Consider the following 72,089-nt stretch of genomic DNA (forward strand, 5'->3'; position numbering starts at 1 on the left):
CAACCTGTTTGAGGAATACATTGGTTGTTTGATGAACCAGAGAAAGTGATTGATTCAGAGGCGAGAGCAGCCGATAACAAACTCGATAATCTCAAAAAGGTCATAGACGAAGCTGCGAAAGAGATGGAAAGTGAACCTAAAGCTGCTACGTCCTCAACTGGCCCTCGTAACAAAGATTCAACGTTCAAGGGGGAGAGCTCGACAGCACGAAAGGCAAGCTAAGTCTCTGTTGAGGGGGAGAAGGATAAAGAAACTGAAAGTACAACTGACGAAGGCGAGGGTGATCTATCAGAAGTTGAAATAGAAGTAGAAGCTGAATTGAATCCAGAATATGATCCAAACTATCCTCCATTAGTGAAATAGACAAAGGACCATCCCAAAGAACAAATTATTGGTGAATCTTCAAAAAGTGTTCTTACTCGATCTCAACTGAAGGCGAAACAAACTGCATTATTCTCTAAAGTTGAATTTTGTATGTTTAATTCGTTTATTTCCAAAATTGAGCAGAAAACTGTAAATGCTGCACTTCATCATTCTGATTGGGTTCAAGCAATGCAGGATGAGCTCAACGAGTTTGAACGCAACCGAGTTTGGAGGATGATTCCTAAACCGAAAGATGCTTACGTTGCCGGCCTGAAATGGGTGTTTAGAAATAAGTTAGACAAGGAGGGGAATGTCATTCGTAACAGGGCTCGGTTGGTGGTAAAAGGATATTGTCAAGAGGAAGGGATATATTACGAGGAAACCTTCGCTCCAGTAGCAAGGTTAGAATCTATCATAATCTTTTTGGCATATGATGCTCATAAAAACTTTGAAGTTTTCCAAATGGATGTCAAATGTGCCTTCTTGACTGGAGAATTAGAAGAAACGGTTTACGTCGAGCAATCACCTGGTTTTGTGAACGAAAAATACCCTGATCATTGCTATGTACTAGATAAAGCTGTCTATGGATTAAAGCAAGCACCAAGGGCCTGGTATGAAACACTAACTCACTTCTTGAAAATGTCTAAATTTAAAGAAGGTTCGGTTGACCCAACCTTATTTCGTAAGAAGGAAGGCGAACATTTGATGATTGTTCAGATTTATGTTGATGATATCATCTTCAGCTCCACGAATCCTAGCTTAACAGTTGAATTCAGGAAGTTGATGGAGACTAAATTTGAAATGATCGTAATGGGTCCGATTAACTTTTTTCTTGGTTTGAATATAAGACAGGGACCAGAAGGTATATTTATCAACCAGGAGGCCTATACAAAGAACTTGCTGACGAAATTAGGTATGAAGGGTGATTCAAAAGTGAAGGTTCCCATGGCATTTGGCACTAAGCTAACCCCATCTCTGGAAAAACTCGCTGTGGACATAACACTATATCGTCAAATGATAGGGCCCCTTATGTATCTAAGAGCTAGTAGACCAGATATTATGTTTTCTGTGTGTTATTGTGCCAGGTTCCAAGCCAATCGAAGAGAACCTCACATGGTTGCTGTGAAGAACATTTTTGGTTATATGAAGAGAACATCATCTCTCGGTCTCTAGTATCCTGTAAAATCTGGATTCTTCATTCAAGCCTTTTCTGACGCTGATCTAGGAGGATGTGGATTGGACAGAAAGAGTACTACAGGTGGATGTCAATTTCTTGACGGGAAACTTGTTAGCTGGCAGTCCAAGAAACAAACCTGTGTTTCGTTATCCACAGCCGAAGCTGAGTATATAGCTGCAGCATCTTGCACTTCTAAAGTGGTATGGATTCAAAGTCAACTAAGAGACTATGGACTAAGTATGAAGAAGATCCCTCTTTATTGCGACTCTGAAAGTGCAATTAGGATTTGTCACAATCCAGTGCAACACTCAAAAACCAAGCACATTGCACTTAGATATCATTTCATCAAGGATCATGTAGAAGATGGGAACGTGGAAGTACACTTTGTTCGATCTGCTGATCAACTGGCTGACATCTTTACTAAAGCCTTACCTGAAGCTACCTTTAACAAAATTTTACAAGGCTTAGGCATGATGGATGGAGAGTCGGTACCGAATCCTCAAATCTCTAACTAAAAATTAGACAAGCGAAATGGAGCGAACGCTCGGTCCATTTCGGCTCCATAATTTTAGGGAACCGAAATGGACCGACCGCTCGGTCTATTTCGGCTCTGGAATTTTAAGGAACCGAAATGAACCGAACGCTCGGTCTATCTCGGCTCCGTAATTTTCTGGAACAGAAATGAACCGACGCTCGGTCTATTTCGGCTCTGGAATTTTAAGGAACCGAAATGAACCGAACGCTCGGTCTATCTCGCTTCACTCATTTAAGATAAGGTTTTGGTTGTATCTCTTGTACATTTGATTTAAACTTAATCATTTTATCTTTCTGTTTTTATTCTTTTTCAGAAATTTGCAAAAAAAAAAAAAAAAAAAAAAATTCTTTATGTTTTTATTCTTTTTCAGAAATTTGCAAAAAAAAAAAAAAAAAAAAAAAAATTCTTTATGTTTTTATTCTTTTTCAGAAACATTCAAAAATTTAAATATTTTTGCATGGTTTGTTTTGTTTGTTTGGTGTGTCTGGTGTGTTTCTTTGTTCTTCTTAGGTGATATGAGTACCAGTACAACAGAATGTGGATCTAAGGAAGGTATATTTAATATGAATAAGAACTAGTTAAGGGTCCCTAGAAGCATGCTGCTGCATGTTGACCGAAGCCTCTACGACTTTGAGCAGGCCTTAATGATTCGATCTATCCCTATCGTTTATTACCAATTAGACTGATAACAACTACTCGGTCTAGAGCTACCTTACTCTTCTCATATGAGTTAAGAGTTTTTTTGCTTTGTCATATCTATCTAGCAGAAGGTACCTTTTGTTCTTTAGCCACCTCCCTTATATTCTTCATCTACTTTCGGTTCACCATGGTAACCCTTGAGACTCTTGGTCCTTACCACTGAGGTTTATGGTTACACAACATCTGTGTTTGTGATCTTAGATACGTATACCACGTGCTGCGTGAAACCCAACATCCAACACCAATAATGGATTGACGGTGAATTAATTATTCAAGAACTTACCGGTTACCTAATGAAATCTCCTTTTAATTTTGTGTGATCTTTTATGAAATTTTCTACTACCAAGGCGTTTCTTCCCAAAGAGATCCAGTTTATATTCTTTTTGAGATTTCTGCTTTCTCTTTAGTCACTATATACAATATCCCACCTATCTGTTCAACAGACTACATCGGTCTCACAGGTACTTCTTCCAACATTCGGTTTTATGTTAAGACTCGACGTTTGGTTGAAGATAAACTACCCTAAGCCTATAAGTAAAAGAATCCTTTCAATGTTTATTTAGAAATAGTTGATCGTATTTTTCGGGAAACCACACAAGCACTTCAAGTCTCTCTTGACTTTGAAGGAAGTGATTCTTGCCCGGAATCTTCTGCTTTCTGTCTACTAATGAGACATCACTCACATCCCTATTTGCTTTATTTCTTTCTCTTTGTCACACTAATGCACGAAAATTTTCAATTTTCCCACATTCTGGTTACTGATTGGAGCCAAACAAGGGGTTATCAAGGAATTTCAAACGACGATTGAAGATAAGATTTAGGCGCGTGAATTTGAACGGTTTCTAAACCCATGCATGCTGACGTATCCCTGGGAGTAACCACACTGTCACATCGCGCTTTTTCAGGCGACGTTTTGGTGATCACGTCATTATTATTATGATTTTCTCTCTCTTGCCAACGGTATATAAAGAGTTTTCAATTTTATTTGTCTTCTACTAGCAATATTTTTTCTCTGAAAAACTTACGCAACGCAAACTGTTCATCTTCTTCCTTCTTCAATCATCAATGGCGACTTCTTCCTCAGTTCATGATCAAACGGCATCATCATCCTTGCTCACCATTAAACCTAACCAAAATATGATCATCGAACTAAACCCGTTCTTGTATGATTCGTATATGCTACACGTTGTGGAGTGCTTGAAATATTCACCTCTGGTTTTATCCCTAACCCAGGTTGAAGCAGTACCAATGTCGCTACTATGACAGGTTTATTCTATGGCTTCTTATGACAAAAACAAAGAACGCATCTACTTTGTCATCCACGATAAGAAGGCATCGATTTCGAAGGTGAAGTTTTGTTCGATTTTGAATCTTCCCATCGATTCCTCTGTAATCTCACCGGACTTTATCACGACAACTCAGTTATTCACAATGATGTACGAGATGGGGTATACTGATGTGCTCACCACCATTACCAAAGTGAAGAAATCATGTTTACCGTCACAGTGGAATGGCTTGCTTACTCTACTGATTAAGGGTTTAGCAGAACGCAGTGGGGGTTCAGACGGTACCAGCAAGGGTTTCCTTACCCTTCTTTATGGGCTTTACAATGGGATCAATCTTGATTATGGGACGATAATCTGGTCTCAGGTGGTGCAGAGCCTTAACACATCAACGACTCATTCAGAAGTCTCTTGTGGAAGATTTTGGACTTTAATTACGAGGAAAGCGATCAATTCTTTGCAGATTCCTGTTATGAAGGATGCTTTGCTTGCATCTATCGCTACCTTTCACACAAAGAAGATAATCCTCTCCGACCCAATCAAGTTCCCTCATACTGGATCTATTCCTGAAACGATGTATCGAGGGGTTGCAGCAAAAAGCAATGTAATGGCCGACTATCGGATACTTCCTCCCACTAGACCAAGAGTTCTTTCTACAGAGCAGAAGGCCGCCCTGGATGCATTGGATAAACCTAACAACAGAGGGAATAGGATTTCTAAGATGGAACCTACTGAGTACATCAAGTTTAAGTCCTCTAAGTCTACAAAACGGAAGTCAGGTGAAGGGGATTCTTCTCAGCCAAAGAAGAAGAAGATAAAAAAGATGGCTCGAAGGTCTAAAAGTCCCACTCCTCCAGGCTCAGAACATGGAGATGATGATGAGAAAGAAGCGAGACCTCATGACTCACCAAGAGGAAACACTCCTCCACGTTCACCTACTCCACAAGAATCTCCAATTCACAACCGAGTTCCCACTCCACCCCAATCACCGAAACAGACCATTCCTCTTTCTGTTCCGATTGTTACTCCACCTATTACAAATCCAGAAACACCTTTACCACCACCACCTCCTATTACTTATGTTCCTATCTCCACCATTCCTTTATCATCTCCAATCCTAACAGCATCCACAACCACTACCATTCCTAAAACCACAGTAGGAGTCAACGTATCTGATACAGGGGCTACTATTGCAACAGAAACTCCTGTCTTCCCTACACCTCTTTCACCAACAAACTCAACCGAATCTGGTGCTACTCTTGGAGGAGAGAATCAAGAATTTGACTCTCTTTTTTATACTCCTTACCGGCTTCCGACTGATGATGATACTGATGCTCTAGTCACAAGTCAAGATTTACAGGGCATTCATGACAAGTTGGATAGATTGCTTGAAGATAGCAAAGCTTATGGTGGTGTGGTTCTTAAAGCTTTTTTGGAGACTGCCATAGAGCAATATACAACGGCCATTGAAAAGGCAAATAAGGTTGTTGATGAGTCTAGCTCTTCTTGTAAAAAGGCGACAACAGAGGTTACTGAGGTTGTTCACAGAACTCAGATATTCCTTGATTCCTTGAAAGCTCATGCTGACACCAATGCTGCTAAAATACAATCCTCTGTGGACTCTTTTTCTAAGTCCCTTCAGGATGAAAGTACTAAATTTGACGTTGTACGCTCATCGCTCCAAACCGAGACCACTTCTTTTTACAATCAGTGGATTCTCATTTTGATGCTCTTCATGCTAATCTGGCAACCGAAAGTGCCTTGAAGGAGGATCTGGCCAAATATAAAGCCACTATTGAAGTCCAGAAGGTGCAGCTAGCCCAAGCTGAGAAAGAAATCTCTTTATTGAAGACCCAACGGGCTGTTTATAAAAGCTGTGCAGGTGATGTGAAGGACATGTTGACCAATTTGATTGGTGCTCATGATCCTATTCTTACTCTTACTATTCGCAATCATCTTACATCCAAACTCCTTCCTGCCCTTGCCTTGCTCCACGAAATGAAGGGTGTTTCGGAGGGATTTGTACCTCCAAAACAAGGGGGAGAAAGTAGTGCTCGTGTTGTGCAACCGAGAGTCATTGTAAAAACAGAAGGTGCTCCACCGAAAGTCACAACAGAACTGAAGGATAATGTAGCATCAGGTTCTGGTTCAAAAGTTAAGCCAAAAGCGACCATTGATAATAGTGATACGGATACAGAAGAAACCATTGCTGAAGCTCTCGAACGAAAGAAAAGAGACAGAGAGCTGGATGAAACTCTGGAGGTTGCTAAAGAAGCAGAGGAGAGGGAAAGGAGAAACAAAGAAGAAGAAGATGCCTTGAACTGCAAGAAGGCTTTGTGTCCCTTGTGGACCAGAGAAACACTTATCAATCAGGGGATTGAGTTTCCTTCTATCTATTGGTTGGAACCGGTTGCTTCGTTTGACTGTGATAATTCCAAGGACTCACAGTTCGACATGCCAATTACCAGAAAAGCTTTCACGTTTCATTGCTTTGATTTGACTGCTGAGGTTCCTTTTCCCCATCCTAATGTTGACCGAGAGTTGATAGACTTCTACTTGAAGTATGGGCAACCGCAATACCTGACTTGGAGCGCACAGAAGATAATTACAGTCAAGGTACTCAAGCCTTCGCCTGCTGGGAGATTTACTAACGTTAGTTTCAAGATCACTCGTGGTTCAGCAAACACGGTGTCAATCATCTCTCTAGCAGATCTTCCCAATATCAATCCACATGATTGGATTTTGCTATACAACATTCTGTTCTCTAATCCTAAGGAATATGAGCCTATATTAGAACATCTGAAAAGAATGTTGGCATCCTACATTCATGAAATTGCTACTATGGATCAGGAGATAGCAAAGGTGATGAACAAAAAGCCTATCGTGAAGACTACACCTAAACCAGGGGATGTGAACAAGATGAAAATGGGACAGATAGATTCGACAAATCTTACTGTCATGTTCACAAAGGGAGAAGCTCACAAGTTTCTGTTTGCTCTGATTGATAAGCATCTCTTCTCAACAGATTGCTTGGAGCATATCATCAACATCATACACCAATGCAAGCAGAACTCAGATGCTGATAAGAAGAATTTTACTGACATGCTTCGGTGGTACATTACATTTCGCCATCATCTGTTAGCCATTATACCGAAGGTGTTCAAGACAATAAAGAAGCCTTCTGTTGTTAAAAAGGAATGAAGTTTCGGCTCCAAAGACGCAAAGGGGGAGATTGTTGAGTTCATTTGTGTTGCGTCTTGGGCCATAAGTTTTGTATCCGGATTGGGCCTGTCCATCCGTGATTATCTAGATTGGTTACGTTGTTATCTAGATTAGTTATTAGGGTTTTACTATAAATATGCATGCCTGTATGCATGATACGTAGTTGTTAATCACGTCTAATATTGTAACCCTAAACACCTCTACAGTTGAAGTTCTTTATCGAGCTCATCTGAGGTGTTGAAGTAATAATCATTTGACATATTCAGTGCAATTCTGGTGTTCTTTATTACGTTATTATTCTTTAGCTTGCATAGAATCATACGATCCTAATAGAACTTTGTTCTAACACATGGGTCCATCACTAACTCGTAAGGTAGTCACCTCGCACGTAGGTCCATCACTAACCTGAAGGCAAAACCCGTTCACTACTAAGTGACGGGCCCAACCCTACCCCACTGGGTCCATCACTAACCCAAGAGGCAAAAATCCCATTCACTACTAGCGTGACCGACTCGAATCAATACACTAAGTGAGGCATGACTCTCACTTGTAACATTGCTCCCGGTTCGCCGCGTTTGCTACTCTGACGTTGCACATATAAGTATGCACGTTGTCGTTCGAGATTTGTACTTGTCATTGTTACTAATACTAGAAGTTCCCATTCAAACTTGATATTTGATCCAGTGACATCATTACGCCAATATCACTCCAGTCCATGAACACCTTAGTATCCATGAACATGTCCCGAGTGGTGGTTTAGAAAAAGAACTTGGCGTCACTAGTGGCTTAAGATCTTTCCCTTTAGGTATCTTCCTACCTCTAAGGCCCTTACAAGTATCCGGATAGGATACACACCTAATCCTAGGATGTTACCCTTTACGCCCCACTAAGTGTATTCCATGTTTTAATTAATATATTATTAATTCATCACATAAGGATTCCACTACAAACCTCCTTAAGTAATCATGCTCAATTTCTACAAATATTTAATGGCATATTATTTTCTTACATCACAATATGTAAACATGCAACAAGACATCAAGTAAAAGCATTTTACATCTTTATATAATCATGAACATCATAATTTCACCATTAAGGCATATTATATCACTAACATGCATTTTTCTAACCAACATAGACAAATATTACCAAAAAATTATTGCATGCATATATTCACACACAATCAACACAAAACCCTCTTTGTATCATGGACCTATCACACCCTCACATGAAAATAGCAACCAAAAAGTATAGCATGAAGGTAACATCATTCAAATAAAAATAACATTCATAATTGGGGTACATGCAACCTAAACAATCTATGTTCATTCCAATCCCTCTATGATGTAGAATCCTTAAAAAGTACTTTAGATAACCACAAAGATTGACTCACCTTTGTCAAACGATCACCCTTTCCACACTTCAAATCTTGTATGACCAGAGGTATTAAACCCTAACCTAGTTAAACACAAATATATGTATTACTAGAAGTTTACATGAACAAAGAATTGCATTTTACTATCCAAACATACAAATTGGTTATTATGTCAAATTCTCAGATTTTAACCTGAAACAATAGTCTATTCAACGCCACTTTAGCACCCCTTAAACCTATAAAAATTTCAACTTTATTTCATATTCAGGTATATCATACTTTTACATTTAAAAGTAATCCTCGCAAAGGTCCAACCAATTTTTCTATAATTTATTATGAATTTTGCAAGACAGCCTATCTGTGCAGCTAATTTCCGACCAGTCAGTGAAAAAAATGATTTTCACCTTGGTTAGGGACAATACCAGGTCCTAGGTAATATCATGGACAACTAGATGCATAGTTAAAACTTTGAGAGTTTACGGATCACCAATACGACTTTTGATAATGTTTATATATTTTCTTCAAAACAGGGATAGATTGGTAATTTTTTCAGAATTTCCTAGCAATGCATTGTAAGGGTTAATTGACAAGTTAACTCATTAAGCCATAACCAAAATCAACTATAAAGATGTAAATTGAGTTCTTAACAGTAGCAACATGTCAAGAAATTAAAATAACAATTTCAACCTAAATCCATGATTCAAAGTAGATTGCTTATATGGGAAAACAAAATACTTTGCTAAAAGAGAAAACACTACTAGGGCTTGAGTTTTCTCCACCATTAAGCCTCACATTAAGATCTTTTAGGGACTGTTTTGAAGACCTTTTGGATGGTTCAAAACATGGTCTTTTTATAGAAAAATACCTCATGAAGAATCACTAGGAGTGACATAGAAAGAAGCATGGAATCTCTCAACAAAAGAAAGGCATTGATTCCATGATTTTCAGCCATTCTTGAACAAGATTAACAGCACATCAAGGAGTGTTCATAACAAGATTTTTGACAGCCAATGAACCACTAAAACACACCCAATAAGGCTGAAAATTTAACAATACATAACTTCAAGAATTGAGACATGGAAACATTATGATCAAGAGTGTCAAACAGAAAGCAATTGACAATGTTTTCAACCAATTCACATTAACTAATATGAATTATCATAAGAAGAAAGACCATAGACGTAAAAGGAGGAAGAATCGATCTCCAATAGCCTCAAGTAATTGTAGTATAAACACATGAATAAGAAGGATCAATAACTTACCCATAGTATTGAACAATTACTAGACTTGATTAGAACCACAACTGATGCTTCCTTCCTTCTCCTGCCGAACACGATAACCCAAAAATCATCGACCTCTCCTGTCTTGCCCTCTCTATACGATCATTTTTTTGTTTCCTCTTCTGGTTGTCTATTGTAGCCCAAGGGAAGGGTTGTGCGGTTATATTAAGCCCCAGGGAAGAGTTCGGGTTGAATTCCTCTCCAAGTAATGTACTCGCAAGAAGAAAAGGCAGGGAAAAAAAAAGAATCGAGCCTTCAATTTCATTAAACACATGGATGATTGAATTATGGGAGTTACAATTTGATTTTTCAAAACAAATCCCTATACATTCATGATTTAACTACTAACAATCATAATCCTATTAATTTGGCAATCTAAGTTTCTTTTTATAACAATTTAGCCCTTCAACCTTAATTACACCGATAAAAAAGAATTACATTTTAACTTATTTTTCACAAAACCAATTAATTAAATTATATATCCCTTCAATATAAATTAATTCATTAGGAATTAAATATTATATTCTTTTTATTTGATTTCATCCATTTTAACTCCATAAAGCTAAAATATTTGCATATATATATATATATATATATATATATATATATATATATATATATATATTTGTTTGAATAATTGAACACTAATGTCTTTGACAGAAGGATTTTCGGGTCGTTACATTGCGGATTTTGGCTCTAGAACGCTCCTAGATGGGTTGGATGAAATCTTCTAGGAATACCCTAGAAGTTTCATCAAAGGGCCTCTTGGATGAGGTTCTTGGGCTTCTTAGACCTTAAGCTATGGAATTAGGGTTTCCTCCATAAAACCCTAGCTTTGGCCTTAAGCTATCAACAACTATATAAATGGCATTCCCCTTTGAGATTTCGGCATACTCTTACCCTAAGAAGAACTGAAATTTTGAAGCTTCCTTCTCATCCTCTCTCATACATCCTCTTGCTAAGTGTGTCTGTCAATCATTAGAGGCACGACATTTGTGGTGCTTGCTCTTGAAGCTTCAGCAACACTAGAATTAGAATTGTTATTACTGTATAACAATCAAAGGTATATTTACTAACACTAGAAGTTAATTTTGAAAATATACTAGTATTCATATGGTTTCCCAATTGATGTTCAAATACTTGTATATTTAATTAGAGAATGTAGCATCCCGACTCACAGGTATAATATTTAATTAAATAATATGCATTTTGTCTGGGCAACTCAACGAGTTGGAGGCCCCAACTCGCCGAGTAGAAATTAAGATAGCCGCATGATTTTTATAGTCTACTCGACGAGTTGGAGGATGCCAACTCGAAAAGTAGGAGTTGAGTGTGAAAACCCTATTTTTCAGGGTTTGTGCCCTATTTAAAGGACCTTAAGCTTTTCATTCCGCCTCCCTTATCACCTTAACACATTGAGAGAAACCCTAATCGAGCTATTACCATCTTTATGTGTGTGTGAGAGAGAGAGAGAGAGGATAAGATTGTATGTTTTAGTGCATTCTTGGAAGGAGATAGAGGAGCAAAAGACTTGGAACGAGAATGATCCCTTGGATCTAGTGTTCTTTCAGTTCTACCTGCTATTTGGAGGTAAAAAGCTATCATCTTGATCATTTGTTTGGTTAGATCTCCTCATTAGAGAGTTTATGGCCATTTCCATCTTCTCTTTCAGTCCTTAAGTTGTTTGAGCATGCCATGAAGTTGTGACTTCAGATCTGGACAGTATGAGGTCCCTTGGGCCTAAAGATTCAAGCTTTGTCAAGATATTGGCCAACTTTCATGCATTAAACCCTCTATAGAGCATTGTTTTGGCATTTGGATCCTTAGATGCCATGCATGGACGTAAAGCTTGTAGCTTTACATGACACTTCAGCCTTAGAAGGCTAGATATAGAGTATGGGGCCTTAGTTCTTCTTAAAAACGTATGAATGAGAGAATGGATTTAAGGGACTCGACGAGTTGATGAGCCAACTCAACGAGTTGGTTAGAGTTTTCCCCGATAGTTTGGATGCGTTACAACTCGGCGAGTTGGTGAGACAACACTACGAGTTGAGTTGGATTTTCCCGATATTTCATAGAAAACGAAGGAACTCGACGAGTTGGGTCAACATGCTCCGTCGACTCAAGTGTTGACTGCTGTTGACTTTTAGGGTTTGGTCAAGACATGGATTATGGAGACCATAGAGGGGTAAAATGGTCTTTCACCCTGTCCGAAATTTAGAAAAGGGGTTAGCCTAACATTTTTAGAGTTGCTGTTATAAAGTGTTAATTAGTGATGATTTTGATATGTAGGCGGAGTCTAGACCGATCGTTGAGTACGATACCTACTTGCTTACGTACGAGATGAGTCTTCTCACTATACTTACCTGAGTGGTAATACTCTGTGACCGGAGGGTGATATTTGAGTTATTGACCAGAGGGTCTTATGTTCTTATACTGAGTTGTGTGATATTATGCATTTTGTCTTTGTGATTTATGATATATGTTATTTTGTGCTTTACTGAGTTAGGACTGGAGGGTCCAAACCGAGTTCTGAGACCGGAGGGCCATCACTGAGATACAGAACTGGAGGGTCCAACCCGAGCTGTGAGACCGGAGGGTCTTCACTAATACACATGACAAGAGGGTCCATACCAATCCGTGAGACCAGAGAGTCCTCATCGAGACGCATGACCGGAGGGTCCATGCCGAGCTATAGCCATGAGAGGCTTATTATTTGTGTATGTGGTATTTTGGGGAACTCACTAAGGTTTGTGCTTATAGTGTTGTGTGAAATGTGTTTCAGGTACCTCTCAGGATAGAGGGAAGGCGCTGGCTTGATTGTACACACCAGCTAGAGATTATGTTTTTGAGGATTCTGGGATATCATCAAACATTTCGTTTTCTTGTATTTTGAACAACTTATACATTTTGTGTTTTGAGAAATGTGAGATTGTGTTTTATGTGGTTTTTGAAAATGAAAATTTTATTTGAAAATTTAGAGTGTTACAAGTTGGTATGTCTAGACTCAAACTGAGGATTTGAGAAATTTTTTCTAAAAATAAATAATTTTTCTAAAATGAGTAAGAGCTTTTAAGAGAAAACGAGATGAAGTAGTGTGTACAATCAGCCAGAGGCCGAAAGGTGATTTCCCAAATACCATTACTTGTTTATATTATGAGATACTTATGAGATAGTAGAGCTGCATTCTAGAGGATAGGCTAGGTATTTCAGGAAATTAGAGCTAGGGTTGCCTTATTCATGATGCCTTAGCCTAGGGGATGGTATTGATTGATATTATATGCTATTTTGTCTTTGTATGTGCTGAGTAGGAGTACATAGCAAGAATCCATTAAAGAGAGCTTTGAGTCGAGGAGTAATCAAGGAGAGATACCTAGATGTGCATTGAGAAATCTACTGAGAGTGTAGTTTCATATCTGTGTGGGATAGAGTACTTGTGAATTAGGATCCTAGGAGGAGGACTTGGGGCGACTACAGGTTGGTGTGGAAGGTAGTATTGGGCCCGTATTACTGAAAGCACCGGATCTGTATGCGACCCAAGTAAGAACCTTAGGATGCTAAGGAGCATGTAGGGGTGGTTAATCGTGTGTATGTTTGAGCTAGTCTCTGATGATTTTCGTGGTTGTATTTTAGAGACACTATGGTGGTTACTCGCAACAACCTCGGGGGCAATGGTACCAGTGATGAGGTGATCCACATGATCATTGCAGAGGAGGTGGCCGCAGCTCTTAGGGAGGCCATACTAGAGATGTTCGGGTCTATTATGACCTCGCTGATTGAAACATTTGATGAGCGATATGTTGCTATTCAAGAGGTTGTTGTTGCCGCAGCCACCGCAGCCGTAGCTACTGCGAGGCCATAGGGGGTCACTCGTTGTTGTTCCGAGAGTTCGGCAACACGAAGCCACCAGAGTTTTATGGCACATAGGACCCGATTTCTGCCATGAGATGGATCTCCGATATTGAGGGGTGTTTCTATACGTGTTCATGCCCGAAGCATTTGAGAGTTCGGTTTGCGCTGAACTAGCTTCGCTTGGGAGCGAAGGATTGGTGGAAGTTTGTGATGACTGATTTTACTCCTGAAAATCTTGTTGCAGTGACTTGGGAGAGGTTTAACCAGCTCTTCAGAGATGAGTATGTTCCCCTGTTGGAGAGGGAACGTTTGGCCTAGGACTTTCTGTCTCTGAAGCAGAAGACAGAAACCGTGACAGAGATTACGAGGATGTTTCATTAGAGGGTGTTGTTCTTCCCTGAGCACGTGTCTACTGAGCAGGCACGTGTGAGCCGGTATTTAAGCATCTCGAGGAGAGATATTTGGGAGTTTGTGGCGAACTCGTCATATTGGAAATTGGCTAAGTTGCAGACCAATGCCAGGAGGAGACAAATTGAGCTGGAGATTCAGACCAAAGAGGAGGGAGAGCAGTAGGGGAGGAATAGGAGACCAATACAGTCGCATCCGGCGACGAAGCGGGCTAAGCCTGCTGATTCGAGAGCAGGAGGCAACAAGGGCCGCACTTGTGGCAAGTGCGGCAAGAGTCATGAGGGATCTTGCCGAGCAGGGATTTGCTACAAATATGGCAAGGAGGGGCATATGGCGAGGGACTGCCCCAAGGGATTTTCGATTTGCTTTCATTGCAACTAGGCTGGCCACCGGAAGGCCGAGTGTCCTCAGCTCACCTAGGGATCAGCCCAGGCTTCTGCTCCTGATGCTTTACGTGTTACTAAAGGTCGGCCGGGGAAGGCCTAGGCTCCGATAGCTCATGGGAGAGCATTCCAGCTGACCGTGGAGGAGGTCCGCGCAACGCCTGGTGTTGTTGCTGGTACGTATCTCCTTATTTATGTTATTTTGAGATTTTTTTATGCTTATACTATGGTGCATATAGGTACTTTTCTTATGAGTTCTTGTCCCTGCCTAGGTGTTATTTGAATCGGGTGCGAGTCGGTCTTTTGTGTCTTTATCCTTTAGTCGTCACATTAGTGTTAGAAGCGAGGCATTGAGTCGACCACTGAGGGTATCTATAGCTGACGAGCATGCAATTTTTGCCTCTGATGTATTCCGGGGATGTGTATTAGAGATTTTCGGTGTTGAGTTTCTAATAGATCTGGTGCCGATAGTGATGGGTGATGGCTGTGTCATAGTGGGCATAGATTGGTTGAGTCGGTTTGGAGATGTGATTGACTGTGAGCGTCAGATGGTGACCATACGAGACCCCGGTAGGGGAGTACTTACTGTGTATGGCGAGGGAACCAAATCAGGATCAACTTTTTGCTCTGGCGCCAGGACGAGGCAGAGTCTACAACAGGGGTGCATGGGATTTTTAGCATATGTGATGGATACACGAGTTTCCGCTGAGAGGCCGAGTTCTATTTTCGATTTTCTAGTAGTGTGTGAGTTCCCGGATGTTTTTGTTGCATCCCAAAACCTGAACGGCGTAAATGTTCTGGGGCGGAGGACGTCATGTACAGTATCACAACAATGCATAATAGTAAACAAGCAACAACATCATCCATTGCATTAATAATATAATTTTAATACAAGTGTGTTCTGTGTATAGTTTATAAGACACCAAAAATGAATAATCAAAATAAAGACAATTCTTGAAAGCTCCGTCTTCTCAAAACCTGGTCATCGGTACCTGTCTACTGGTGACCTGAGAATACAAGTTATTTTGAAAGAGTAGATCTGCATTAAAACTGGTGAGTTCATAAGTATTTTAGTTTAATTGTTTGTATGAATATGTTTGATGTAAATGTTTGTAAGTGTTTATAGTAAATGTTTGTATCTCTTAGAAAATCCTATATTTTCTACTAAAAAGTAGCCTTCTACCAAGGCCCGAATGTTCTCTATGTTGTTTGTTTGTAAAAGTGTGTATCTTTCCCAAGTATGACTATCATTACCAAAATATAGTTTACATTACCGTTTATGTGAGAAGATCACAATGTGAATGCAATGGGAAAATAACGATGTATTGTAGTATTGTATATAAGTGACTACCAATCTACTAACTACCTTAAACCAGTTTGTTAATTAAGGTAAAATGTGATATGATTATAACCATACTTGATCGACTAGTAAAACACGATGCTCGAGGACGTCGAAATAGTATGACATTCGTCACCCGTAGACCTGCAGGTCCCACTATAGCTAGCAGCAAGGTGTAGGATGGTCAGTCCCATATAGATCTATACACAAATTCACGCTCTCCCTCCAGGAGACTCTGGTTACAAAATGTGACACATCAGTAGATTGCCATGCCATGAAGTAGTGGCTCACATTAATGTTATATTATTCTAGTGTTTGTATAGTATGTTCTAGTGTATTGTATGTTCTATCTGTTCTAGTGTATAGTATGTTCTCTTTGTATAGTGTAGTGTATGTTCTCTTAGTTTCTCATCATAGTATGTTCTTTCTGTCTCTCATAATAGCAAGTTTGTAATGACTCATGAGTGAACTGACTCTTATATGTTTCATTGTACTCGAAATAGTGAGTAGTAATTCCCTAAACTATACCTATTATAGTTTACTAGTAATGTTGTTTGAATGTCTGAGTATGTTTGTACACCTTTGCCACCCAAAGGTGTTGAATTGATGTAAGAACTTTTATATCTATATATATATACCTAATATATAACTAATATTCAAATGACACTCGGACGAATAACCGGATACCCTAAGTGCACAACCAAACAAGGAACAGGAAATAAAGTGAGTTATTAGTCCTAAGTCCTTTCAATCTTACTTATATAACTATATCTATATAGACATGATTTTGACAATATAAATAAGTTTAAAAGAGTTTAATAAAGATTTTTAACCATTTGAATGGTAACAGATGACTTGATTTCAGTTTATAAAATGTTTTGAAGAGTTTGCTTGATAAAACAGTTTGATGTATAAGAAAAATCACTTGTTTGATAGTTATTAATCACATGTGATTGATATAACAACTATAATGTTTCTACTTGTATTCTCCCCCATAAAAGCATTTAAAATCATTTAAAAGATAAGTGAAGGGGGTATGAACTCACTTGTAGTGAGTGATGTGAATGTAAGATTGATGGTAGGATGCTAAGTGCTAAGTGAAATCTCGGGTACAAGTGGATCCTATTAAGAATAGAATGACACATATATGGATATAATTAGTGTTTATACAACTAAGCATGCAAGGAAACACCTTAGGGACTAGGAAACACTTGAATGGAAGTGTTATAATCACATGTTATTGTACATAAATGGGGTTTACGGCCACACACGGTGTTCACGGCCATTATGTTTATGGCCAAATGTGTTTACGGCCATGGCGTTTACGGCCCTATGTGTTTACGGCCGTACACTCATAAATACATATGCCAAAGAGTGTTTTATGGTCCTATTCAGCATCAAAGAAGTGTGTCTAGACCCATTCCTATCCTTAAGAAGAGTTTATGGTCAATTTAGGAACCTTAACAAGGGTTTACGGCCACGGGAGATGCTCATGGCCGTAAACTCTGATTGTTCATGGGAAAATGGTTGTTTTCAAGGGTGTATGTGAAGAGCTTCTATAGGATAACTAGTATATGGAAGATTACTTACGTTTTGAAGCTTGAAGGGGGGTGTTTAAGGTCCAAGAACTAGTGTGTGTTCTTGGTGTCTTTGAAGATCTAACCCAAAAAGATGATTTTCATGGATGAAATCAAAGGGTGATACTAGATTAAGAAGAATAACATCTAATAACATGGAAAGAATGCTTACTCTTTTGAAGATCAAGGTGAAAATCTTGATGATAGTTGAGAGAGAATCCGAAATCTAGGCTTGGAAGTGTAAGAAATGACAATGAAGGTAAAACTCATATATTGACATGAGCTTACGGCCAAGGAGGTGTTTACGGCCGTAAACTCTAGTTTACGGCTGTAAGGTCCTTATGAATGTAGTTTCCGTCTTGTATGCTGCACACTGCACTCTAGAATACACTTCCTAACATTCCTTCTTGAAGGTACTAGGCTTATAACACTCAAACAGACCCTAAACAGTGCTAAAAGATAGTAGACACGAGTCTGACTTTGATTGAATTTTATGGTTGCACAAGATAGAAATTTCGGGTTGTCACATCATCCCCCCGTTAGAGAGAATTTTTTCCCGAAATTAGAGTTTAAGTAATTAAATAGCTACAAATAACTAAGTAAGAAGATGAGGATATTTCAGTTTCATTTGACCCTCGCGCTCCCATGTGATTTCAGGTCCCCGGTTGGCATTCCAGCGAACCTTCACTATTGGGATACAACTTTGCTTCATTTTCTTGACCTCTCGGTCCATGATCTCTACTAGTTCTTCCACGAAGTTGAGGCTCTCGTTGATCTCGATCTCGTCTAGTGGGATTACAAGAGTCTCGTCGGACATACACTTTTTTAAGTTTGAGACATGGAAAGTAGAATGTACGTTACTAAGTTCGTGAGGTAGTTTGAGTTTGTAAGTTACAGGGCCGATTCTAGCAATAATCTCGAAAGGCCCTACATATCCTGGATTTAGCTTTCCACGCTTTCCGAAGCGTATCAAGCCCATCCAGGGTGAGACCTTCAATAGAACACGGTCGCCAACCTAGAATTCCAAAGGTTTCCTTCTCTTCTCTGCGTAGCTTTTCTGTCAGTCTCTAGAGGCTTTCAATCATTCACGGATTTGAACGATCTTCTCTATCGTTTCCCGAATGATTTCCGGACCTGTGAGAGTGCAGTCAGGAACGCGTCCTTTAGCTAACTGGGTGTCACCCACCTCATCCCAGCACAGAGAGGATTTGCACTTTCCGCCATAGAGAGCTTCAAATGGAGCAGCCTTTATGCTCGTGTGATAAGTGTTATTGTAGGAGAACTCGACAAGGGGTAGATAAGTATCCCATGCCTTCCCGAAGTCTATCACGCAGGCTCTCAACATGTCTTCCAAAGTCTGGATAGTCCTCTCACTTTTTCCGTTGGTTTGCGGATGGTAGGCTGTACTCATGTCCAACCTAGTTCCTAGGGAATTTTGTAGTGACTTCCAGAACCTTGAAGTGAATATACTATCTCTACTAGAGATAATGGATATGGGAACACCATGCAGTCGTATGATCTCCCTAATGTAGGTTCTAGTTAGTTTCTACATCTTGTCAGTTTCTTTGATAGGCAGGAAGTGTGAGGACTTGGTTAACCTGTCTACGATCACCCATATGGTATCGAGACCACCCGTAGTCTTGGGCAACTTGGTTATGAAGTCCATCATGATCCGCTCCGACTTCCATTCCGGTTTCTCGAGTTGCTAAAGTAAGCCTGATGGTTTCTGATATTCGACCTTAACCTTGGCGCAAGTAAGGCATTTACTCACTAAGGCAGCAATCTCTGCTTTCATGTTAGGCCACAAATATAGTTTTTTAAGATCCAGATACATCTTATCTGAACCTGGGTGGACGGAATATGGAGTGTTGTGCGCTTCTGCCATGACCAAGTCTCTGAAACCACCGTGTTTCGGTGTCCAGATCCGATCCACTAGATATAAGGCTTAGCCACCCTTGACTGCCAAGTTCTTATCCATCCTTCTCAGGGATTCACCCGCCACATTTTCAGGTTTTAAGGCTTCGAGCTGAGCCTCCTTAATTTGTGTGGACAGATGTGAATGGATAGTCATAGTCAATGATTTAACTCTACGACCAGAGTATTCATTCCGACATAGGGCGTTAGCCACTACGTTGGCTTTACCGGGATGATAACGAATTTCACATTCGTAGTCATTGAGTAGCTCGAACCACCGTCATTGTCTCATATTGAGCTCCTTCTGGTCGAATATATGTTGAACGATTTTGTGGTCTGTAAAGATAGTGCTTTTCGTACCATACAGGTAGTGTCTCCACATCTTCAGACCAAACACAACTGCTCCTAACTCAAGATCAAGTGTGGTGTAGTTGACCTCGTGTGTCTTTAGCTGTCTTGAGGCATAGGCGACAACCTTACCTCGTTGCATGAGAACAGAACCGAATCCTTGGTTGGATGCATCGCAATAAACCGAGAAGTCTTCTATCCCTTCTGGGAGGGATAGTATCGGTGCGGTGCATAAGGCTCGTTTTAGCGTTTGGAACACCTTCTCTTGTTTCTCTTCCTAATCAAAGGCCACGCCTTTCTGGGTCAATGTAGTAAGAGGTTTCGCGATCCTAGAGAAGTTCTGAATGAACCTACGATAGTAGCCAGTGAGGCCTATAAATTGGCGAATTTCTATAGGCGTCTTTGGTGCTGACCAGTTCTCAACGGCCTTTATTTTGCAAGGGTCCACATGAATTCCCTCTTCACTAACAATGTGACCCAGGAATTCGACTCTTTGAATCCCAAACTTGCATTTAGAGAACTTCGCGTAGAGCTTCTCTGATCGTAACGTTTCCAAGATCTGACGTAGATGCTTACTATGCTCTTCCTTACTACGAGAGTAGATAAGTATGTCATCAATGAACACAATGACGAACTGATCCAAGTAAGGACGACATACCCTATTCTCTAAGTCCATGAATACTGCAGGCACATTAGTCAATCTAAATGGCATCACTACAAACTCGTAGTGTCCATAACGAGTTCGGAAGGCTGTCTTCGGAACATCCTCCTCAAGCACTCGTAACTGGTGATACCCGGATCTCAGATCTATCTTTGAAAAGTAATTCGCCCCTTGCATTTGGTCAAACAAATCGTTTATGCGAGGCAGAGGGTAACGATTCTTAACGGTAAACTTGTTTAGTTCTCTATAGTCGATGGACATACGAAACTATCCGTCTTACTTCTTCACGAACAAGACTGGTGCTCCACAGGGTGAGAAGTTTGGTCTAATAAAGCCCTTGTTGAGCAGCTCGTTAAGTTGACCGGATAGTTCCTGCATCTCAGCTGGTGCTAGACGATAGGGCGATTTGGCTACTGGGGTAGCCCTAGAACTAAGTCGATTCTGAACTCGACTTGACATTGTGGTGGTAATCATGGTAGTTCTTCTAGAAAGATGTCAGGAAAATTGCATACCACTGGGATGTTCTTTATGTCCTTCATCTCTTGGATCGCATCAACAACATGAGCAATGAATGTGCGACATTCCTTTCGCAAGTACTTCTGGGCTTGAATACTCGAGATGATACGAAGGTTCATGTCGAGTTTGTCGCCATAGACAACTAGAGTTTCGCTAGACGGTAGATTAAGGCGAATGGCCTTTTCATAACACATGATGTCAGCACGATGAAGACTCAACCAATCCATGCCGATAATGACGTCGAAATTTTTAATTGAGACCGACATGAGGTCGATTGAAAATGAATGGCTATCTAGAGTTAGAGTACATACTATGTATATACTACTAGTGCTCTCAGTCTTTCCGTTAGCCATTTCAACAGTGAATGGTTCTTTAAGTGCACGTGATTATTGCTTAAGTAAGTGAGCAAATTTTTGGTTCACGAAACTCCTCTCCGCTCCACTATCAAACAATATGCATGCATATGAGTTATCGAGGAGAAATGTACCATTGACCACTATGGGTTCGGCAACCGCTTCCTCGTGGCCTATAGCCAAAACTCTTCCCACTCCGCCAGCATTCCCTACCTTCGGGCAGTTTCTCTTGTAGTGACCCACCTCGCCACATCCATAGCAAGCCTGACCCACACCAACGCCGGGGGCTTGGGTGATTGGCTTTGCCGGAGCTTTGCAGAAACGGGCAGTGTGCCCTTTCATGTTGCAACTAGCGCACTGCATTTCTCGGCATGTTCTATTGTGGTGGAAACTACACTTGTTGCACTTGGGCAAGCTTCCAACATACTGCTTCATCGGCGCAGTAGTAGTATGTGTTATCGCAGCATGAACGGCCACGACCTGCTGCTTTTTGGCAGAGTTTTGCGCCGCGTTCTTTTTCTTGTTATCCCAGAACTTCCGCTTGTTGTCAGCGGCTTTGGACGGTTCTGGGATGGCCAGGGTTGTTGTTGTAGTTGGGGTGCGAACTCCATGATCAATGAGTCGCGGTGCCAATCGCTTGGTTCTATCGAAGGTAGTGGGGTTTGAAGCTAAGACATTCCCTTGAAATGGAGGCACCAGCCCCTAGATGTACCTCTCTATCTTCTTTTCCTCACTAGGCACCATTCCCGGACATAGTGCCACCAGATCGCTGAATCTGGCAGTATAGGCCACTATGTCGGAGCCCTTCATGGTCAGGCTCTAGAGATCTTGTTCAAGTTTCTGAACTTCGACCCTCAGGCAATATTCCTCAATCATGAGCTCCTTAAGAGCTTCCCAGCCCATGGCATTTGCCACTGTTAGAGTTAGTGACTTTACATGGCTATTCCACCACGTAAGGGCTCTGTCCGCGAAGGTGCAAGCAGCAAATTTGACTTTGCTTTCTTCCGGACACGAACAAATCTCGAAGATCGATTCTGTCTTTTCAAACCATTGCGAGAGGGAAATGATTCTGCCAGTCCCGTTGAGGGAAATGGGCTTGCAGTTGGGGAAATCCTTGCACGAGCACTCCTTAGAGCGCACTGGAGCATCACCTTGAGTGGAATGCACAGTCGTTCCACTCCCGCTAGTTCCACTAGCACTGAACTGAGCTAGGGCTGTCGTAACAGCCGCATTTACCGCAACTTGGATAGCCGCCGGATTGTATTGTGGAGGAGGTGGAGGTTGCGTAGGAGTTATGGAGGATTACGCCTTGTCACTCACCGTGGAGGCATAGTTCGACTGAAAGATTACAAAAATGAAGATGATAGTAAGAATCAATTGTAAGTATAATGAGAGTGGTCCATGGACTAACTCTCCATAGTCCAACAAAACAAATGAGAGTATGATTGATATAGAGATCTAGTAGTAGAAACTTGAAAGTACTTGGATATGGATTTCCCAAAAGATTTGATGGTTGTCAATAATATTGGCATTAATGATGTAACAAGTTCGGGAACATGACCTAGAAGTAGGTCTTACATCAAACCACAATAAGAAATTTTGAAAACATAGAGACCTAGCAACAATACTAGATAGATAGGAATATTTACAGGGAAAAGTGATACATAGAGCATAGATACGAAGGCTATTCCTTAACCCAAAAGAAAGGAAGAGTAAAGTGTCTTCTACCGGCGAAGGGTACCCCTCGGGCAAACCCTCTAGTCAGCCAGCTGACGCTCCACATCAAGGAGGTGTTGCTCATAAACCCTTTGGCGTACCCAGAGCTCTATGACTTTAGCCCGAGTTGCAGCCAGTTCTTGTTGTAGAGCATCATTGTCTCTCTCAACTCTCTCACGAGCATCTTCCAGACGACGAATATGGACTGTACTAACTGTCGTATTGGCATCAGCCTCCATGATTCAGTGGATGGTTGTCCTACCCTACTCTTCATTACGAGCAACCCTGCAGACCAGATTGGGCAGGACTTTGTCTGCTGAGCCTCCCTCGCTCAGGTTGTAGAAGCTTCGGTCTCCATTGTATGGCATAGGCTGACCCTGCTCCTGACTCCATGCACCCAAGTATTTCGTCCATAGAGGCGTCGGGCCTTGAAAAGCCGGACGAGGGTTAGGGTTCGGGATTGGAGCCACCAGAGGTAAATCGTTGACTTCTGGCTCGGAGTCAGAATCCTCTGGAAAGTTCTCTGCGAAGTCATCATCCAAAGGGATTGGATGATTCTCTTCTGGCTCGTCATTAAGCCGTCCATCATTTCCTTGGTTGGGGAGGTAGGGGTCGCCAGGGAGATTGAATCCATCCATGATATTTGTGCGAGAAAAGGGATGAAAGAGATAGTTAATAGACGTACTAATTAAGATAATTATAGGATGATCTTTATCAGTTACTTCAATGCTTGTGTAGTGGATACCAGTTACATCTAATCAAAATAGGATAGAACTTCGAATAAGTGACCGTAACTCCAAATCAACAACCAAACAAGGAACAGGAAATAAAGCAAAGATCACAGATTCTAAGTCTATGACACCTTAGTCAAATATAACCTTAGCGTATCCACCAAGCAACTATTGACCTACTAATAAAGACCTTTAGTTCTAAAATAAGTAATTATAGTAACACAAAATACTCCTATAGTATTTTAAGTATATGTTCTGTTCTATTGTTTTCGTTGTAGTAGTGTTGGTAAGTTTTTAGACTTGCTGCAACACCACAACCATTCCTAGGCATATGCTAATTACTTCTCAGAAAGATATAGTTGATCAGGCTATATCACTCCCAGATCTGATCATATGTCCCCAAGCCTACTTGTGCTGTCCAACAACCGCAATACTATTGTTCTGTCCTAGTGACACTGATTTTAGTATGAATGCAGGCATGCACACTTTGGTTAAATATTTTATTATTTAAAAGTATAAACTCTTGGTCAGAGTATTTTAATCCCGATGTGTTTATAGTTTCTTTATCTTTTATGGGTTCATATAATCAATTCACTATAAACAAAGCTCTGATACCAATCTGTCACACCCCAAAACCTGAACGGCGGAAACGTTTTGGGGTGGAGGACGTCATGTACAGTATCACAACAATGCATAATAGTAAACAAGCAACAACATTATCCATTGCATTAATAATATAATTTTAATACAAGTGTGTTCTGTATATAGTTTATAAGACACCAAAAATGAATAATCAAAATAAAGACGAGTTTTGAAAGCTCCGTCTTCTCAAAACCTGGTCATCGGTACCTGTCTACTGGTGACCTGAGAATACAAATTATTTTGAAAGAGTAGATTAGCATTAAAGCTCGTGAGTTCATAAGTATTTTAGTGTCATTGTTTGTATGAAAATGTTTGATGCAAATGTTTGTAAGTGTTTGTAGTAAATGTTTGTATCTCTTAGAAAATCCTATATTTTCTACTAAAAAGTAGCCTTCTACCAAGGCCCGAATGTTCTGTAGGTTGTTTGTTTGTAAAAGTGTGTATCTTTCCCAAGTATGACTATCATTACCATAATATAGTTTACATTACCGTTTATGTGAGAAGGTCAGAATGTGAATGCAATGGGAAAATAACGATGTATTGTATTATTGTATATAAGTGACTACCAATGTACTAACTACCTTAAACCAGTTTGTTAATTAAGGTAAAATGTGATATGATTGTAACCATACTTGATCGACTAGTAAAACACGACGCTCGAGGACGTCGAAATGGTATGACATTCAACACCCGTAGACCTGCAGGTCCCACTGTAGCTAGCAGCAAGGTGTAGGACGGTCAGTCCCGTATAGATCTATACACAAATTCACGCTCTCCCTCCAGGAGACTCTGGTTACAAAACGTGACACGGTAGTAGATTGTCATGTCATGAAGTAGTGGCTCACATTAATGTTACAGTATTCTAGTGTTTGTATAGTATGTTCTAGTGTATTGTATGTTCTCTCTGTTCTAGTGTATATTATGTTCTCTTTGTATAGTGTAGTGTATGTTCTCTTAGTTTCTCAACATAGTATGTTCTTTCTGTTTCTCATAATAGCAAGTTTGTATTGACTCATGAATGAACTGACTCTTGTATGTTTCATTGTACTAGAAATAGTGAGTAGTTATTCCCTAAACTATATCTATTATAGTTTACTAGTAATGTTGTTTGAATGTCTGAGTATGTTTGTACACCTTTGCCACCCAAAGGTGCTAAACTGATGTAAGAACTTTTATATCTATACATATATACATAATATATAACTAAGATTCAAACGACACTCAGACAAATAACCGGATACCCTAAGTCCACAACCAAACAAGGAACAGGAAATAAAGTGAGTTATTAGTCCTAAGTCCTTTCAATCTTACTTATATAACTATATCTATATAGACATGATTTTGACAATATAAATAATTATAAAAGAGTTTAATAAAGAGTTTTAACCATTTGAATGGTAACAGATGACTTGATGTCCGTTTATAAAATGTTTTGAAGAGTTTGCTTGATAAAACAATTTGATGTATAAGAAAATTCACTTATTTGATAGATATTAATCACATGTGATTGATATAACAACTATAATGTTTCTACCTGTATTCTCCCCCATAAAAGCATTTAAAATCATTTAAAAGATAAGTTAAGGGGATATGAACTCAACTGTAGTGAGTGATACGAATGTAAGATCGATGGTAGGATGCTAAGTGCTAAGTGAAATCTCGGGCACAAGTAGATCCTAATAAGCATATAATGACACATATACGGATATAATTAGTTTTTATACAACTAATCATGCAAGGAAACACCTTAGGGACTAGGAAACACTTGAATGGAAGCGCTACAATCACATGTGATTGCACATAAAGGGGGTTTACGGTCACACATGGTATTTACGACTATTATGTTTACGGCCCAATGTGTTTACGGCCATGGGGTTTACGGCCATACACTCATAAATACATATGCCAAAGAGTGTTTTATGGTCATATTCAGCATCAAGGAAGTGTGTTTTGACCCATTCCTAGCCTTAAGAAGAGTTTATGGTCAATTTAGGAACCTTAACAAGGGTTTACGGCCAAGGGAGATGCTCACGGCCGTAAACTCTCATTGTTCTTGGGAAAATGGTTGTTTTCAAGGGTGTATGTGAAGAGCTTCTATATGATAACTAGTATATGGAATATTACTTACGTTTTGAAGCTTTAAGGGGTGTTTAAGGTCGAAGAACTAGTGTGTGTTCTTGGTGTCTTTGAAGATCTAACCCAAAAAGATGAATTTGAAGATTTAGGTGAAAATCTTGATGATAGTTGAGAGAGAATCCGAAATCTAGGCTTGGAAGTGTAAGAAATGACTAGAAATGAAGGTAAAACTCGTATATGGACATGAGTTTATGGCCACGGAGGTGTTTACGGCCGTAAACTCTAGTTTACGGCTGTAAACTCCTTATGAATGGAGTTTCCGGCTTGTATGCTGCACACCGCACTTTAGAATACACTTCTTAACATTCCTTCTTGAAGGTACTAGGCTTATAACACTCAAACAGACCCTAAACAATGCTAAAAGATAGCAGAAACGAGTCTGCTTTGATTGAATTGTATGGTTGCACAAGATAGAAATTTCGGGTTGTCACAGTTTTCCCCGAGGAATTTTTGGGTGTGCCTCCCCAGAGGCAGGTGGAGTTCCGGATCGATTTGATTCCGGGTGAAGCGCCTGTTGTTAAGGCATATTATCGCCTTGCACCACCCGAGATGCAGGAGTTATCCTCGCAGCTCCAGGAGTTGATGGGGAAGGATTTTATTAGACCGAGTAGCTCACTGTGGGGAGCGACGATCCTTTTTGTCAAGAAAAAGGATGATTCACACCGTATGTGCATCAACTACCGGGAGTTAAGCAAGCTGACGATCAAGAATTGTTATCCACTACCGAGGATCGACGATTTATTGAATTAGTTGCAGGGGCCGTCTTGGTTTTCCAAGATTGATTTGAGATATAGGTATCATCAGATGAGAGTCTGCGAGGAGGATATTCAAAAGACGGCCTTTCGGACTCGTTATGGGCACTATGAGTTTGTGGTGATGCCTTTCGGACTCACCAACGCACCTGAAGCGTTCGTGGACCTCATGAACCGGGTTTGCAGGCCCATGTTGGACCGGTCGGTGATCGTGTTCATCGACGATATTTTGGTGTACTCGAGGTCTACTAAACAGCACGAGAAGCATCTTCGGGAGATTTTTGGAGTATTGAGGATGGAGAGGCTTTATGCCAAGTTCTCCAAGTGTGTTTTCTGGTTACAAGAGGTCCAGCTCTTGGGACACCTCGTTAACCAAAATGGGATTTTGGTCGACCCGCCCAAGATTGAGGCAGTTATGCGATGGGAGGTGTCGAGATCCCCATCCGAGATCAGGAGTTTCTCGGTCTGGCACGCTACTATCGGAGGTTTATCAGAGATTTCTCCAAAATTGCCGTTCCTCTCACCAGATTGACCAGCAAGGGTGTTACTTTTGTTTGGGGGACCGAGCAACAGGCTTCATTCGAGACTCTTCGCCAGAGATTGTACGAAGCTCCAATGTTATCCCTTCCTGAGGGAGTGGAGGACTTCGTAGTCTACTGTGATGCATCTATATCAAGGATGGGTTCTGTGTTGACGCAGAGGGGACACGTGATAGCATATGCATCCAGGCGGCTAAATCCTCACGAGACGAGGTATCCCACTCACGATTTGGAGTTGGGGGCGGTGGTGTTCGCCCTTAATATTTGGCGCCATTATCTTTATGGTGTCTAGTGTACCATATACACGACCCATAAGAGCCTAAAGTGAAGGGTTTTGAGCATTCTAACACTCCAATGGTGTACATGCAACCCTAGATACATTGGATCTATGTTTTCCTCTAGTATACATGGAAACTTTAATTTTCCAAAGCATCATCCTAACTAGCATACGATAGAGTATCTTTACTACAAAGTTTTAGTTAGATGACATACCTTTTGTTGTAGTTGGAACCCTTTTTGTATTTGGCCTTTAAGAACTTAGCATCAATAGTATGAATGCCTCAAATGGAATCACAACACGCCTAGGACAAAGGAATCTTTTGAGAGAGAATATCTAGTGCACAAAATCGGCTCATGGATTCCAAGATCACTAGTGCTCCATTTTTTTTGCTAAGGGCTTCTTATATAGTGTGGCAAGATTAGGGTTACACCATGTAAGCCTTAACGACCATGACCTTCCATATTCCTTAGGATCCATGGGTTTAAACCTCCATGGATCATCCATGGGTTTAAACCTCCATGGATCATCCATGGGTTGTCACATGGGTTTAGCCCAACCTAAGGAATCATGGATTGTTGGCCCACACCATAAGAATGAATGATTTACTAATCAACCCCTTATATTTAACTAGTCTCTTTTAGATCACATAATTAATTCCAAATTAATTCTTGATCAATACTAATTAAATAATATGATTTCATATTAATATATTAGAACTTATAATATATTAAAAAATCATAAATAACCTCTTCTCAAAAGTCTATCCTATCAAATTGTCCTGGTGATATGCAACCCAAATAGACCATGCTACTCTCGGGTCAAGTACATAACAATAATAGTTATGGGCTTAGACACCTAATCCAACAGTCTCTCACTTGGATAAGTCTAATAACTATCATTGCAAGCATGAATCCAACCCGAATAGTAATCGTTGCTCTTAGAAGCCGATGTCGAACTCTGATCTGGTCAATGACGTATCCATTAGATAAGGGATCATATATTCCTCCATTCTAGATATCATATGGACTGAGACATAGATTATAATCATTCTCCCTGTCCATCTATTGTTTCATGATTTCTGATTTATGACAACCGACTAATTGAACAATTCAAATCAGTCCAGGTTTGGCCAAGCACTTAGGGGTGTCATCATTAAATCAACGAGGGGCCCACATATATCGCTTTTATCTACATGGGGGTAAAAGGAACAGATAAACTTCAATTCAAATGATTGCTTGTACTTACTCATCAAATCACACACAATGATATGTTTTATAACACCAAGTTACTGGTGCGTTTACATATGTCAATGTGCAACCGACTTGCAACTACAACTCACGCGTCTTGGTTTGAAGAATATAAGATATTATCGTCTCACAATCACTCCTGATAAAATCTATGAAGCGATTCAGATGAGAATGGGTTGAATCCAATACTCGAATCTTATTCTAGTAGCACTCATGAACAATGTAGCAAACTTGTGCTATGACTAAAACACCTCTACATACCCATTCATGACAGTCTTGCCCCAACACCTACTTCCAAAGTATGATTGACTGTGGATGGTTTGAATAACCTAGTTATTCGGGAAGTCAAACATGCAAAGTGAAACACAAGAATAATAATGATCCTGTATGGCCCAAAACTTTTCAGTCCCATATTGATTTCTTATTATTCATTGTATAATGTTTCGAATAATCAACTTAATACTTGAATTAAAACAGTAGCTATGCCATGCTCCAAGCATACATACTATGTTTGTCTACGGTCCTGACTTTGTGAAATAGATCAATTGAAAAACATTTCAATGACGCTCATTTCACAATTCCAAACCCTTAATGCAAGTGTAACAATTCCCAATTCTTGTCAATGCTAGAAAGTGTTAGATTCTAAAATACCATGCAATGATTCTTTTGTAATGTCTAGGTACCAAAAGTCACAGAGACTTGACCAATGATATTAAAAAATATTCCTTTGGATATTGTTACAAGACAATTCCATGGAAATGAAGTGTCAAATTAAAAGTACATTCCTTTGAACATCCTTCTTACATAAAAGTTTCTAACTTTCTCATCGATTCTTCAACTCCCAATATGGTAACATTCCATATTTTCCATACGACAAGTCATTATTAATAGACTCGAGTCTATTCATAATAATGTCAAGATGGTCCATCCATTACAATATTTCCAACTGTCCTTAAGCGACCAATCATTGGCGAACCTTAGATTGTCCTTAACAGTTGTTTAACCACTTTAGTCATATCCGGTTCTATTCCCTTTTCCCTATAAATGACCTAGGCATTTGGCAAATTAGAACATGCGAATATTATAGCATATGCAATCGCTCCTATTCCCTAAGCATATGGGACACGATTCATAATGTCTAACATAAAGACATGATACTTGATCAGTCTTTTGCTATAATATTTCTATTTGCCATGTTCTCATAATTCGAATTATGAAGAGGGATGTCGTAATCATAATAAAATTTTGAGAACGCAATTAACATTTCCATATATAGAATTTCCTTATGTTGAATAATTCCAACATAACATTCCTATATATTTGACTAAATTTGATTAAAAACTCAATCTAAGCTTTTAGATTTTGAAATGAAGTATAATTTCCTCTCCCTTAATTATAGAAAAACAAATTTTCAAACCCTGCAACTCTACGATTTGAAACCTTTTGTTTTTCTATAATTAACATTGCTAACTTGCAACACTTACCATAATAATTATGCTCCCACTAGCTTAATAATTATTATCTTACTAGCATAACACTTATGCTCCAACTAGCTTTGACATGTATTTAGAAATCAGTTAGAAATCAATACATGTTGACTTTCTTACCAAAGTTCAGATTTCTGATACGAGATGCTTCGATAAGACTTTATCTATGGTTCTCAAACTCATACACCTTTCCTTAGATAGCTCTCATGTGTATCTTAACAATTTTAGAACTTACAATAATAAGTCTCAAGTGTTTAGACCCTTTGCCATTTCTCACAATTCAAATTATGAAAGGGATAACGTAACCATAATTGAATTGGAGAATGCAAATATCACAATTCTATCTCCTTAAAATCTAGTTAGTGAAAGCGTTTCCTCACAATCATTTTCATGAATGGGAGAGAAACCTTATAACACTTAGATTTTATGGTGTATGTGTTCCTATCCATGTGAATTTGTCAAAACCAATACCACAAGACAAGGTTAGTGACAAATCCAAACTCATATAGACTGAACTTGTTCAATCTTAATTTCTTGCCACCTGGTAGCACAATGTCCTGCCATCGCTTCCAAGTTGTTATGCAAACAACAGAGAACTCATAGAATTCACATACCTAGTCAGCTTAACTGGAATGGGCACAGAAACAAGAATATGTCAACACGACAGGTTACAAACCTCATGTCATGTGCTAGTGATAAACGATAGGTTTTATTCTTGATTAGTTCTTGAAACTTTCAAGATCTTTAAGACCCCCACTGACCACTTGACATATAAGACTCTGTTGTCAAGAATCGTTCATTAACAAACAAATATTCAAGAGTTAGTGCGGATTCTAATCAAGACTAACACTTCACACAATTGGCCTTAGTTGGTCTTTGTTTTATCAAAAACATCACAACTTACCAATTTCAAATGTACAAGAGTAGAAAAAATTTTACTCTACATTGGTGAGTGTTATAAACATTTCTTAAGATTATGTTACTCAAGGCTCAATCTTGGACTATGACTCTAAGACTTGATTTGGAACAAAGTATGATTCACCTTTTTTATTTAACCATTCCATAGATTCACGATTCCTCTTCTTAGTCATTGAAATGCACTAAGATGACCTTAGAGGATCAATTGTGAAATGGCTTACATAATCATTAAGATGATCATAAAACACAATCCAAAAGTACTCTCCCATCTTTTCATATTGGAGAAACTTTTATCTTTCTGCCGACTTTGATTCTTCTCATTCGTTCTGCCATACATTAAAACTTTTCCAATGTTTCAGAATTATACTTAAACTTGTAAGCATAACCATATTTACTAAACTTTAGTAAATCATGAAGAATGGTCTTATCATTCTTTGAGGTGGACCTGACCAGCGCACACCCAGTGTACCCGATCCCTTAGTCCTTCATTTGACTCACATGTACATGTGAACAAGGAATTAGTCTTAATTTACCAAAGATGAATGTTCTCATTCATCGCCCAATACAAGTTACATGATTCCAAGTTTCTATCCAACTGAAACTTGGGTGACGAGAATCTTTCCGTATTTGGCAAATTCTCGACACTACCACAAACGAAAGAATCAAATTCAGATTGCTAATATTGCTAGAAACATACAAACATCAATTTTTCATAAATGCCATTGTAAGGAGACATAAGATAAGATAAAATCAACAAAAATTTTATTTATTTATTAAAATACGGAAAAAACTTTTCCTTACAATGCAAGTATAAATGAAAACTATTTTATTACATATTTCCTAGCAATCTATCATAACTCTTAAGCAGCAGATCAAAAATCCGATCACCGACCCATGTGATTGAAATCCATCTTTGCGACGAGATTCAGCATACTCTTCTTCTAAGCTTCCTTCCTTTTGCATGATCCTACAAACATCAAAATGCAACCCTGTAACATCATGTATTAAGAATCAACAATTAGGAACATAATAGAGTTAGACAGTAGACTTACTTGAAGTAGAGTCAAGTTTTTTTGACTTTACCATTATTGTGCTCCTTCATGTAGACATGACAACTTCGCAACCAATGCCCCTTCTCTTGGCAATAGAAACATATGGACTCTTTGAGAATAGGGCACGAGACTATATCATACTTAGCCTTTTCCTTTCCCTTGGAAAGAGAAATCTTGTCTGGACTTCCAATGATACCATTGTCAATATCCATGGAAGTTTGAGAAGTATATCTTCCAATCAAATTTGCTTTTCCAGTGCGCCAAATCATTGCTGATTCAGCAGCAACAAGCAAATCGGTAAAAGCAATAAGGGTCATGTCGTGTTCTGTCACATAGTAGTCCTTAATGAACTCAATATATGACTGAGGAAGTGATTGAAGAACCCAGTCAACAGCTAACTTCCTCGAGACAATAACACCCAATACTCTCAGCCTGTCAATATGTGACTTCATCTCCAAGACATGAGTACACACAAGTCTTCCATCTTGATGTTTTATTGCAAGTAGGGCTTGAGTGACCTTGAACTTTTCAAGTCTTCGAGCTTGTGGGTTAGGGAGAATAATTAGAGGAGGTGGAGGAAGTGAGGCATGATTTGCATGTCCACGATCCAACTATGGAACATCATCTTCAAGAGGGAAGCTTATTCCAAAAGATTTGGGAAGACCATAGGCATCTACAACGAGAGAAATTCAAGTTAGTTGATTTATGTCCTTAATATAACACCGAAATGAAATATTAAGGCTAGGACCCAACCCAATATTTTACAATTTGGAAGAGGGATGTCGTAATCAAATTACAAAATATTTGAAGGTAGGTAAATCACGATTTACCAATTTACACCATGAAAAACGAAATTATTATTAAGATTTAATTGGTTTGAAATTCCTAGATCCATTAACCTTCATTGAACTTTTCAATGGCATGTTTAAATCTCGATTGTGCCCTTCAAGTTTGTGACTGGGATGCTAAGGATCACAAACAAGGTGTGAATAACCATGCAAATTAGCTTGGTACACTCAATGTTACAACCAACTAATCAATGTGCCCGTTAACCACACACGCTCCATTGATCTATGATTAACAGCAAGCTACCCTTTGCCATTAGCTGTCATTCCCAGATTAGTGTTTCGGTTAACCACACATGTTCCACTAACGACTTAACAAGGTGCAAAGTGCAATTTCATGGGTTAGAACCAAATTCACATTTTCCTAAGTAACTAAGATTGGGAATTTATAAGTGTTCAGTTACTTAGTATTTCATTATACTTTTAATGAGAATTTAAATGTCCTGTCAAACCCGTTCGGATAACAACCCTCTACTAGTCAAGGAAGCGGTGGGTGAGAGTAGACACCCATTAAACTTCCATTTTATAGGCATTAACCATATACCCCCCTTATAGACCGGCTTCGTGAATAAGGCATACTAACGGTAAGACTGACTTTGTTCTTATACATATATATATAAATATTAAACCTATAATATTATAATAGTATAAGGGTAGAATTTTAAACATTAAAATTCTAGGGTTTGGAATTAAATGCTTCAAAAGTTAGACTTTTACATTAATAAATTCCAAAACTTGAGGGAAAGTTTTGAACTATTCAAAAACTTTTGGAATCCCTAACTTATGAGTTTAATATAGGTTTTAATGAAAAGACTCTTGAAAATTCATAACTTGAGGGCAAGTTATGGAGTTCATAAAAAACATTTATGTAAAAAAACTCTTCACTTTCCCAAAACCTATGAGTTTTAATGACTTTTAAAAGAAAAACTTTTCATCTTTCCATAACTTGAGGACAAGTTATGGATTTCCTCAAAAAAATATTTAGATCAAAAAATTGTAACTTACACAAACAATTAATTTGTCTATGATCTAAATTAAACTCATAAGTACAAGACAATTCACATCAAACAAAATTCATGTAATTATCATAACCATATAAACTAATACAAAACATGAAACTTTGACAATTATCTTTTAAATTGGATAACATGATCATTAACACATCAAAAACAGGTTTATAAGTTCAAAAACAGTTTAGGGTAATGATCCTAGCCCAATTCTAGCCTTAGAACTCAAAAATATGCACTCTGGAGCACCAACTCGTCAAGTGCATGAACTGACTCGCTGAGTTGGTTACATTTGTGAGGTGACTCGTTGAGTCCTCTAGTGGAGTCGGCGAGTCCACTGTCCAGACAGCAAAAAATTGATTTTTAAAGCATGTAACATCAAGTATATAGGAAAACAACCCTAGTCTCTGATACCACTGAAGGGTTTTGAGCATTATAACACTCCTATGTTGTACATGCAACTCTAGATGATTTGGATCTATGTTTTCCTCTAGTATACATGCAAACTTTAATTTTCCAAAGCATCATCCTAACTAGCATACAATAAAGTATCATTACTACAAAGTTCTAGTTAGATGACATACCTTTTGTTGTAGTTGGAACCCTTGTTGTATTTGGCCTTTAAGAACTTAGCACCGATAGTATGAATGCCTCAAATGGAATCACAACACACCTAGGACAAATGAAGCTTTTGAGAAATAATATCCAGTGTACAAAATCGGCTCATGGATTCCAAGATCACTAGTGCTCCATTTTGGATGCTAAGGGCTTCTTATATAGTGTGGCAAGATTAGGGTTACACCATGTAAGCCTTAATGGCCATGACCTTCCATATTCCTTAGGATCCATGGGTTTAAACCTCCATGGATCATCCATGGATTGTCACATGGTTTTAGCCTAACCTAAGGAATCATGCATCATTGGCCCACACCATAAGAATGAATGATTTACCAATCAACCCCTTATATTTCATTAGTCTCTTTTTTATCAGAGATTTAATTCCAAATCAATACTAATTAAATAATATGATTTCATATTAATATATTAGAACTTATAATATTTTAACAAATCATAAATAACCTCTTCTCAAAAGTATATCATATCAAATTGTCCTGGTGGTATGCAACCCAAATGGACCATGCTACTCTCGGGTCAAGTACATACCAGTAATAGTTATGGGTTTAGACACGTAATCCAACATAAAGTACCTGATGTGAGATTTTGTATCACCATGGCGAGGCTAATGTGGTACTTGATGCCTTGAGTCGTATAGCAGTGAATGTTCCGATCTGAGACGTATGCATGAGGATGACGGTGATGACTCCAGTCTTAGATACCATCCGAGAGGCCCAAGTGGTGGCCGTGAGAGCAGAGAACCGTAATAGAGAGCGGTTGATCGGGCAGATTTATGAGTTTGAGACGGATAGTCGAGGGATTATGACCTTCCGTGGGCGGATTTGGGTGTCATATACGGTTGGAGTTCGAGGCATTTTGATGGAGGAAGCCCATAGGTTGATATTCTCGATCCATTTGAGGGTTACCAAGATGTATATGTACTTGAAAATGGATTATTGGTGGCCCTGTATGAAGAGAGATGTGGCATGGGTAGTCGAGAAATGCTTGACCTGTCGTCAGGTCAAGGCGGAGCACCAGCATCCTCATGGCCAGTTGCAGCCTTTGGAGATTCCCCTGTGGAAGTGGTAACAGATCTCCATGGATTTTATTACCAAATTACCGAGGACAGTGTGAGGTGTCGAAGCGATATGGGTGATTGTAGATCGGTTGACGAAGAGTGCTCATTTTCTGGCTATAAGTGAGAGCTCTTCTACGGAGAAATTAACCGAGATCTATGTTCGATAGGTGGTGGCATGGCATGGGATGCCAACATCGATAGTATCAGATAGGGATGTGTGTTTTACTTCCAGGTTCTGGAAGAAATTTCATGAGGAGTTGGGTACCCGGTTGCATTTCAGTACCACATACCACCCACAAACAGACGGGTAGAGCGAACGGACGATTCAGACGCTCGAGGACATGCTACGCACATGTGTTATGGACTTCGGTGGATGTTGGGACAATTATTTGTCCTTGGCTGAGTTTTCATACAACAACAACCATCACTCCAGTATCGGTATGCCTCCCTTTGAGCTTTTATACGGGAGGAGGTGTCGGACTCCCATCTGTTGGGGAGACGTAGGTCAGAGAGTGATGAGGGGCACTAAGATAGTGCTCAAGACGACATAGCAGATCCAACAAGTCAGACAGAGGTTACTGAAGGCCCAGAGTCGTCAGAAGAGTTACGCAGACCGGCGACGTTCAGAGGTAGAGTTTCAGGTATGGGATTATGTCCTCCTGAAGGTATCCCCATGGAAAGGGGTGATCCGATTCAGGAAGCGGGACAAGTTGGGCCCTATATACATCAGTCCTTTTAGAGTGATCACTCAAGTGGGTAAGGTAGCTTATTGGTTCGAGCTGCATGCAGAGTTGAGCCAGATTCATAACACCTTCCATGTGTCCCAACTGAGGAAGTGTGTAGCCGATGAGATGGCAGTTGTCCCTTTAGAGTACATTTAGATTGATGATCTCTTGAATTACATTGAGAAGTCGATAGCGATCTTGGATAGTAAGGTGAAGGTCGTGCGGAATAAAGAGGCGCCCTTGGTTCATGTTCCGTGGCAGCATCGGAAGGGATCCGAGTGGATCTGGGAGCTGGAGTCCGAGATACGTGAGCAGTACCTAGAGTTGTTTCCGAAGGATGACTTCGAGGGCAAAATATGATTCTAGTGGGAGAGAATTGTAACATCCCGACTCCCAGGTATAATATTTAATTAAATTTTATGCATTTTTTCAGGGAAACTTGACGAGTTGGAGGCCCCAAGTCGCCGAGTAGAAATTGAGATGGCCACATGATTTTTAGAGTCTACTCGACGAGTTGGAGGACCCCAACTCGACGAGTAGGAGTTGAGTGTGAAAACCCTAATTTTCAGGGTTTGTACCTTACTTAAAGGACCTTAAGCCTAACATCTTTAGAGTTGCTATTATAAAGTGTTAATTAGAGATGATTATGATATGTAGGCGGAGTCTAGACTGATCGTTTTGTACGAGACCAACTTGCTTATGTACGAGGTGAGTCTTCTCACTATACTTACTTGAGTCGTAATATTGTGTGTCGGAGGGTCTTATTTGAGTTATTGATCATAGGGTCTTATGTTCTTATATTGAGTTATGTGATATTATGCATTTTGTCTTTATGATTTATGCTATATGTTATTTTGTGCCTTACTAGGTTAGTTCTGGAGGGTCCAAACCGAGTTGTGAGACCGGAGGGTCATCACTGAGATCCAGGTCTGGAGGGTCCAACCCGAGCTATGTGACCTAAGGGTCTTCACTGAGACATATGACTGGAGGGTCTATACCGAGCCGTGAGACCGGAGGGTCCTCATCGAGAAGCATGACCGGAGGGTCCATGTCGAGCTATAGCCATGAGCGGCTTATTATTTGTGTATGTGGTATTTTGGGGAACTCACTAAGCTTTGTGCTTACAGTGTTGTGTGAAATGTGTTTCAGGTACCTCTCAGGATCGCGGGAAGGCGCCGGCTTGATTGTACACACCAGTTAGAGATTATGTTTTTGAGGATTCTGGGATATTATCAAACATTTTGTTGTCTTGTGTTTTTAATAAGTTATACATTTCGTGTTTTGAGAAATGTGAGATTGTGTTTTATGTGGTTTTAAAAATGAAAATTTTATTTGAAAATTTAGAGTGTTACAGAGAAAACATAGATCGGGACAATTATGGTTGCATGCACACATAGAATTGTTTGTTATTGTCATTACCCATCAGAAAATGCCTCACAAATTCAGTTTTTCAGAGAATTGACCCTTATCAAATACCTTTTTTTTGTGTCTGTTTTGGTAGTTTTATGACTGTTTGAAACTATCATATGACAGTTATTAGACAGAGACCTTAAATCAGTTTTTGGTCTCATTTTCTAGTACTCAAAAAATTCATAACAATTATATTTCCTGTTCTTGCTCTCATATTTTGAGTCTTATCCGATTAAAGATTGGGAATACCACTCAAATACTTTAATCTGAAAGTGATATCATAGTTCTTAGAATTTCTAAGCCTTTCTATACTCCAAATTTCTATCATATTAAAGGTGATTGTGCTACTTATAATCAGATTGAGCAATAAGTGATAGAAGAAGATATTATATTCGATTGGCAACCTTGTAAAAAAAATACCCAAAATACAACCTGGAGGGAGGCTAGAAACATTACAAAGAGATTATACATGGTAACAAATTGAAATAGCTCAGCAGCAAAAATTTAATTTTTTATACAATGTTATTAGTATTTGAAATTTGAACTTTAAGATAATGATAATTTTAATATGGCATTAACACTTTTGTTAACAGATTCTCTATTGTGATATTTTGTGAAAAAATGTTAGTTTGTTAGAGTTCCCTTATAAATAAGTAATGATGCCACAAAAGTTTATGACATTCTGAAGGTTATTTTGGTTAGGGTATTAATATAATTAGTTTTCATTCATAATAAGTTGTTTGCAAATGTCATTATTTGTTAAAAGTAAATTGCTTTGTTGGAGCTTTACTACAATTATGTGGAAGTATTATGTATTTTATTATTATAATTATTGAAGTAGTGAAAGTATTTTTCAGTTTACTGGGTTAACCTTTATAAAATACTCGCCTAATTTTTTTTTAGCTAAAATGGTTTAGTTGGTTATGGACATTTGAATGTAACTTTATAATAGCTATTCTTGTAAATTTTACTCATTTAATAAATTTTATATAAATAATTTGAAAATAAAATTTAAACAAAAAAAATTAAATGGCCGATATCATCTTGACTAAGATTTACAACTATTTAAAAAATTTATATTGAAACTATTCCATATTTTTAACGATTTTGCAAATAAGAATTTAAATTATAGAAACAATTTATATTTGGGATACAAAATACTAAATATGATACTTGTATTGTGAAACACTTCTAGAATTTAAACCAAACTCCATATCTAATAAACAAAACCATTAGTCCGCGTGTCCCTTCAAAACAACTAAATTCTGCCAAAGTGAAATACTAATTATACCCCTGCTTTGTTTCATCTACAAATCGATAGCAATCACGTGCTGTTTTGTTTCACTTTTTACTCAAAGAATACAGTTGTACATATTAAATCAATTCATTACATACCCGATTAATAGCATGTTATTATGGTATCCGATTTCGTAAATAATGTATGATATCAATTGCAATTAATTTTATTTATTAATTCATTTTAGTCATATTCTGCTCTATATATACTTCAAACATATGATATCAATTGTTCCTTTACAATATACGACAGTCCACAGGAAAGAATACCAACAACTTCTATGCGTGAAGATACTCCGACTTTTGCATAATCTGTTTGGTACACTCTTCATTCTTGAATGTTGTTGTTTTTAATCCCGGCTTAGTATAATTCTACATGAATAAATACCAACAATTAAACACCGTCATCGTTAAATATATATTTGTAACTGTAAGAATTAGCTCTGCAATTTGCAAATTGCAGAGCATATTTATACATCAGTGACTTAATGTTAAAATACATTTTGTTTAGAGTACAACGAATACTATGTTGTTGTTTTCATTTGTATAGTGGAATTTTTTGTATAGGGACATAATGGTAATTTCTTTCCCATTGAAAGCTGAATGAACTATCTAAAGTATATATAAATGACTATTGTACCCTTCTTCCAGAACTGATGTTGAATAACAAATAATGGTTGCTAGCTAGAGATTATAAAAGAAAGCATACAAATGATGGTTGAATAACCGATTCTATTTCTTTCTTTTTATTCCCAACGTTTAACTTTCTCCCTGATACCCTTTTTCACCAGCTCCTTCATAAGTCACTTGAATATAAACAAACTGCTTCATGAACATAAATTTGATAAATATCAATAGACTGTCGTTTTATCTGTCACATAGCATCTTACTTATAGTTTTTAAAATAAGTTTGCATGAATAGTACCTAATTAAATTATTTACATAAATAGTTCATGTATTATGTTTCCTTATTCTTGGAAAAATAGTAAATTGCACTTGAAAATGAAAGTAAAATACTGTTTCGTATATTTGTTACAATCATGGGCTAAAAGCAATGGTGTGTGAAATTGACACCCTCTTTAATTCAAAATTTTTACAACATCTTACTTATAATATTATTCGAGTATTATAGTTTGATAAAGTAATGTTGTAATATGATTGTAATCCAACATACAATAAATTACCCAATATATCCAAAATTGACTTATAACAACCTACTTTTATTTGTATTAGAGGTATACTTAGAAACTGTAAGTTGATACATATATGCAATAAATTTTCTGTAAGTTGATATATATTGGACTTGATGATTCGGTATATGGTTGAAATAGCAATGCAACTTGAAACTCTAAAAATACATTTCAGATTTAACACAATCATTTATTTGGATGGTATTATACGTAAATGCAAGTTTATTTTTAACATATAGTTGACCCCAAAATAATTAAAATCATATTTATTCCATAATTGACAAATTTGCCCTTTAATCGCAAAATAACTTAAAAGAACACAATAAGGTACATTGTTGTTAACTAACACACAAAAGAACACAATAAGACACACAACAGTGAAAGTATGCTGTTAACTAATATATACATAATATAATACACAATAATGTTTCGACAAAAAAATCATTGTTTATATAGTAAATTTTGTGCATAAATTGCCCCTGTTAATAACTGATTCAATGTTGACCAATTTCTATTTATTAAAATACAACTGTTTAACATTATATAATATTCTTAACCTATGTGAATAGTGTACTAAAATCCGAGCAAGTGTCTATCCAAGAGATTTTCAAAGGTTTGAATCGAAACTGAAAGAAGATCAAGTTGTTTACATCTGATCCCCCAATATCGCTCCTAACAGATACAGTTTTAAAATAAGTGATGTAACCTCCAAGTTAAACTTGCATGGAAGAACAATTGTGAATGAGTGTCTACACTTTCAATCCAAAAGAACATACGAGTTTTCTTGTGTTTCGTTTGAAAGAATTATCTCTGCAACAACTACATCTAATGACTCAATTGGTAATTTCTCCCCCTTCTTGATTGTATGTTATATTTAATTCTCTAATTTTACATCATTTTGACATATTGTATTATCATTTTCTAGATGTTATTGGTGAAATTGTTTCATTAGGAAAGCTTGATTCCCGTGATGTCAGCAAATCTCGACATATGCTACCTTTACAAATAAGAAACTTAGAGTAACCATAACTTTTGTTGACATCACAGGAATCAAGCTTTCCTAATGAAACAACTTCACCAATAATATCTAGAAAATGATAATACAATATGTCAAAATGATGTAAAATTAAAGAATTAAATATAATATACAATCAAGAAGGGGAGAAAATTATCAATTGAGTCATTAGATGTAGTTGTTGGAGATATAATTCTTTCAAATGAAACACAAGAAAACCCGTATGTTGTTTTGGATTGAAAGTGTAGACACTCATTCACAGTTGTTCTTCCATGCAAGTTTAACTTGGAGGTTACATCACTTATTTTAAAATTGTATCTGTTAGGAGCGATAGTGGGGGATCGGATGTAACTAGTTTGATCTTCTTTCAGTTTCGATTCAAACCTTTGAAAATCTATTGGATATATAGTTGCTCGGATTTTAGTACACTATTCACATAGGTTAAGAATATTATATAATGTTAAACAGTTGTATTTTAATAAATAGAAATTGGTCAACATTGAATCAGTTATTCAACCATCAATGATTTTGAATAATGTTATTGGAATGAACAAATAAACAAAACAATGATTTTGAATAATATTATTGGAATAGCTGATTTTACCATCTCATCCATCAATATCATCTCAATTGATTTGAAAATAGTGGGGTTAACATTTTAAATTGATCTCCATAGCCGGATGATAGACACTTTTAGTGTGTAATCATCATGCATATTGTCCAAGTCTTTAATCAAAGTGATGTTTCTATCTGTCATTGTCACTATAACAGAAAGACACATACAATAATAAGAAAAACAATGGAAGAAAATTACACAAAGAAAATATAAACACACAGAAAATTACCATTATGTCCATGGAGTACTAATAATATAGGAACAAACTCAATTAATGCAATAAAGTATATTCAAACATTCAAACAAAGAAAATAAAACAGAAACACACATACAAACACAAACTATATGTCAATGTACAAAAAATTACCATTATGTCCCTGGACTATTAAAATAAAGCATATTCAAACATTCGAACACATAAAATACAAACACCCTCTAGAATCAGTGTATGTTTGTGTTTATAAACAATTTAAGTTAAACAATTTTAATAGCATCCTACTTAGTTTTCGTTTGTATGTTATTATATTTGTGTATGTATGCAGTTGACTAAATATATTATATGTTTGGAAGTGTAATCATGTTTAATAGCATCCTATTTTGTCTAAGTGACTCAATATATTTTGTGTTTATTTTCGTTTATAATCAATTTTGTAACCGTTTCTAACTTTTATCTTAACAGGGGCAATTTATGCACAAAATTTACTATATAAACAATGATTTTTTTGTCGAAACATTATTGTGTATTATATTATGTATATATTAGTTAACAACATACTTTCACTGTTGTGTGTCTTATTGTGTTCTTTTGTGTGTTAGTTAACAACAATGTACCTTATTGTGTTCTTTTAAGTTATTTTGCGATTAAAGGGCTAATTTGTCAATTATGGAATAAATATGATTTTAATTATTTTGGGTTCAACTATATGTTAAAAACAAACTTGCATCTATGTATAATACCATCCAAATAAACGATTGTGTTAAATCTGAAAGGTATTGCTATTTCAACCATATATCGAATCATCAAGTCCAATATATATCAACTTACAGAAAATTTATTGCATAATATGTATCAACTTACAGTTTCTACGTATACCTCTAATACAAATAAAAGTAGGTTGTTATGAGTCAATTTTGGATGTATTGGGTAATTTACGGTATGTTGGATTACAATCCTATTCTAACATTACTTTATCAAACTATAATACTTGAATAATATTATAAGTAAGATGTTGTAAAAAATATGAATTAAAGAGGGTGTCAATTTCACACATCATTGCTTTTAGCCCCATGATTGTAACAAATACACGAAACATTATTTTATTTTCATTTTCAAGTGCAATTTACTATTTTTCCAAGAATAAGGAAACATAATACATGGACTATTTATGTAAATAATTTAATCAGGTACTATTCATGCAAGCTTATTTTAAAAACTATAAGTAAGATGCTATATGACACATAAAACGAAAGTCTATTGATATTTATCAAATTTATGTTGATGAAGCAGTTTGTTTATATTCAAGTGACTTATGAAAGGGCTGGTGAAAAAGGGTATCAGGGACAAACTTAAACATTGGGAATAAAAAGAAAGAAACAGAATCAGTTATTCAACGATCATTTGTATGTTTTCCTTTATAATCTCTAGCAACAATTATTTGTTATTCAAAATCAGTTCTGGAAGAAGGGTACAATAGTCATTTATATATACTTCAGATAGTTCATTCAGCGCTTAATGGGAAAGAAAATTACCATTATGTCCATGTACAGAAAATTCCACTATACAAATGAATGCAACAACATAGTATGCGTTGTACTATAAACAAAATGTATTTTAACATTAAGTGACTGATATATAAATATGCTCTACAATTTGCAAATTTTAGAGCTAATTCTTATAGTTACAAATATGTATTTAACGATGACGGGGTTTAATTGTTGGTATTTTTTCATGCAGAATTATACTAAGCCAAGATTAAAACAACAACAACATTCAAGAATGAAGAGTGTACCAAACAGATTATGCAAATGTTGGAGTATCTTCACGCGTAGAAGTTGTTGGTATTCTTTTATGCGGACCGTCGTATAGTTTAAAGGAATGACTGATATCATATGTTTGAAGTATATATATAGAGCAGAATATGTTTAAAATGACCTAATAAATAAAATTAATTGCAATTGATATCATACCTTATTTACGAAATTGGATACCATAATAACATGCTATTAATTAGGTATGTAATGAATTGATTTAATATGTATAGCTGTATTCTTTTAGTAGAAAGTGAAACAAAACATGGCGTGATTTCTATCGATTTGTAGGTGAAACAAAGCAGGGGTATAATTGGTATTTAACTTTGGCAAAATTTAATTTTTTTGAAGGCACACGTGGACTAATGGTTTTGTTTATTAGATAGGGAGATTTTGAGTTTTTTAAACGGTAAGAAACACAAACTAATTATATACTTAAGAAAACTAGATATTTATCTCAACAGTTCGTAATCTCGCATCATTAAATACATATAAAACACTAATTAATTGGAAAAAGTATGTAAATGATATTATAATAATATTTTGACTTTTTCAAACGGTAAGAAACACATTAACCTAAGATTATTTACAGCACATCGTATACACACATTTCCCAGTGGAGATTACTAATATTTTGATAAATGCATTTTTTTCTAATGGAAATTAAGTAATATAACATATATGATGAGCTTTTCAAAGAAAATATTTTTTTTTAGTTTTTGAAAAATAATCTTTTTCTCTGGTATGTTTCATTCCAGACTATTGTTCATATTCCAAAGTTGTTTTTTTAAATGAATGCTTAATTTCGGATTTGATTTTCAAATTCTAGAGTTATTTTTTGGTATTTTCTGTAAAAGAAATTTCTCAAATTATGTCCGAAACGGCAATTTCGAAGTGTTTAGTGTCACCACTTGTGTAACGCCAACGTTGGATTCTATAGCCTTAGACATGTACTTTCCTTAGAACATAACATTATTGTAAAAGAAACTAGATGTTGCGTCCGCTTTGCACAGATTCACCACTACTCTCTCTCTCTCTCTCTCTCTCTCTATATATATATATATATATATATATATATATATATATATATATATATATATATATATATATGAATATATATATATATATATATATATATATATATATATATATATATATACATAGAGAGAGAGAGAGAGAGAGGTAGGTTCATATATGGATGAGTAATTATTGTATGGATGTAGGGATGATTGTAGACCAATCAATTTTGAAATCTACAAAATGGTATAGTAGTAATTTAATTTATTTCATTAATGATGATAATTAATTATAGTAGATTGAATTCCTAATTATATCCCTTATTTTAAGGTGATTCAAATATATAATTAATTTCATTATCATTCCATTTATTTAAATATATATGTTAACGAGTTCAAATAAGATTCCAGAATATTATTTTCATCCCAATCGACATGGAGAATACCCAACATGATTCAATTCACACCATCAACCATATGGCTAGCTTCAGTTCCAACTCGTAATTATACTGATGATGAGTTACAGTGTATTATCATTTATCAAAGATGTCATGGGTGTCCTATATGTATATGATATATTATGTTTCTTGTGAGCTTGTTGTTTCAGTGGAGTCATTTTTGTAGATTTTGACATACTTGTTAATGAAAGGTACTTATTATGGTTTCTCTTTCTAATCTCTAGCCTAATTAGCTATTCGGTTTTTGAGAAAGGTTGGATATTTAATCATGGTCTCTGTGTTAGTTTTTTTATTCCAATGAATTTCAACTTTAATATATAAATATGTATATATGGTTTCTCTTTCTAATCTCTTGCCAGGTACTGATGCATAAAGCTTTTTCAGATTGTATTCAGATTGTATGTGGCTCAAAATGGACATTTGTTTACTTGTAAGGTTTTGAATATATTACCTTCTTTGCTTTCGCCTACAACATTTGCTTTAGGGTCAGTAAATTTTGCTCAGTATGATCGTGCACACGTTGGACTCCATTGGAGCAACATTTGGCATGTTAAAAAGTATTATTTTTTGAATCCCACAAAATTTTACATTAACACAATTCTTTAAAAAATTTATTTCATACCTTATTTCATTCTAACAGAATATTCAAGTTAAAACAACCAGATATGGATCATTCTGTCATAACTAAGTGCATTCTTTCAGATTTTCATTTCATTCCTTTAGAACTCAATCTTTACTCAAGAAACATTTCTTTTAGAATTCATATATATTTTTTAGAATTTTTCTTTTTACAAAACCTCATAATATCAAAACCACTTTTCAAATCTCAATCACATAATTTAATTGTTTATTCTGGAAAAATATTAGAAACCATACTATACATTTTAGACCTACTATTCATACCATAACATATTGTAAAATCACATTACTCTGTGCCCAAACAAGAAAAAGTCATACAATTTACTAACAACCATTTTCATAACAAAAATCGTACCAACAACACATTATTATACACCTATTCTTAGAGAACCAAATTCATTCTTCCAGAAATTTATTACAAAACATGATTCCACATCATACAAAAAACAAAAACAAAAAAACATAAAACTTTCGATAATAAACAAACCCCTACATTAGCTTTTCATAAATTTTCTTTTACAAAACCACATACAATTAAAACCACTTTTGAGGAGTTAATCACATAATGTAATTGTTCATTCTACCAGAATATTAAAAACCAAACTTTTTTTTTTGTAAAATCCGAAAAATCATACCTTGAAGAGGTGCAACAAAATCATCATCGACGAAATTGAAAGCAGTCTCGGCTGTGTTCTTGTATTTCAACTTGAATTCCTTCTCAAATCTGGAACTCGACCCCTCATTCCTTTAGAATACTTTAACACCCTTCTTTGTGATTACGACTTTTCTTTGAATGCGATGAGCTCCAATTCTTGCTTATAATGTAATGATACTATCAATTCTTCTTGATCGTTCCTTGATTATGAAAGATAACGTGCAAATTTCATCCCCAAGTCATCAACATCACTTTGTTAATAATGTCGTAAATAAAGGAGAAGGCAATCGGTTATTCCCTATTAATCCGATATTACCTTCTTTAATGGATATGTAAAATTACATCTTTATCCTTTAACAACCATTCATTTCTAATAGAATGCATTTTCTTGTTGTTTTTAAATCTAATAATATTAATAGCTCACTTTCCAACTATAACATATTTGATTGGCTAACATTAAACCCTACATTCACACAATATTTACCATCCACATTATAACCTAACTATATATATATATATATATATATATATATATATATATATATATATATATATATATATATATATATATATATATATATATAGGAATGTTCAAATTATATCCAAATAATACGGTACTACTCTATAACCCTTGGATCCCCACATTAATGGATTAGATTACGAGGATCTACGATAAAATTATACATGAAGCTAAATGCTTGGAAGTGAGAATAGATGTGTATTTAACAACTCCTATAGACTACAAGATTATAGTTTCTAGCCTTTTGTCATTAACAAAATGCAAAGCTTAATTCTTAAATAATAACAAGAAGCAGAATATGATTAACAAACTTTTTGCAACTAAAAAATATCATTTAGGTTATTGATAGTGCATAGCATAACAATATAACACAATTTTATAGAGGAAAAGATGATTACTATTATGCCACTAAAGATACAGGACTTTAAAAAAGCCAATAATCAGGCAGGTGTGAAATGAATTTATGTTCATATATGAACAAATGTTCATATATGAGCTAATACGTCTGGATTATTGAAAATTTTTTCCAAAGCAACCCTAAATCAAATAATAATTTTGATGAATGTGAAGGATCTTATTCTTGCTCATGTGAACAATCATCTACAAGTAGCTAGATCCTACTTTTTATTTAATACATTATCACAATTTAAGTATCGTCAAAACTGTCAAACAAAATAGTTATTAGGGATCAAGCTTTTTAATGATAGTTAGGTAGAGTCTTTTTTCTTTGTAACATCCTGACTTGCAGGTATGACACTTAATTATTTTATTCATTTTTAAAGGGCAACTCAACGAGTTGGGGAGCACCAACTCGCCGAGTAGCGAATATTATGGCCACGGGATTTTAGAGTCTACTCGACGAGTCGGAGGACCCCGACTCGACGAGTAGGAGCTGAGTGAGGAAACCCTAATTTTCCGGGTTTGTGTTATATTTAAAGGACCTTAAGCCCTCATTTCTGCCACCCTTGTCACCATAGAGCTCTGTGAGAAATCCTAGACCAGTTCCACTCGTTGTGTGTGTGTGTGTGTGAGAGAGAGAGAGAGAGAGAGAGAGACTAAATTGAGTGTTCTTGTGCATCTTTGGAAGGAGATTTGGAGAGCAACGTGGATTGGATCGAGGAGGGATTGTGGATCCAGTGTTCTTCGACGAACACTCAATATGGACTGTAGGAGGTAAAAAGCTACCATCTTGGCCATTTCCTTGCTAGATCTTATTTTAGGGAGTTTTTAGGGTTTTCTCCCACCCATCTTTTGTTATTGAGTCACTTGAGCATGTCATGAGGTTGAAGCCTCAGATATGGACTGTAGGAGGTCTTATGAGTCCAATGATCCGAACTTTATTAACCTAGAGGCAATCTTTTATGCATCTAACCCTATATGGAGCTTATGTTGGCATTTCGAGCCCTAGATGTCATGCATGGACGTAAAGCTTGCAGCTTTACATGATAAGTGAGCCTTAGAAGGCTAGATCCAGAGTATGAGACATCGTTTCCGCCTAAAATCGTCTGAATGAGGAAATGGTCTGAAGGGACTCGACGAGTCGGTGAGCTGACTCGACGAGTCAGCTAGGGTTTTCCTCGACGAGTCTGGACATGTGTAACTCGGCGAGTTGATGAGATAATTCGACGAGTTAATTTGAATTTTCGTGACATTGTTGAAACAACGAGGGAACTCGACGAGTCATATAGATGCACTCGACGAGTTGGGTCAACATGGACTGTTGACTCGAGTGTTAACTTCTGTTGACTTTAAGGTTGGGTCAAGACAGGTATTATGGAGACCATGTAGGGGTAAAATGGTCTTTTACCCATCCCAAGAGTTAGAGAGAGGGGATAGCTTGGTTTATTTAGAGTTGTGATTTTAAGTGTTAATTAGAGATGCATATAACATGTAGGAGGGGATTAGACCGTTCGAGGGGTATGCGGTTTCTTTCTTACTTACGAGGTGAGTCTTCTCACTATACTTACCATGAGTGGTAACTTTTTGTGACCGGAGGGTCTTGTATGCTTATATTAAGTATTGTGATATCCTGCATTATGTCTTTGTGATTTATGCTGTGTATTATTTTGAGCATTACTAAGTTAGGACCGGAGGGTCCACTCGAGTTGTGGGACCGGAGGGTTTCCATTGAGACACATTGACCAAAGGGTCTTATTTGAGATATAGCCATGAGAGGCTAATGAGATGTGTGTGGTATTTTGGGAAAGTCACTAAGCTTCGTGCTTACCATGTCATGTGATATGTGTTTCAGGTACTTCTCAGGATTGCGGGAATGTGCCGACTTGATTGTACACACGAAATGGAGTTATGTTTTCGAGGATCCTAGATTTTTATTCAAACAATTATGGATATGTGTTTTTGATAACTTGACACTTTGGGGTTTTTGTGAATGTGTTAATGAGAATTATACGATTTTAAAATGAAAATTTTGTTTGAAAATTTAAGGTGTTACAAGGTGGTATCAGAGCCTTGGTTTGAGGGATTCGGATGTACTCTTGGGTATGTCTGGACTCAAACTGAGGATTTGAGATAAAAATTTCAAAAGAAATGATTTTTAAAAAACGAGTAAGAGTTTAAAAAGGAAAATGAGATGGAGCAGTGTGTACAATCAGCCAGAGCCCGAACGGTGATTTCCCAAAATACCCTTACTTGTTTATGTTATGAGACATTTATGAGATATTAGGGATGCATGCTAGAGGATAGGCTAGGTATTTCATATTTTAGGGCTAGCGTTTCCTGATTGGTGATGCCTTAGCCTAGGAGATGGTATTGATCGGTGTATCTGTTATTTGCCCTGAGTATGTGCTGACTAGGAGTATCTAGCAGAAATCTCTTAGAAAGAGATTTGAGTCGAGGGCTAATCTAGGATAGATATCTAGATGAGCATATGAGGAGCCTACTAAGAGAGTAGTCTGATATTCATGAGAGATAGAGTACTTGTGGATTGGGATCCTAGGAGGAGGACCTAGGGTGACTACAAGTTGGTGTAGAAGGTAGTATTGGGCCCGTACTACTGAAAGCACCGGATATGTATGCGACCCAAGTAAGAATCCTTAGGATGCTAAGGAGCATGTAGGGACGGGTAATCGAGTGTGAGTATGCTCGAGCTAGTTTCTGATGATTTTTGTATTGTGTTTCAGAGACATTATGGTGGGTACACGCCACAACCCTGGGAGCAGTGGGACCAGTGATGAGGAGGTCCGCATGATCATTGCGGAGGAGGTGGCCGCAGCCATTCGGGAGGCTATACCGGAGATGTTTGGGTCTATTAAGACTACACTGCTTGATACATTCAATGAGCGATATGTTGCCATTACTGAGGTTGTTGCTGCCGCAGCCATCGCCGGTGCTAGGCCACAGGGAGGTGACTAATTGATGGGATACAGGATCTGATTGTTGTTATGAGATGGATCTCTGAGATTAAGAGGTGTTTTTACACGTGTTCAAGCCCCGAGCACCGGAGAGTTCAGTTTGCACTGAACCAACTTCGCTTGGGAGCGAAGGACTGGTGGAAGTTCATGACCGCTAACTTTACTCCTGCAGATCATGATGCAGTGAGATGGGAGAGATTTACGTAGTTGTTCAGAGATGAGTATGTTCCCCCGGTGGAGAGGCAAAGGTTAGCCCAGGAGTTTCTGTCTCCCAATTAGAAGACAGAAATTGTGAGTGAGATCACAAGGATGTTCCATGAGAGGGCGTTGTTTTGCCCTGTGCACGTGTCTACTGAGCAGGCACGTATGAGCCGATATCTTAGCATACTGAGGAGGGATATACAGGAGTTCGTGGTGAACTCGTTATATCGGACATTGGCTGAGCTTCAAACCAATGCCAGGAGGAGGGAGATTGAGCTAGAGTTGCAGACCTGAGAGGAGAAGGAGTCTCGGGGTAGAGCCAGGAGACCGATACAGTCACAACCGGCAAGGAAGCGGGCAAAGCCCGCTGATACGAGAGTTGGGGCCATAAGGGCCGCACTTGTGGCAAGCGCGGCAAGAGTCACGTGTCACACCCCCGAACTAAGACGTCGGAAACGTCCGAGGTGGATGAAATCAATGTATAGTACCGCAACAGTTGAATATGAATGAAACATAGCAACCAAACATCATACATTGAGATAACACATTTACATTGTTTACAGGTTGTATATGTTCATGAATTTACACAAAAATGACATAATGTATGAAATTTCAAAATGCAGCAATTATCCAAGATCCATGGCCTAAATACCTGCTCACTGAGTCCCTGAGAACACAAGTCATTTTGAAAAGCGTCAACATAGAATGTTTGTGAGTTGATAAGCATTTTTTTAAGAAAAAGTTAGTAACATCCTTGTTTGTAAAAATTTGTACGAATCCAGAAAATCTGATATTTTCTGTGAAAAATGGTTTGTGAGTCTCGTTCTAAAACTGTGAATAATTGCATGCAGGTCCTTTGTTTTCTGTTGTTTGTGTTTGTATGAATGCGTTCCCAGAAAATCCAATATTTTCTGTTGTATGAAAACATGCAGTCTTAAAACCTTAAGATTGGAGTGGTGATAATAATGTACCGGAAAATGAAGCGTAGCTTTGTATTTAATAAAACTAGTGAAGTGTATGTTGTTAATCCCTATGTGAGTTGTTACAACCATGCTTGATGTGACTGATATGCATGTCATGACGTTCTTCAGGCGTCGGTTTAGGTATGATATTTGTCACCCTAGACTAGCCCCGTCTAGCTATAGCGAACAACTCAGGTGTGGGGGTGTCAACCCAGTATAGATCTATACACAATTACCTCGCTCTCTCCCCAGGAGACTCTGGTTATAAGTATAGGACTTATGATGTAGTCTAGGTAGGTATGGTGAAGGAAAGTCTCACAATATCCTTAACAGATTTATGCGAACTTTGACTCCCGTTATTGAATAATGACAATGGCATTAGTAGTGTAAATTTATGACGACAGTTTTATGACATGCGTTTTACAGCTTTATGACATACAACTTATAGCTTGTACCTTTAAAATCTTTATGATGGACAGATTATGACACGTAAATTTTTCTATCGTATAATTCTGTTTTGTATACCGTTTTGGTTAAAGTATTTATAACACTTTTTATAAATTAATCATTAAGGGACTTGTCTACTTGTAATATATGTTGTGAAAATAGTATACCACTCTTTGTTTTAATCCTTAAAATAGCGACAATTATAGTATGACTAATTTACTAGTAAAATTATATATATTTTTTACAAAATAGACAAGTTTTGTAGTTTGTTCCACATACCAAAATTCAATTGAGAGTTTTGTAAAACAACATATTCTATTTTGTTGTGACCCTAACATGTCACGATTTTCCACAACATACACCTAAAATCTTGAATTTTATTACATCCACATATTTGTGTAAATATAAGTGTTAAAAATGCTTGTGTCCAAAAGTTATCCATTCTTGAGTGTAACACCCATATTTTCGCCATTTTGGGTATTTATACATGACCCCACAAACTTTTATAACACAAATATGTTATTAACATTTTCTTTGATTTTTAACCTACATTACGCACCCTTTTTATTTGAGAACTTGTTTCATCTTCAACTCCTAACCATGATACATGAAATTTTCCAAAGGACAAACTTAATTTAACAACATGAGCCTTGTAATTTTCGAGTTTATGGTGGGTTAACATGAAATAATCAACATTCCCATCACAATATATAAGATGCATGCTATTAGCCAATGGTTAAACACATTACACATCGGTACATGCAATTATCCAACGGTTAAAAGAAAACTTGACTTGTATCCCCCCCCCCAAAAAAAATAATCAACATTCCCATCACAATATATAAGTGCGGTATGAAGCTCACCTCGAGAGGTAGAAGAAGAAGAAGGAAATTTTCGAGCCTAGCCTTGTCTTGAAGAGATTCTCGAAAAGTTGGTGTTTCTAAGGGCTTAACACACAACAAAAGTGTGTAAATAAGAAGTTCTTGACTTAGATATGTATAGAAATCACTTAAGTTTACAAGAAACTTACCTAGAATGCCTTGGACCGATTTTGATGATGGTGGTGAAACTCGAGATTTTGAGAGGAGAGATGGGAGGAGTTTTTCTCTTGATTGCAAAATGAGTAAAAATGTTTGAATTGTGTATGTGGGAGGGGGAAGATCGGCTGATACATAAGAGAGAAGGGAAGGGAGAGTTGACTTTGTGGAAAGGTGATGTGATACTCTCATGGAAGTATGAAGGTTAATGGCTTGGTTGTATGTTGAGTAAAAATGAGGTGGCAACTGATAGGTTTTATACAAACAATCCTATGTGTGCATACAACCCTACAATTGGATCTATGTTTTCACTATAAGACATACAACTATATGAACACAAAATAAACCCTGGCATGCTTCTATTATTTTCGAAAATCATATAGAAGTGTAGTAGACATACCTTTTGTTGTTATATTGCAATAACAACTAGTTTCCTTGATCTCTTGAACTCTTGAAAGCAAGCACCACAATTGTAGTGCCTCTAATGGCTCACAAACACCTTGAAGCAAGAAGGCAGTTAAGAGAGAGAGGGGAAGGATGCTAATTTCGGCCCTAGGGTTTCCCTTGGAATCAAGTGGCCTAAAATTGAAGCATAGGGCATCTATTTGTACTGTAGGGTGCTAGGATTTCAGTCTAAACCCTAATGGATAGCTTAGCCACCAAGCAGCCCAAGGAACCTTCTGGAATGAGGCCCTTGGACGAAAATATGATGATCCCTCATCATAATTTCGTTCCCCCTTAGTCCATTAGGTTTCCCAGCCCAAAACTCAACTATCACACATTTGACAGTTTATACCCCCTTTATTTAATTAATCTCTTTTAGTCACCAAATTAATTCCTAATTAATTTATGACTAATAATAATTAAATAAATATGATTTCTCCTTTAATATATTATTCTTATAATATATTAATAAACCATAATATCTTCTCTCTCATATCAAATTACCTTGTCAAGTTGCTTTGGTGAAGGCAACCCAAAAGGACCATGCACACTCGGGTCAAGTACATACCAAATATAGTTACGGACTTAGACACTAATCCAACAGTCTCCCATTTGGATAAGTCTAGTAACTACATCTCACATATGACTTCCGTATCCGATTAGCAATCGTAGCTTTCAATTGCCGCTGTCAACTCTGACCAATAATCTGTCCTTCAGATAAGGGATCGTATAATCCTCTGTTCTAGATATCATGCTAACAATACTTATTGTTTAGCATTTTATTTCTTGATCTCTGATTTGTTCGACATAGAACTCAGTTGAACACATCAACTTCATCCTGACCGGTCCCGGCACATAAGTCAAACCAAATCATCAAGTGGCCAAGATATCGCTTTTATTCTCATAGAATAAAAGGAACAGAAAAACGTCGACTAATATGCCTTTATCATTTACTAGTTAAACCACACACAATAATGCGTTTTATAACATCAAGTTACTGATGCCTTTTCGCATTATCAATGTATAATCAACTAGCAAACAATAACCATATCTCTAGGTTTAAAGATTATATGATATTATCATCTTGCGATCACTTGTGATAACACTCATAAACTTTGCAGTAAACCTTTGCTATGTCTAAAACTTTTCAGACAATCTACAAACAAATTTATGACAATCTTCCTTCATATCTACTTCCAACATATGAACGATTGTGGACTGTTCGAATAATCTTATTATTCAGGAAGTCAAAACATGCAAAATTGAAACAATAGATAAATAATCAACACAAGATAGAAGCTTTCTTATAAATAACACACCTTTATTTAATCATCAAATGTTGAATACATGATCATCCATTACAAGTTTCCTACCTATCTAATCTAAACTAATATCGTCCTTCAGCCCTACGCTCCTAGCGTGCTGCAAATGCTCAACCCTACTCAGTCCCTTCGTGAGGGGATCTGCTGGGTTATCTTCTGACGATACCCTCTTCACAACGAGGAGTCCCTCTTCTACTCGATGTCTAATAAAATGGTATTTCCTGTCGATATGACGAGATCTGCCATGATCCCTTGGTTCCTTGGTTAAGGCAACCGCTCCTTCATTATCACAGAAAATTTTCATGGGCTCTTTTATGGATGGCACAACTCCAAGGTCTCCAATGAAGTTCTTCAACCATATAGCCTCCTTTGACGCCTCGCTCGCCGCAATGTACTCTGATTCGCATGTTGAATCAGCTACGGTTTCTTGCTTGGAACTTTTCCAAGTCACTGCTCCTCCATTCAGGGTAAAGACCCAGCCCGACTACGATCGGTAATTATCCCGATCTGTCTGGAAACTAGCGTCACTATACCCTTGCACCCTTAAGTCATCACTCCCACCCAGGACTAGAAACCATTCCTTAGTCCTTCGTAGGTACTTAAGAATATTCTTGACAGCAATCCAATGTGCCCTACCAGGATTCCCTTGATATCTGTTGACCGTGCTCAAAGCGAAAGCCACATCAGGGCGAGTACAGGTCATAGCGTACATAATTGAGCCAACTGCGGAAGCGTAAGGTACTCGGCTCATATCAGCTATTTCTGCCTCTGTACTCGGGCTCTGAGTCTTACTCAGTTTGGTATTGCATTGGATTGGTAACTCCCCTTTCTTGGAATTTTCCATACTAAAATGTTTTAGTACCCTTTCCAAGTATGTATCCTGGCTGAGTCCTATCAGTCTCTTACTTCTGTCTCTCACTATCCTTATTCCCAGAATATATGCAGCCTCTCCGAGGTCCTTCATAGCGAAACACTTCCCAAGCCAGGACTTGACCTCCTGCAATGTTGGGATGTCGTTTCCTATGAGTAGTATGTCATCGACATACAATACGAGGAAGCTCACTATACTCCCACTGGCCTTGACATATACACATGACTCATCTTCATTTCGCAGAAAGCCAAACTCTTTGACCTTCTCGTCAAAACAAAGATTCCATCTGCGAGACGCTTGCTTTAATCCATAAATGGATTTCTCAAGCTTGCACACTCTATTTGGATGCTTTGCATTGACAAAACCCTCTGGCTGATTCATGTAAACATCCTCAGCCAACTTCCTATTTAGGAAAGCGGTTTTTACGTCCATCTGCCAAATTTCATAATCATGAAACGCAGCTATCGCAAGCATTACCCTAATAGACTTTATTTTCGCAACTGGTGAGAAGGTCTCATCATAGTCAACTCCAGGAGTTTGAGTAAAGCCCTTCGCGACCAATCGCGCTTTATAAGTGTGCACTTTCCCATCCATGTCTGTCTTCTTCTTGAAGATCCACTTGCACCCGACCGTCTTACGACCTGGCACATTGTCAACCAAATTCCAAACTTGGTTGTCATACATGGACTGAATCTCGCTATCCATTGCCTCTTTCCATTTAACAGACTCTGGGTCTGCCATGGCTTCCTTGTAGCTGTTAGGTTCGTCCAGATTTACTAGTGTACTAACACTAATAAACGTATCCCCGTCAGTAGTAATATGGAAACCATAAAACTGGGGTGGAACAACAACTCTACTTGAACGTCTAAGAGGTAAGGACTAGTCAATAGGTTCAACAGGAGTTTCCTCCTCAGGTTGCATACCAGTGTCAGAGGTTCCTTCTTCTCCTGACTCTTGAAGCTCTTCAAGGTCAATCTGACTCCCACTGTCTCCTTGGCTTATGAGTTCTCTTTCTCTGAAAACCCCTCTCCTAGCAACAAAGACAACATTGTCATTTGGTCTATAGAAGAGATAACCAAAAGACTTCTGTGGATAGCCGATGAAATAACACTTCTCACTACGAGGTTCTAGCTTGTCATGAGTCTCTCGTCTTACGAAAGCTTCACAACCCCAAACCTTGATATGTGCTAACGAGGGAGCTTTCCCTGTCCACATCTCGTGAGGCGTTTTGGTAACCTTCTTGGTGGGAACTAGGTTAAGGATATGGGCGGCAGTCTCCAAGGCATACCCCCAGAATGAGATTGGTAACGAAGCACGACTCATCATAGAGCGAACCATGTCCAACAAGGTTCGATTACGTCTCTCAGCCACACCATTCAATTGTGGCGTTCTAGGAGGCGTCAATTGTGAAACTATTCCACACTCTTTCAGATAGTCGTGAAACTCAAGACTTAGGTACTCTCCCCCTCGATCAGATCGAAGCATCTTGATTTTCCTGCCCAACTGATTCTCCACTTCATTCTTGAACTCTTTGAACTTTTCAAAAGTTTCTGACTTTTGATTGATTAAGTAGATATATCCATATCTGCTATAATCGTCTGTAAAAGTCACGTAGAAGCGACAAGCGTCCCTTGTGGTGGATCTAAAGGGTCCACATACATCTGTGTGTATGAGATCCAATACACCCTCACCCCTTTCACATGTGCCAGTAAAGGGTGACTTGGTCATCTTCCCAAGTAAACAAGACTCACACACGTCATCGTCCCTAAGGTCGAAAGACTCCAAGACTCCATCCTTTTGGAGTTGGGCTATGCGTTTCTTGTTCACATGGCCAAGGCGACAATGCCACAAGCATGCTTTGTCCAAACTTGTGGACGAATCAATATTCAAAACATCATTTCCTAAATTATCAATAACTAACACAGATTCATAAATCCCATTACAAGGTAATGCATTGAAATAAAAGACACCATTCAAATAAGCATTAATAGAACCATTACTATTATCAAATGAATATATGAAACCTTGTCTAAACAAACCATGAAAAGAAATGATGTTTCTTGCCATATCTGGTGAATAGCAACAATTATTTAAATCTAGCCCTAACCCATTACTCAACACTAAGGAATAAACTCCGATCTTGGTTACTGGTGAAGACTTCTTGTTTCCCATGATCAAGCTTATCCTTCCATGCTCCACTTCCCTACTTTTTTTTAGGCCCTGCATATCAGAACAAATGTGGTAACCACACCCTGTATCAAGAACCCATGAAGTAGCAAATGATGAGTTATTAGATTTAATTAAATACATACCTGCGAAGGTGGGTTTTATCTTCCCATCCTTAATATCTTGCAGATATTTAGGGCAACTTCGTTTCCAGTGGCCCTTCTGGTGGCAATAGAAGCACTCTGCTTCCTTGGGGTCAGAAGAGGGCTTAACAGAACCTGCTTTGGTCCCACTAGAAGAAGAACCATCTTGGGTCTTACCCTTATGGTGGCTCTTGTAAGGAGCCTTCCTCTTCTTTCCCTTTCCTTGGCCAATTGCCAACACAGGAGCAGCTACAGTAGAGGATGATGCAACGGATTTGTCCTTGAGGTTGCTCTCAGTTGTCCTCAGGAGCCCTTGAAGCTTACTTAGGGTGACCTCTTCCTTATTCATGTGGTAGGTCATTTTGAACTGGCTGTAGCAGGAAGGCAAGGAGTGGAGGATGATGTCGATAGCCAAATCCTCATCAAACTTAACATTAAGTTTGAGAAGACGATCAACATATCTTTGCATTCTTTGCAAATGAGGAGTTAGGGATTCTCCACTCCCCATCTTAGCGGTGATCATGTTGGTGATGATCTCATAGCGCTCTTGCCTCGCGCTCTGGTGGTACCTGTCTAGCAAATCTTGATGCATCTCATATGGATACATGTCCTCATAGGACTTTTGGAGTTCGAGGTTCATGGTGGCCAACATGATGCAATGAACTTTCGTTGCATCACGCTCGTAGGCCTCAAAGGCGGCCATCTCTTCAGGAGTAGCTTCTTCTGAGTTGATCCTTTCAAGCTTCTCGTCTAGGACATATTCTTTGTGCTCATAACGAGTTATCATGCGAATGTATCTCATCCACTCGTTGAAGTTCGAGCCATCAAATGTCACTTTTTGACACAGGTTCATCAACGAGAATGACCCAGAAGTGTTGTTGTTTGCGTTTGCGTTTGACATCTGAAATAGAAAGGAACAAAGTTTGATTAGAATGAATCCCTAATTAAACACCCACATGAGAAATTAGGGCTAGGATCCAACAACATTACTTACAACTTAGAAAAGGGATGTCGTAATCTAAAAGTAAATAATTTGAAGGTAAGTGAATGACGATTCACTAATTTTCACCATGAAAACGAAAGAGGTTAAGTTTTAAATGTATTTGAAAATTCCTAGATTTCTTTTGAGATTCATTGAACATTTCAATGGCATGTTTAAATCTCGATATGCACTTCAAATTTGCGACTGGGATGCCGAGGATCGCAAACAAGTTTGTGAATAACCATGCGAATCATCATGGTGCACTCAATGTCTTCATCACCTAATCAATGTGCTGGTTAGCCACGCATGCTCCATTGATTTATGGTAAGACATCGAGCCACCCTTTGTCACCAATGTCAATCCCAAATTAGTGTGCTGGTTAACCACGCACGCTCCACTAACGTTTGACAGGGGTACAAAGTGTAATTCCATGGAATAGCATCATTTTCACATTTTACCCTAAAGTAACTAAGAGTGGGAATTTGTAAAACAATGTAGTTACTTTAATATTTCCATTATACTTATAATGAGGAATTAAGTGCTCTATCCTATCCGTTCGGCTAACGACCCTCCACCAGTCAAGCAAGCGGTAGATGTGAGTGTACATCCATTAAGCGCCATTTTATAGGCAGCAACCTTATACCCACCTTATAGACTGGCTTCGTGAATGAGGCCTACTAGCGATAAGAATAGCTTATTCTTATACATATATATAATAATTAATCTTATAATATCATAATTGTATAAGGGTGTATTTTAAAACATTTTAAAATACTAGTGTCTTTGTTGCATTTAAAATTTTCGAAAATTAAACAATTTAATTTAAAATTTTAAACACCAAAAATCTTTGATTTAATAATTATCAAAATTAAAAAATTAATTTAAATTATCAAATCATGAAGGATTATCATAAAATTAAACAATTATTTTATCCTAATCCTTTTTATCCCCTAGATTTCGAAATTTATGGAAAGGATAATTCAAGATCTTCAATTATCTAGTTTAAACAATTAAGTTGATAATCACAAAGATGGCATTATCCAAATCCCTAAAATTTTGGGATCTTGTCTTGGGGGGCAAGGGATTTTCGAAATCCCTAGGGTTTCATAACCCTAATTTCGAAATTTGGAGGCTAGGCAAAAAAAAGGTTTAAGAACCCTACAAAAAATCGCCAACTAGGGTTTCTTAACCCTATTTTCGAAAAACACCAAGCCTTAGGGTTTACTTGCCATAAACCCTAATTTGTCAAATTCATAATATGTATCAAATCAAATTGAAAACAAAAACCAAAGGCTCTGATACCACTGATAGGTTTTATACAAACAATCCTATGTGTGCATACAACCCTACAATTGGATCTATGTTTTCACTATAAGACATACAACTATATGAACACAAAATAAACCCTGGCATGCTTCTATTATTTTCGAAAATCATATAGAAGTGTAGTAGACATACCTTTTGTTGTTATATTGCAATAACAACTAGTTTCCTTGATCTCTTGAACTCTTGAAAGCAAGCACCACAATTGTAGTGCCTCTAATGGCTCACAAACACCTTGAAGCAAGAAGGCAATTAAGAGAGAGAGGAGAAGGATGCTAATTTCGGCCCTAGGGTTTCCCTTGGAATCAAGTGGCCTAAAATTGAAGCATAGGGCATCTATTTATACTGTAGGGTGCTAGGGTTTCAGTCTAAACCCTAATGGATAGCTTAGCCACCAAGCAGCCCAAGGAACCTTCTGGAATGAAGCCCTTGGACGAAAATATGATGATCCCTCATCATAATTTCGTTCCCCCTTAGTCCATTAGGTTTCCCAGCCCAAAACTCAACTATCACACATTTGACAGTTTATACCCCCTTTATTTAATTAATCTCTTTTAGTCACCAAATTAATTCCTAATTAATTTATGACTAATACTAATTAAATAAATATGATTTCTCCTTTAATATATTATTCTTATAATATATTAATAAACCATAATATCTTCTCTCTCATATCAAATTACCTTGTCAAGTTGCTTTGGTGAAGGCAACCCAAAAGGACCATGCACACTCGGGTCAAGTACATACCAAATATAGTTACGGACTTAGACACTAATCCAACAGCAACCCTATTTTCCCATTTTTTTTTGTTTAGTATATGCTCTAGCAAAACTCTTTATGTAACACCATAAAAATCAGGCCAAATTTAAACTTTTAAAAACATTTAGAAACCAACAGTTATTACCAATTTGTTTTCAAAACAGTTCTATATCAGAGTATCCCAGAAACATAGTCATAAAATGTGAGGAGTTGTACGATCACGTATTTGCCTTCCTGCGATCATCTGAGGTACCTGAAACCAAAACTGAAACTGTAAGCCCGAAGCTTAGTGAGTTCCCCCAAAATACCGATACACTGTAAATAACACCTATACAAATAATAGCATGTACTGGGTCCACAGCTTTACAAACTGGCCTACCCATGGGCCAACAGTGTGAGTCTGGATTGCCTTCTGGGCCCACAGCTCACATCTGGATTGCCACCGAGCCCATAGTACGAGTCTCCCTCATCTCGTATCTGGAATGCTCCTGAGCCCACAGTACGAGTCTGGCATGCCCAACCTGGCCCTCAGCTCGTATCTGGAATGCTTCCGGGTTTGTTGGTTACCGCACGGAGCAGTGTCACCTCAACCCATCCCACATAATATGTCGACATATAACATAACTAATGCACATACATATGATAACATAATACTATAGGTAGTCCTACAGGTCTACCTAACTGGCATAGCAACTAGCATGCAACATTAAATCATACTCGACATACTACCAACTGCTAGGATATCATATCCAATGGGCTGGCCTTGGTGCCTTAGACCCTTAGTATAGTGAGGTAACTCACCTGGCACTACTAAAGTCCCGCGGATAAAACTCTAGTTGCTGGCTGACAGATTCCCGAACTACCAACATCAAACAATACCCAATTAATAATTGGGTTCCAAGCCCAAGGTCCAACTCACACTCTAAAAGGCCCAATAGTCAAGAAATGGGCCAAAGCCCAACGTATGACCCAATTTTCCAAATTGGGCCGGGGCCTCTACATGGTCTTTCCTAAAGGCCCATCTATTTGTTCTAATCCAAACTCTTGTTATTCCCATGGCCCAATATCACATAATCATCAAGGTCCAGTTTTGGCCCACCTATGGCCTAATTTTCCAAATTGGGCCCAAGTCATTCACAAGGGCCTTACCCTAAAACTCATCCAATTATTTTGGTCTATTTACTTGTTCTTGGATAGCCCATCAATAGTCCAATTACCAAGGCCCAATAGGAAGGCCCAAATCAAGGCCCAAGTGAAATCAGGGTTTTTTACATGAAATGACGATTAGGGTTAAGTGTTCCTACTTAACCCATTAAGGACTTTTCCATTAAGGACTAAATCCATTAAGTCCAATATTGCCTTAGGTTAATTTGCACGTAATTATTAATTACTATTTTTAGTTTAATAAATAATTCTCATGCTGTCCCGATAAATCCCAAAATTAGGGTTTCAAGGCAATAGGGTTTTTCAAATCCTAATTAGGGTTTCTAACCCAAATACTAGCCCATTAATCAAATGTTTGGGCTTTTAGGTCAATTAAGGATTCATTGGGCCCATTAGGGTTTCATTGGGCCTACTAGGGTTTCATTGGGCCCTGTTTGTCCAAGCATCCCCAAACGAGTCAAAAAGCAAACGAGGCACACCGCCACCCAACACGGCGGCTGGTGGCGGGAAGAGGCGGCAGCCACCACCCTACGGTGGTGGTTTGAGTTTTTCTTTTCATTATTCCATTTTTTTACAATTTACAATGCTAAACCCCAAGGAACACACACACACACACACACTAATACAAAACACACACACACATCCACCCTAGTGGTGGTCGGCGGTGGTACATGGTGGCAGCCACCACCTCATGGTGGTGGTGGTGACTGATGGGTTTTGAGCACTACATCATTCCTATGGTGTACATGCAAACCCTAAAGCTTTGGATCTAGTTTGTCTAATGAACATGCAATTGAATTATCCAAAGCAATAAACCCTAGATCTATCAATCTATGAACTGAATTAAGGGTTTAGAAATTACCTTTGATTGTTATGTAGTAATAACAATCAATTCCTTCTCATAATTGACTTTAGAAAGCTTAGTGTCACAAATGTCACACCTCTAATGGCTCACAAACACCAAGAGCAAGAGGATGAAGAAGGAGAAGAGAGGAGGCACCCAAAACCGTCTAGAAACCCTAGGGAATTACTTGTCCACGTTTTTGGTGCCCTAGGGGTCTTTAACTAGTGAAGCTATTAGGGTTATCTAACAAGGAAACCCTAATTCGACTGCTTAGGCCCTAAGCAGCCCATGAACTCCCTCCTTAGAAGCCTTGGACGATTTATAATGGGTTTCCCCATAGAATTCGTCTACTCCTCTAATATGGAGTCCATTAGCCCAATATTCAACTATCACACAATTAACAGTTCCAGTCCCCTTTATTTAAATAATATCTTTTAGCCACAAAATTAATTCTTAATTAATTATTTACTAATATTAGTTAAACAGTATGATTTCTCCTTTAATATATTATTCTCATAATATATTAATAAATCATTATAAATCCTTTCTCTCCATAATTCATCCTGTCAAGTTGCTTTGGTGAAGGCAACCCAAAAGGACCATGCACCATCGGGTCAAGTACATACCAAAATAGTTATGGACTTAGACACTAATCCAACAGTCTCCCACTTTGATAAGCCTAATAACTATTCTGCGTACGACTTCAGATCCTGATCCGCAATCATAGCTTTCAAAAGCGGCTGTCAACTTGATCTTATAAGATAGCGTGTCCTTTAGATAAGAGATCATATATTCCTGCATTCTTGATATCGTATAGACTGAGACATGGATTTAAATGTGACAACCCGAAATTTCTATCTTGCACGTTTTTCGTTATTATCCAAGTTAACCCTCGTTTTTACTATCTTCTAACGCGTTTTCGGGTTTATATGAGTGCTCTAGGCTTAGTATAACCTAGATATGAGTCTAAGGATGGATTACAAAGTGTGTAGCATCAAGAAATCGGGCCAAACACACCAGAGGAGGTGTGTGCGGCCGCACACCCTCCAGCCTCACACCGACCCTATATATTGGAGGAGACCCCCTTCATTCACTCATTTCCTCTTTTGGCTGCACCCTACTTTCTCTCTCTACTTTCTCTCTCTAGAAACATCATCCAAGAACACTCTCAGGGCCTCAAAAACATGAAGTACTCCATCATTCAGCCTGTTATATTGGTAACACACCTGAATCTATGCCTAAAACTCATAGTGTTCTTCGTGTTCTTCGTCACTTGAAGGTTTACAGCCGCACACCTTCATAAGGTGGCCATACACACCTCAAAGACTCTCCAAGATGAAGATTTTGACCTTCATTTTCTAGTTGAACTTAGTATTGGCCTTGAAACACCCGAAAAATCGACATTTTGAGCTTCAATAGAGAGTGTACGGCCGCACACCCCTATGTATGGCCGCACACTCCCATGTACGGCCGCACACTCCTATGTGCAACCCCACACTCATGCCGACCGCACACTCTGGCCGCACACTCTGGCCGCACACCTAGCCGCACACTCACAAAGGTTGAGTTTGGTGGCCTTACACTCAAATCTAAGGCCCTACACTCAGTTAGGGACTTCAATAGGTGTTTGTAGCACTTAATTCTAAGTGTTTTCATGTCCCTAGGGTGTGTCCATGTGTCTATTAGTGGTTATATACCCTAAGTGTATTCATATATGTGTTATTACATGTTAAACTAGGATCCGTTTGTGCTCACGACTTCATTCGGCACCCGGCGATCCTATATCAATCTTCTTTCGAGTTACTCACGTCAGGTGAGTTCATACCCCTGAATTAACCTTTTAAATGATTTTAAATGCTTTTATGGGGGGGAATACAAGTTGATCTATAGAGTTACTATATCAATGACATGCGATTAATAACTGTATAGCAAAATAGATTTTGCTTGTCAAACTGCTTTATCCAGCTGAAGGTTTTCAAACCTCGTTTTCAAACCTTGTTTTAAAGTATGAATTTCTATTTTAGATTATCAAAAGTTTTTCCGAAGGTTTTTCAAAGGTTTTCAAAGCTTGTTTTATAAACTGACATCAAGTCATAAATTCTTATTGATAGGTTTTTCCAAAGGTTTTACCAAAACTTCTTTTATGCTTTTATATTGTTAAATGCATGCCTATATAGGTATAGTTATATAAATAATGTTTAAAGGACTTAGAACGGCTAACTCGCCTTATTTTCTTTTCCTTGTTTGGATGTGGTTCTAGGGTATTGGTTATCCGTCCGAATGTCGTTTAATTATTAGTTATATATCATGTATACATATATAGTCATAAAGGTCGCCATCAACCAGTTCATTTCCTTTGGGTAGCAAAGGCATCATTCCATGATTCATATTCCTAATACATTAGTAACTATTATAGGAATAGTTAGGATATTCTATTTACTCTCTCTCTCTCTCTTTCTAGTACGGAGAATTCCACAAGAGTCAGTTCATTCGAGAGTCTATACTAGTACTTTAATACTTTAAATAGAATGTGACGTACTATTTCCCGATACGACGCTTCCTAGCGCCATCGCCGTGTAACCAGAGTCTCCTGGAGGGAGAGCGGGCATCATGTGTATAGATCTATACGGGACAGACACTCCCGCATCCTGACTGCTAGCTACAGTCCGAGCCGGTAAGGCCTAATGGGTGACATATGTCACAAAATACATCGCGTGACCTGGAGGGTCATCAGGTATTCGATCGTCAATCAGCATGGTTACATATGAGTTCACATTCAACCCTTTTATTATCTATTCCCTGGTTTTAGACTTTGCTAGCTGTGTCGTTCATTCGATACTGTCTGGAGTCTGTGCTTCCTTGTTTTAGACTTTGCTAGATGTGTCGTTCATTCGATACTGTCTGGAGTCTGTGTTTCCTTGTTTTAGACTGAGCCAGGCGTATCGTTCATTCGATACCCTCCTGGAGTCTATGTTTTACTTATTTTTAGACTTTGCAAGGTGTCCCGCCTGAAGTCTATGATTTATTTACCTTTAAGCTTTGCGAGGCGTCTCGCCTGGAGTCTAGGTCTTATTTACTTTTAGCCAGCAGTGTCTCCGCTGAGGAAAAAAATGATTTTCCCTTATTATTTTTACTTAAGGCTTTTCTCACAACTCATTTAAAGTAAAAACTATATTTTGATAATGATAGTATTTTGGGGAAATTACTCCATAAAACAATTGGGTCTTGGTAGAAGACTACTTTTACTTAGAAAATATAGGATTTTATGGAAGGAATTCTAATACTCTGTAGATTCTAAACCACCATCTTTCATGAGGTTATTTTGAATAAAAATGTGCATTTATACTAATGTCATTAAATACTTATGAATTCACCAGCATTTAAATATGCTGATACTCGCTTTCAAAATAACTTGTATTCTCAGGTCAGCGATAGACAGGTACACTCCGGAGCTTTTGTGAAGACAGCCTTGTACCGAGCTGCATTATATGTTATTCCCTGTATTTACTTTTGATGTTGCTATGAAATGTAAACCATGTAAAATTATTACCATTAATGCAATGGTTGTTGTACTTTGATTACTATACTGTATATGTTGTGGTACTTGACATGACGTCCTCCACCCCAGAACGTATTCCGCCGTTCTCGGTTTTGGGGTGTGAAAGATTAGTATCAGAGCATTGTTTATGGTGAGCACAGTATATCTAATCATAAAAGATATACAACCTATAAATACATTGGGATAAAACACTCTGACCAAGAATTATACTTTAAAATATAACCATATTTTACAAAAGTATAAGAACATCCAGAACATAAACACACGAACAAAGTATCACAAGAAGAACAAGAATAAAAGTCTTTGGATGTTGACCATTGCCGTCAACCCTGGGCAGTTATGTAATCGTAAGCTGGAATAAATATAACCTGATCAACTATATTTATTCGAGATGTGATGAACGTGTGCTTGGGAGTGATGGTGGTGTTGCAACAGGTCTGAAACTTACCAAATAGGAATGCTAGAGCCAAACATAAAGTTTAAAATACTATAGGAGTATTTTAGGATACTAAAAGACTAACAATAAACCCAGAAGCATGCTCAAAAGTTAAGAATCAAACAGGTAATTAAAATACCATAGGGGTATTTTAGGATCCATAGATAACCTTGAGTGAAAACCAAAGAGATCCGTATTGATAGACCTATGATTACAGAGTGTATACTTCCAAGGTTATATATAGTAAGGATCTTATAGGCTAAGAATGTGTGGTTTCGCTCTACTTCCTTTTCCTTGTTTGGATGTGGATATAGAGTACTATCACATATTCGAAGGCCTATCAGATCTAAGTTATATATGATTTGTGTACGCTGTGTAATTGCAGCAGGACCGATATGGATCACCCAGTGAAATGTTTTAATAATCTCTTAGGATTCTTTAGACATTTCCATTCTCGCACGAACCCTTTAGAAAACCATATCCACATCAGTAATCGGCAGAAGAGTCGATGCCGACCCGGAAGAAGTTCATTGAGAAGATTTTCATTCAGGAAATAAATGAACAGGAACGAGACTATTGAAATCACCATGTGCCTATACCTTTTACGGACATCGGTGGGAAATTTGCCTGAACTTCCGAGATTTCCAGTCATCCATCACGAAGTGATGACACTCAGAGTCAGAATCGGAAGTAAGACGGAGTAGAAATTCAATATGTCTACAAGTGAAGAGAACCTTAAATAAGTACCCGAAGAAAACCAATGCCTGTTCCAGTCAGGGATAAGAGGTGGACAGAGGGAGGCAATGCATGGAACCCGAGAAGTGTCTTTTCCTCGTTATCGTCACGTTAATAAGTCCCTAAAATAATACAATTTAGTGAGTTAGTGATTACACTACTCACAATAGGTGTTAGGTAAATCGTCTTTCCCGTCGAAAGTAATACGATTAGATCGGATCTCAAAACCTTGATTAAGAGTGTTTAGCCATAAGTCTTCATGAGCCTTTTCTTCCGTGATTTTCGTTCCGAACTGTCCTCAAATCTTTCCTAAGTCGGAGAGTGAATCTCTCCAGTATAAAGATAACTTAGTAGGAACGACTCCCATTTTATGGCTTTCCAATATGCTTATTCCTACCTTGATACCCGGACTGCATCATAGGGATGTAGGTCGATGCTCAGATAACCATAACCGAGGCGCGGGAAAATTTATGCCTATCATAGTAAACAAAGAATACGTCCAGGATTAACCATCGTTCTCTCATCAGCTTGTGTTCCTTTTCTTGTAGGAAAAACCATGCCTCTGAAGAAATGTAACCAATCCGCTGGCAAGACACCGACTCTTCTATTCGATGAAGGCACGTTCCAAGCTGCAGTCTCAGCAGCCGTAGCAGCTGTCATGGCTCATCTGAATGCTAACAACGCCAATGTTAGCAGGACCCCTACCGAGATTTCCGATTCTAGCAAAGGACAGCAGCAACCAACACCTGCGTACCCAGCCACCCAAGAACCCCAACCAACTCCACTGAAAAGAAAGTTCAAGAACGAGGAGGGAAGTACCTCGACTCAAGGACCTTTCGAAGGGCAACGAGCTGAGGCAGTCAATACACCTAGAAGGCCATACCAAGGAAGCCTTCCCCGATGCAGCAAGTGTAGCTACCATCATCATGGTACCTGTCGAGAATTCCTTTGTGTCCAATGCAACAGGAAGGGACATACCTCTCGTACCTGCAGGGCCCCGGTTGAGTTCATTACATCAACCACCAATGTGGGGACCAGACCAGTATGCCACCTATGTGGTAAAGTTGGACACTTCAATAGGGACTGCCCAACTGAAAGAAATGACAAGGGTGTAGGAGGAGTCTAACCCTAGTGCTTGAGAAGAGCATCAAGGAACCCGGTAGAATTTTGGTACGTCTCTCAATCCTAAATAGCTAACCGAAAACATTAAATGATTAATTCAAATTGAAATTACTCCCTAGTTAAGGCGAAAGTCGCAGCACTGTTGTGAAAATTAAAAAATCCATCAGGTAAAGCTATGATGGCTTGATATATAAGTTAAGGCCATTTATAATTAAGATTGATAGACCTCGAGTGAGTGATGCTGCCTTATCTCCTGTTCCTCGTTGGGTTGTGGATTTAGGGCGGAGTCGCTCAGTCAACAGTCCTTGCAATCTTAATTATACATGACTAGTGTATACTAGGCGATTATAGAGAGGCCTGGTGAGAAATCCGTTCATGAAAAGTACATTATTGCGAAACATCAGGACCCCCTAGAGTTCCGTGTCGATTCCATCGGTCCAAGTATCCACAACAGTGATACCATGGACGAAAACCGAGACGCCAAGAACTTGTGTGCCCGTTCAGCACATGGTCCTATCGACCTTCATTCCATATCATGTCGATGTATGTCAACTTCGACATATCCATCAATCATGGTTCGACTTAGAGCAACCATGTGAAAACTCCTAGTGCTGTGTCAAGAGAACTTTCACCATAGCCAATTCGTCAAATAAAGGTTCTTCCGAACCTAATAATAAAAACTAATGCGATCCATCGGTCGTCTCTCTTATCTAAAACCTTCCGAAGTACCCAGGAGAAGGGTACCACGTGTTGTTAACCAACCCTTCCTTAGGAGGATATAACCGGAAGCGAAAGGCACTGCAGGTATCCTAGAAGACAACAACCGGCCAAGGTCTACTCAGTGGATTCCCCAGAAAGACCAATTGCACCGCGCGATCAGGTTCGTGAATCAAGAGGAAGAACTCATGGGATTAACTTCCTACTACTGAGTGTATACTTTAGAGTGGTATATAATTTAGAGCTATAAGATTTAAGATGTGTGCTTCCTCCCTACTCCCTGTTCCTCGTTGGGTTGTGGGTTTGGGGTGGGGCCACACAACTGAATATCCCGTCGATCTCAATTATATACGGCTTCCATACACCGAGTATTAGTGATTAAGCCGAGTATGAGGTATACCAAGAACCTTAAAATAAGACCCTTCATCCTATCCCATAGAAAAAGGAGCTGGAGTCAAGAGAACCATTGCGGGTTGAGCTACTAAAATGACCACAAATTCGAAATTGTTGTCATCCCGGGTAAGCCAACATAGTAGCTAACACCCTCGGTTGGGAAAAGTAACTTAAGTCGTAAGAGTCAAAAACATTTACTACGACCATCCATTCACGCTTAATCCCACGAATTAAGCATCTCAGCTGAGATCCCGGAAACCTGGAAGCTGTGACAGGTTAAACTCTGAGAAGAGTGGATGAGGAAATTAGAAGTCCCAAGCAACGAAACCCTATACCCTTTAGATTTAATCTAGATCGAGAAACTCAGAAACACCGAAAGAGTAGTTGCAAAGGATACTCGCACTACTCAGGCACTTCGTCCATCCAGTTACAGACGAGTAGTGCCTAGGATTCACCGCCTCCTCATACGAGAAGAGTCATCGTCGCCCTATAGACGATTGACTGGATTCTCCGAAGTTAGTACTAGAACGTTAAGAACCACAGGATAACCTTCGCAACCAAGAATACTTGAATAAAGTAAAATGATATATTGCGTTAAGCCTTATAACCCAGATCATAAAGAGATTGTAGACTTGACACCAGTCTAGGTGTTAGTCGATGGGTTGTACAACAACACGCGTTTCCCACCAACTGGAAGGAGCCGACACCTTAAGGAATAGGGCATGTCTTAGAGATTTTTGGGCTACTAGGTGTTCCAAGGAATACTAACTCTAAGGAGATAGTAGAACCACCTCCTGAAATAGCCACCCATTTCAAAAATCCCTAAGTACGAAGTTAACCCTGATCAGAGACTATTATCCATGAAACAGCGAAGCAAGTAAGAGAATGATTCTTCCCAGATAGGAATCATACTGTGAAAGCATCTATTAGATGATAACGAAAATTTAAAATTTTCTAAGCATCGTCTGGTAAAACTCTATCTCACCGACTTTGAGAATTTCCGTTAGAAACACCTCAAGAGTTAGAAGTGCAATTCCATTTTTGCACTAGGTCGAGATAGATGCCACATAACCAATAGAGGCCAGTATTTAGCCAATACATCCGATGATTCAGAAAACAGCCGAAAGCCAACCATTACGAAGTACGAACCCGAATACGACCTGAGCCATTCTAAGAACCAACCCGGAGAACTA

Source organism: Lactuca virosa, chromosome 1 (genome assembly GCF_052849685.1).
Source record: "Lactuca virosa cultivar CGN04683 chromosome 1, Lactuca_virosa_CGN04683_v6, whole genome shotgun sequence".
NCBI classification, from domain to species: domain Eukaryota; kingdom Viridiplantae; phylum Streptophyta; class Magnoliopsida; order Asterales; family Asteraceae; genus Lactuca; species Lactuca virosa.